This window comes from Adiantum capillus-veneris, chromosome 7, assembly GCF_014529385.1.
Source record: "Adiantum capillus-veneris isolate H3 chromosome 7, ASM1452938v2, whole genome shotgun sequence".
NCBI lineage: Eukaryota > Viridiplantae > Streptophyta > Polypodiopsida > Polypodiales > Pteridaceae > Adiantum > Adiantum capillus-veneris.
The window spans coordinates 60,156,522-60,228,610 of NC_140937.1; the positions used below are offsets into that span (position 1 = coordinate 60,156,522).

A 72,089-nucleotide genomic window follows, 5' to 3' on the forward strand; every position below is an offset into this window, starting at 1 on the left:
GCGGTAGCTTGTTGTTCCAAAAATGGAAAGTTCAAAAACGGCTATCATTTAGCCCTCCTCCAAGATGATGGTACATTCATGTACCATCAAAAAGCATCTTTTACAAAGAGAGTGGTTCTAAGTTCTTTGTGATAATTGCTATATTGAAAATATTTTCATTGTGTGGCTCTTTGTCATTTTGGCTCGAGTCACACACATGCAGCATGCTGCAAAAATTACATGAGGTAGATGCTCTTTGATAGCTCTTTGGTAGATCCTTTGGTAAAAGGCAACTCAAATAAGGCTTTAGCCAATACTCTTTTACCTTCTTCGAGTGATCTTTACCATTCAAGTCCTGGAACTAGTAGAAACTTGAATTAAAAGGTTTCTTAACTATGTATGATCCTTGCCTTGTAGTTTATCCTTCAATTCCTTATCAAGATTCTCTATTTCTTGTGTAGCTTTCCTCTTGTAGCACTCATAAGCCACTTGTTTTTTCCACTCAAGATCTACTAATGTGAGAAGGTGATCTATCCACACATCTTAATCTCCCCCGTCCCTTTGCCATGGAGCCACATTGTTGGGATGTCAAATTGAGCTTGATAGGCTAAAAAGCCTCCATAGACCAATTAAAATGCAGTGAACTCTGTGACCTCCCTGTACGTGGTTTGATATGCCCACAATGCTCCATCCAAGAATTCATCCTCTACAACTTTGTCTTGTTTTCCACCATCTTTATGATGATGCCTACAATGAAACCAATAGCTTTTTCTACCAAACCATTTGATTGGGGATAGTAGGATGTATTGTGATGATGTAAAATGTGAAGCTCTTCACAAAATTATATTAGTAAACCCTTAAAGAATCTTGGACCATTATAAAAAATAATCTCAAAGTTTTGCCAAATTTGCAACAAATGTGAGTGTAGACAAATTTGCTCACTGTCCTCTCATTTTACCTTTGCCACAATTTGTGCTTCCACCCACCTAGTGATATATTCTACTATCGCTAGGATGTAGAGTTCACCATTTTTTGTTCTAGGAAGTGGACTCGTAGCATCAATGGCCCATTTTTTGAAGGGTCCATTTGCAAGCACAATTTGCCTTGGACCATGCACATAAAGAACCACAATGAGAAGTACATCACCCTCACACTTTACATACTATGTGCTTTCTGTTGGACTATTATGAAAGCCTCGTTTGACCAAATGAGAGTCAACCTTCTCATACCAAGCAGGAAGAGATTTATTCAACCCATACAAAGCTTTGTTACATTTGCACACTTTATCCTCTTGTCCTTTCTTGACAAAACCGCGAGGCTGCATTACATAAACTTCCTCACATATGTTACATTAAAGAAAGCAGTAAGAATGTCAAATTGATGTACATCCCAACCAAAATGAGGTGCCAATGCACATAGAAAATGTACATTATTCATACAACAAGTGGGAACAAAAGTCTCTTCATAATCTATGCCTTTCTTCTATGCATACCCCTTGCAACAAGTCGAGTCTTATAGCGATCAATCTCACCATGTGGCTTGCGTTTCAACTTGTAAACCCACTTTGTACCAATGGCCTTTTTGCGAGGAGGAAAAGCACATAAATTCCATGTGTCATTTTCTATAAGTGCATCATATTCAGATTGCATGGCAACCATCCAATGTTTTGAATTATTATGTGCTTCATCAAAAGAAAGAGGTTCCTCAACATCATGTAAGCTAGAGACAGCCAAAGCATAACAATATGATGCATAAGATGCATGGCAAGAACCTGAACGAGTACAACTAGACAAAGGTGCATCCAATTTACTATCATGCAAAGTATGCACCAGCCATTTAGGCATACCTCTAGATTGCTCATTTTCAGCCCTTTCGTCATCAAATACATCAAGTACATCTGCATCAGTAATAGGCCGATCTGCAATAATTTCTAAGACCCCCATAGGCTGAACAATTTTCTCATTGGAATTTACATTTGAGCTTCCACCACTGAAAAGAAGCAACAAAGTGTCACATATGTCATGTGAGTTGACATTATTGTCTCTGGTACATGACATCAAGGGCTGAACAGAGTCTTCCACAAATGCAACATCCTATGAGACCAAGATACACTTTTTTTTGTGAATGATACAACCTGTAACCTTTGCTTTCAACACTATAACCGACAAAAATACATTTGACAGCACTATCATCCAATTTTTTGCGTTGTGTTTGTGGCACAAAAGCATATGCCAAACAACCAAAAACATGCTTATGCTCAATAGAAGGCTTTCTATCATGCCATGCTTCATATGGAGTAATAGACTGCAAAGAGTTTGTAGGACACATGTTAAGTACATAAGTGGCACACATGATTTCCTCAAGCCAAACTAATGCGGCAAAGCTTGACTTTTGTCCATACATCTTGCCATTTCCGCAAGTGACCTCTTTTTCCTCTTAGCAACACCATTTTCCTGAGGCGTATAAGGAACTGTACATTGGTGTTTTATCCTACAACTAGCCAAAAATGCATTAAATTCATGAGACATATACTCCCCCCCTCGATCGGAACGGAGGGTGCCCATAGTACATTTCGAGACATTTTCAGCCATAGCTAAAAATTTCATGAAACACATAAATACTTCGGACTTTGATTTAAGTAGAAATAACCATGCATGCCTATAGTAATCATCAATGAAAGGCATAAAGTAAAGCTAATTGCCCAAGGACGGAGTTTGCATGGGCCCACAACATCACTATGCACAAGTTGTAACCTCCATGTGGCCCTATAACTGAACCATCCTTTGGAAACTTCGAACGCTGCATCTTACCCAAAATACAGCCTTCACAAACATGTTTGATAGGTGCTTCAAGAGGTAGCAAAGAAGCAACCATAATAGATTTTTGCAAACACACAAGCTGGCAAAATTCAGTTGTCCCAAACGTGCATGCCAAAGTTTTGCATCTGAAATAGCCTTTGAATCCACAACTACATTTGCAAAGATTCTTCCCACACTTGTCATACAATGTGATCTTATACAACCCATAGCATAAAATGCCATATGCAATAATTTCATCACCAAAACTGAGGTCATGTACTATACATATGTCATCCACAAACTTGACTACAAGTCCAAGTCTAGCAAGTGCATATACATACAAAAGATTCTTCTTGATCCCAGGTACATAAAGTGCATTAACAAGTGTGAAATAACTACCATTTGCAATAGTAATCACAACCTTTTCAACTCCCTGAACCAAACAAGAGGCATTTTTGGCACAAGGCATAGACTCAAGAGAGGTGAACAAATCACGATGTGAGGTAATGTGCTTTGTAGCACGACTGTCAAAATAGCACGCATATTAATTTGAAGCAACTAACATGATGCATCATGGACAACAGGATTATAGGTACACTCTGCACTAAAAGCCCATTCTGCATCAACATCAGCATCACAATCTCCTTTCACAGAAGACTCAACAGTAGTTGCATTTGTACTGGAACCAACATTTGCAATGGAGACACCTCTTTCTTCTTAGACTCTTTGTCCTTCAACTTAGGACAATGTTTGATCAAGTGATCATTAGCTTTACAATAATGGCAACGCATCTTCTTTTTGCCCTTATCACCATAATTTCAGACGAATTGCTGCCAGCAGAAGCATCAAGAACATGTGATTTTCCACTTGTGGAAGAACCATAAGAAGTGGTTGCATTACTGTTACCACCTTTTCTTTGTGCAGTAAAAAAGTCATGTTCAATTACACGCTGTCACAGTCCTATTTTTTCTTGAAATCGACTCTTGCAATAACCTGTTCAACTACACGTTGTCTAGTCCAATTTTTTTTGGAAAGCGACTCTTGCAAAAGCAATGTGCATAATGCATCAAACTTGACAACTTCAGGATTTCCTTAAGCCTCCAAGTACTAGCAAAAGTTTGATAAGAATCTAGCAAGGCATCAAGAACAATCTGCATAAGGGAACTATCTGAAATGACTTCTCCTGCATAAATAAGTTACTCATTGATATCCTTGACACCAGCAAGGAAAGTGTCCATGTCATCTTCCTCATGCATAATCTTTGACTCCAACTCTTTACACAGCGACTTGCATAAAGACCGGTCAAAATATCCCAAGCCTGTTTTGTAGATTGCACTGAACGAATTTGGGGAGTAATAGTGCGCTTCACAGACAACACAATCAATACATGAGCATGCGCATATTTTACATCCCAACGTGCTTGCTCAGTTGTAGGCAAGAAAACTCTAATAGTAGCAATCCTTGCAACAAGACTTGCAACATCCTCAACATCACCTACATCCTTAGAACCAGGACATACATCAATGCCCTACACAATATTCTAGAAACCCTTTGACACAAGAAAAGGTTGCATCATATAAGCCCACATAGGGTAATTGTCCCCATCCAATCTGTCCTCAGTAGCAAACATCTTGAACACATCTATGTTGTTGTCAGCCATGGTAAATGTTGCACTTGATATGAAAATTTCCCTAAAAGCCGAGAATGAAAGTGGAAGCAACACGTGCTGTATAGCACAAACCATAGAAGACCGTAAGGACCTGTTATGCAAAAAACGACACTGATAGAATTTCTGCACAAAATGACAAAATAGCCTGCACAATACTGCTTGTAGTGGAAATGAAGGCCAAAATGAGCCTGAATCAAAAATCTAAACTGCCTAAGCTCACAAAAATCAGTGACAGTGGGCAGGCGTGTGATGGAGCTACTAACAAGACTAAGCCTGGGAGGATGCAACCTACTCTGATACCAATTGTTAGAATTAGGGTTGTAGGAAAACACACACAGCTTGGAGAAGATGAAGGAAGCTCAAGGGACACAATAGAGAGTGTATTACTTAGTGTGCAATGGAAAGATAGATAACCCTAGAATGATGGGGTTATATACAATGCACAGGGAAAAAGACCTCCTAAAGAGGAGAAAAATGCCCTGGCGGTTCTAAGTGTGTTCACACACATCACTATCACATATATATGGTAGTAATTCTAATGTGTGGAGTGAAATGGAAGGGAAAAACCTCTATTCTTGGACCATTATCAATGGTCTATGCATGACCTAATGCTTAAAATAGAACAAAAATATATACATCAAACTAACGTCGTACGTAATGAGAGGAAAAATAAAAGGTTTTACTAAAGCATTTATTTTGGTCAACATGAGAGAGCCCAAATTTTTTATAAATTACTGGTTGAAATAGTAATTTAGTGTTAACAATAATAAGCACCTTTTGCCTTGTAATGGAAACAAGTGGGCCATACAAGTTTTTGTGATTCATGAAACCTACTTGATTATGCTAAAATATAAGCATTCACACAATATGCAACAACAACAAACATCAAGCCCTCCTCAATGTGGGGGGACCAAAATCAAGGCGTTCCGGGGCGGGCCACAAGAGAGGTCACCTCTAAACACCTCTAAAGGCTTTCGTGCTGCTTAATTTGGACTAGGGAAACTACAAACAAGAGAGAACAACAACCAGCCCACAACCAAACAAGTGAAGGGACACCACCTAGTTATGGATGCAAACTAGGATGCAAGCGATATCTCCTTATAACCAAGCATGCAGAGACAGGGGAAACCTTATACATCAATCAAAGGGCACACACCCAACACAACCACTAATTTTATATATATATATATATATATATATATATATATATATATATAGAGAGAGAGAGAGAGAGAGAGAGAGAGAGAGAGAGAGAGAGAGAGAGAGAGAGAGAGAGCACAAATCAAGCTTGAGCAAGTTGGGCTTGAGGCTTGAGCCTCACCAATCATAGAAGAAAAGACATAGACAGAGCTTCAGAAGAATTAGAGAGAGACAAATATAGACTTTGTTGCAACTACGCACATTGTCTTAAGGTTATAGGAGCCCTCTCACCGTACCACCCTCTTATAATGGGTTCCTAGGCAACAATCAATACAAGCCCTCAATAAAAACGCCAAACAAGAAACAACAACTTCAAGGATACAATTCACCTTAATGCAACCAACTTGTCAAGACCAATTTGATGCGATTTGAAGCCCTTTGTACACAATTGCATCCCAATCAACCAATCTTATGGATGAAGAAGAGTAGGCTACAACCTTGATGGAGAGATAGAGCTCACTCGAATCCTCTCATAACTTGCTTTGAGAAACTCTATGCACCAAGAGTATGGTGTATAAAACATCTACAATGATCACAATCTCCTTACATCTAGGGTTGGAGATGGGTGTATTATGTGTGCAATATATGGGGTTCCTTTTACAAGGAAGATAGGGGCTCTATTTATAGCTTTGAGAATCCCTAGATAGGATTAAGCATAATCAATTTTATTATGGAAAATTACGAATTATGATTTTTTTAAATTTTCAAATAGGAGTGGGTCTCTCTTATCCTTGAATCACATGGAGGTGAAAGAGAGAGTGGTGTAGAGTGAATAACTTTGGTGGTGCCTACTCAAAATCACGGTACAGTGGGTGCATATTTACAAAGGGTTTCTGGTTGGTGGTTAGTGTTAGCACAATCACTAATGTATCATTTACAATGGCATTCACCCAAGGGTGAAATGAATGATACACATGGTAGAGAAAAAGATTGGATATGATGATGTTGGAGAATTCAAAAGCTCACTTATCTACCCCGGTAGAAGAACGATTGTATCGCGATGGAATTGTCATTTTTGGTGAAGTCACCCTTGAGTTAAGAGGTTGAGCCTTTGATAAAGAAAAGGTCTCTTGTAGAGGTTCTTTTGTTGATTTTTTGGGTTTTCAAAAGGATGAAGAGGAAATGGTAATATTCTTATATGTGTGGAGAGATATGGGAGTGCATAGGAGTGTAGAATTGGAGCATGAAAGTTATGGTGGTGAAAGTGAATGTGAAATGGTGTGAAGAGGGTAAGTGAAGACATTGGAGATGCAAGTTTGAGTGAGGGATGGAGAGGGAAGAGTGTGTGTGATTGTGTATGCAAATGGGCAAGGGAGTGAGAAGGAACTTGGATGACTTTTTTGTGGACAAGTGGCCAGGACAAGGGTTGGCCAAAAAACTCATATTGAATCAGCATGAACTCTAAAAATCACGATACATTTTGTGGAAATCATGAGGCAAATTTTTCATGATGATATATTTTAAATTTTTAGTTTTGTTTATTTTTTGGCTCAACTAACCAATGACTAGCTAGCTGAGGTTTTCAAGAAGATATGGAAAAGGTCCCTAACTCACACATGCCTATGTCAATAAGAAGAGAAGGTGAATTTTCAAAACCTATGCCTTGGGTAAAATATTTTGCTGCATATGCTTTTTTGCAAGGATGAAGGGTAGTAACTTGCTGTTCCAAAATTGGAAAGCCATAAAAACGGCTATCACTATCTCAGTCTCTTACCACATATATATCTCCCTCTCTAACCACATATCCATCTCTACATATACCTCTATCTCTATCTACTTTGTCATATCCGAGCTACCGATTGAAACAGATTTTTTTCTTTATACTGACTTTCACCCTTTCCATTTTTTGCAATCTCTTATGATTAATGTGTGTATTAATTGTAAAATTTACATCCAACAAATAATATTATTTCTTTTTTAATCTGCAAGACTATAAGAAATTCTTCTCTCTCTACGCTCAATTATTTTATCACTCCTAGATTATTCTAATTCATTCAATGTGCACATATTTATTTTTCTATAGAGGGTGAGTCTTGCTTGATAATTCCATGAACCAAGAAGACTTATATAAAGAAATCTTTCCAATCGCTGAGAAAAAATATATGCATCATTGTGATCACAAAATTAGATTTTTAAAGAACAATTCAAAGTTTTTTTTGGGTGATAAAGGCTAGCTGCTTAAAAGTGAGATGATACAAAGTTTTGAGTTGGTTGTGACTCCCAAGATTAGGGAGCATGTAAAAGCAATAGGGAAAGGGATAGGGAAATTTGGGAAGCACTAAAATTGGCCTTAAAGGAGGATTATTTGATGGGAAGATTTAGAGAGAGTGGCAAAAAGAATATTTTTTTGAATGGATGTCCAAGCCAAAGGAGGGACTCTCTCAAGAATATTTGATCAGGGAATTTAAGCGACTCTATGTTCAACTAACAAGGACTGAGAAGGCAACATTAAAATCAGATAAGAAAGAGATTTTCTTATTAGTAGTGGGAAAAGAACTACAAGAAAACTTGGAGCTGCTAATTGAAGATAAAGATCATGAGTAAGTACTAAAGACTAATTGGAATGATGCTGAAGATGATGTCTTACTACTTGCAAAGTGACAAAGAAGAAGAGATAAGATGGTGTTCAATAATTCTACTCCAACCTCCTTGGCTCCTAAAAAGATGGTAAGACCTTCTATTGTAGCTCCAAAATTTGATGAATTTTTGCTAGATGAGATTGTGAAAATCATGTGTGAATTGAAGCTAAAACTTGCAAATCTCAAAGAGAAGGAACAACCATTAGCTTTGCCTTCAAGGCAAAGAAAAAAAATAAAGAAGGGTTTATTTGTGCAGATGTATATGGTGTGATAGCACAACTCATGTAAGAAGGGATTTGTGATAGTTTAAAAAAGGATGTTGTGTTCTTTAAGGATAGTAAGATCCACTCAAGAGGGACAAGTCTACTCTTGAGAACTAAATTTGGGAAGGGAGGAATGAAAAATTTAGTAGAAAGAATGGATTCTAACAGTCTATAGCCAGATGTTGTGGAATTGTTTAGGAAGGAAAATCTTACAAAGGAGATCCTACATGAGGTAGGGGATTGCATACTCGTAGAAACATGATGGAATGATCTAGTGACTCATTGTTGTTAGTGCATCCTGCATTACATAATGGCAACAACATGAGGCTATTGTAGAAGAGAAGCACAAACATGATAATTATGATGAAGGAATTTCAAAAAGAGCTTCTAGAAGTGAGGAAAGAAGAAATGCAATTCCTTCCTAAACACCCTTGACAGAAGGAGCATCTCCACTTGAAGTACTTATGGAGAAGTCTACAATAGGAAAGAAGAAAGAACCAACAAAAGGTAAGCTAAAGGGCCAAACTTATAAAGTACAATGTAGTATTGAGGTTGCTACATATGTAAAAAAAGTCTCGAAGGATAGGACTTTGAATATCAAGATTGATTTTACTTTGGGATAAGTCCTTGGAGTAGTCAAGCATAAATTCCATGAGGAGATCATTGATATCATCAAGAGAAAGAGGCAAAATCTTGTTGAGTTGCTTGTCCACAAGCTAAATGTGAAACCTTGAAGACACAGGGGATACAACTGCACCATAGGGAGGTTGATGAAGGTGTGGTAAGATGCTACCAACCGATTGGTAGAGTAAAGCAATTGTATTTTTCTAATGATGACAAAGAAGTTGAAGTCATTCCTAGGAGCCACTATTCACGAAGTTACTAGGCAAGGGCAACTATAGAGACATTGGTCAAGGTAGGTGATCTTCAAGATCCATTTGTTGCCTTAATTGACCATGGTTTAAAATAAATAGAATGTTAAAGAGTCTCTATAACAAGTGCAAATGGAAGATGGACACAAATCATGGTTGGATGGTGAAGGCGGCAAACAAATCATCTGGCGAATTGTATGAAGCATGCTCGAGTGTGAAGGTGACAATAGGTGATGTAAAAATTGACCAAAACTTCTTTGTATAGGACACCTTCATATCATATTTTCTTGGGTATAACCTAAATTTTAGGAGTTTGAATGGAAACAAAGGTAATGGATGATGGTTCAGCTTTTTCTAGCATAAGAAGAAAAGATGGAACCTGTGTTGCTCAACTTTTTATTGCTTGTGTGAATCGTGAAAGAAATAGAGACAACCTTCGAGAGCACCCTTTTCCAAAATCTAGTAAAGAGTTTCATGGCCACAAAGAGATGATAGGTTTTGGAAGATTACCATTGTGAAGTGGGACTACAGTGGTATAAAACAAGGAGATTTTGCGACTAATCCGAAAATAGGAAAAGTATTTTTTACAAATTCACAAGTTTGCATTATGAGAGTGAGGTTGTGAAAGTATTCTCTGTGGAGATGTATCAAGTGATATAAGCTTTTAAAGAGGGGAAATTCCTAAAGAAAGTGACTAGACCCAAAGTGCATGTGGAAACTAAGTACAAAAGTGTTGCAAAGAAGGTGAAACCGGTAGCTTCACCATAAGTACCTCGAGACAACGTGGACAAGATAGAAGATACTTCTTTGCAACCAAGGTTAAGGAATCCTAGAATGATTTTGCAAAACTTCACAAAGAAATCTTTCCAAGAGTTACACGTTGGTTCTGACAAGTTTCTAACACAACAGGAGAAGAAGTGTTTTGAAGAAATGCTTTCTAAACATGCTATGGCTTTTTCATTTGATCCACATGAGATACAATGTGTTGATCCTTTTTTTTGCTCCTATGGTGATTTTCACAATACCTGCATTTGATACAATGTGTTGATCCTTTTGTTGTTGCTCATATAGTGATTTTCACATTACCTCATGTGCCTTGGAATCTACGGCCTATTCTAGTTCCAAAGGCTCATTTCCAAAGCTAGTAGAATTGCTAAATAAAAAATCAAAATGGGGATTTTGGAGCCTTCTTGTGCTCCATACTCAAATAGGCGGTTTGCAGTCCCAAATAAGAATGGTTCTTTATGCTTCATCCAAGACATGCAACCTATAAATAAGGTCACAATAAGGAATCTGGGTACATGACCAATTGTGGATGAGTTTGTAGAATCATTTGTAGGAAAATCCATCTATTTTATAGGGGATCTCTACTCAAGATATGATCAATTCCAACAGGCATTGAAGAATTAGAATGAATATCTAATTAGTGCATGTGTAGCTGTAGGAACAAATTTTCTTCCACTACTTGGAATAATCACAAGTTGTTTAACACAAAATATTGATAGCTACAATGGATTGCCTACATTAAGTCCTTAAATCCTAAATTTAAGCATATTGTAGGTAAAGAAAACGCAGTGGTAGATATGTTGTCCATGGCTAGCTGCTATAAATAAATGCTTCAATAAACACTTTTATCTTTGCCTTGGTCAGATATGATCTAAGCATAGATGTTTTCATCTTTGTATTGTTTTGAGAGTTCTATGTGTGTATGAGTGAGAGAGAGAGAGACTTGTTGCACTTTAAGTATTCATCACCAAATAATAAACTTTATTAAGTGAATCATTTGCTACCTCTTCACAAGCTCTCACAGCCAGAGGTATGGTACCTTACTAGAAAGAATGCCAACTTCTTGACACCATAAATATTCAAAGTTGAGTTTGGATCTTAGAATAGGTTGTTCCAAGTTGTCATGCGTGAGGCAAGAAAATGCTACTTGCTTTTTCTATTTAAGCACCACTTTTGTACTCATTTTCACCAAGTAATCAAGTTCCTTTTTGTGCCTATATTGTAGCCAATTTCCATTGAGAAATTAGCATGTTATTAGTATGAATGAGACTTTCTTTTATCCACCCTGAACCTAGCATGTAGTATCAAAGCTATGAAGACATTAATGTCTCCTACTCTCACTAATTGGACCCTTTTAGCTTAAGCATAATAGCCAACTTAGATTATACTAATCATTTCTTGATTAGTTTAATCATAATACCAACTAAGCTTCTACTAGTCATTTCCTAGTTGATTGGACCCTTTTAGTTTAAGCATAATAGGCAACTAAGATTCTACTAATCATTTCCTAGTCAATTATGTGAGAGAAAGTTCTTGGAAGCTCCAATGAGTTGCTAATCTCCATGAGTAATAAGATTTGATGAGAGATAACCCTCCAGGGGTCTATGCAAGAATTATACAATTTACACTTTTATACAATTTCAATATACATTAGAGTTGTGGAAGCGTTTGTATAGGGAAGGAGTTATCAATGACTAACCTAGCATGGAATTTAAGCATTTGTATAGGGGAGGATCTCTCAACACCCGATCTTCCATGGAGTTTGAGCCATAAGCCAGACTGCATCCAAAGGTACCTACCAAATAATGCTAACTCTAAATGTGTATGAATGAAAGCATACTCAAGAAAATTACCAAGTGCAGAGTGAATATACATGTACACCACATTGTAAGAATAGAGAGAGAGAGAGAGAGAGAGAGAGAGAGAGAGAGAGAGAGAGAGAGAGAGAGAGAGATGTGTGGAGGTGAAATAGAGTGCATAGAGACACACGAGAATGACAAAAGAGAATCTTCAATTTCCCCATTTAAATGAAATAGGTAAGCCAAGGATTAATATAATAACAAAATCTGGGTATACCATAACTTAAAAAATATTAATGACTGAGTAGAGGCATTGGACCTTGTGTGGGATTGATCGGTCCACCCATCCACTTTCGCTCCTTCTATGAACAAGGAGAATTTCACTTCGCTAGGAGCAAGCCAAAAGAAGTCCAACTTACCTGAGCCAAACATAATCCAAGGCTCCTTTGCCTCTCTTCATGAACTCGAGTTCTAAACGAGTACCAAATACCAACAAGTGGTAGGAAATCCACACCAACCATATACCAGCTTAGGTACCATGCCTCTTTTGGTGCCACATCGGGTGTTTAAGCAAAGCCAATGCAAGATCCCCAATGATTTATCCATGTAGTTCATTCTACCGTGGATGCAATAACCGTGTAGATGAGCCTAACAAGAAAAAGAAGATATGTAACATCCCCGATCTAGCAAAGCCTCAGGTCATCATGCCTTTTATCTAAGGTTAAGTGATGTAGGTGATACTAATCTTGTAGCAACATTTTCATGAGAAACATAAGATATGATTTCAATCAAAGTAGTCTCTTGCATATGAATTGATAATTCTTACAAAGCAGCCAGACTATTGTACAAGGTCTCTATCTTGTATGATTTGTACAAGTTCTTTATATTTTACTCTATATAGGATCTCTACCCTTTCACATCTACCATAATTTACCAAAACCAATTCATTATCTAGTCCAAATACAATAAGCCATAATCTAATCTCATTGCATGGGTGATCACTCCACTCTATTATGCATCATGCACATCCAAGTGCCAAAATCACTTTAGCACATAATATGGTTTCAATAGCACAACCATAATATGGTTGCAAAAATTGACAAAATTTCAATAGATTTACCATAACCAAAAAATTTATTCAAGTGCCACACCGACTTCCACAATCAAAAATCACAACCAAATTTGTGAAGGATGTCAGTCGTTCACCATAAACCATATTCATCAATGAGCCCACTCCCACACTTGGAGTTTTTACTATACACGCTCCAGCCAAAACAAACCAACACACATGGCCCTTAAAGAAAAAAATTTTATACATAAAAATAATTCCAACCATTGACCAAACATAATCTCAAAATCACATTTTTATCGTGTTTTACCATGTGTAAGTGATGTACTATGACCGCACCTTGCTCCCCTTGTAACTAGAGCTAGTTTTGACCTAGAAAGGCGGGAAAGAACACATCCATGCACATGATACATCCACATCCATCCATGAGGTTCATACATCATATGAAATCACCAAATCAATCCAATCATGATACAAAATAGCCCACTACATTGATCAAGCACATGCCATAACATCACGTATATGCGAAAACAAATTTTTCTTATTTTTGCATGCGTATTTTTTTAGTATTCAAAAACCCCTTTAATATGTTGCCTTTACAAAGTCCATCAATACTCCTTAATATCTCTAATGTAATGTACTTGATGGTAGTTGTTGTGATACCCTTGAACCACTGGATCAAAGTTGTCCCATTCCTTGAGTAAGTTTTGGGGTTTCTCATCCTATCTTCTAAACTGTAGTTGCAAACATGTACTCATTTGCATCATTAGGAGAAAGTTGGACTCACTTTTGGGCCCTGTAAGAAGTGCCACGTCAGCTTAGAGAGAGAAAATGAAAATGTTAAATTGTGCATTTTATGTGATACTTTTTTGCGCCAACAAAAAGCTAAAATGACATTCTTTGGTAGGTACCCACCGTCTTTATCATTCTTATCCTTCGCTCTCTTGTCAGGAATCCAACTAACCGTATGACTAATGATTTGAAATGCCAACTTGCAAGCGTTCCCTCTAGAAACATAAGCCACACGAACTTTATCAACTCTAAACTTGAGAATATGGTCTTCCCTCCCAAAACCTGAGATATTTCATGAGTTTTGAGTGTCTGTCTTTTTCTTTATCAACTCAAGGAATAGAGAACGCTTTTTTTTTTTAATGAAAACACCAATGTGAACTTGCAATCCTTAGCCCCTTCATCTTTAACACTTACCAAAGAAAGAACACAAATCATCTTCATGTTGATGTATTACAAGAGTACGCACCGTTGCAGAAACGTAGGAGGAAGTCTTTTATCTCAATGGGAGAAAGAAATTAGAAGGACAAACAAGAAACATCATTTGGATTTGTGGACCGATGGGTCTATTTATCCAAAGAATCCTACGACAAATGCGCCACCTCCCTTTGCTAATATCACCAACCTCTTACATTTCACAGGCGATGGCAAGGATGGGCTATTGGGATACACCAAACATTTTGAAATGAGAGGATTGAATGCGGAAAGGCAAAGAAACTTCCTGGCAATGGAGAACATGCAGCTGAAGAAACTTAATGAAACATGCTCTCAAAAGATTCATCAAACAAAGAGACAATCCAAGGTCTTGAGAAGAAGATCACAAGTTTGCGAGAGAAAGACACCGTGCTTGGTAGTCGAAAAAGAAAATGAGATCTGTGCAACATTGAGAACATGAAGATTGGTAGTGGTGGCCTGAAAAAATGAATACGAGCTTTAAGGTAACACGAAGTTTGTTTCTGCTTCTGTATCTTCAATGTGCTTCACTAAGAAATGGATACACTTTTCTATACATGATCATAACGCATGGTGCTTTTTTGGCAGGTCTTTACTGCATCCAAACTTGAACGGTGCAGGCTTCAATGCCGGAGTGCATTACAGCCATCTAGTTCCAAAAGAAGTACTTGAAGAGATGATAACTCAGAAAAAATTTTGTAAGCTGAAAGGGAGGCTCCTTACATCCTTCATGAACGAGAATTAGTTGTTGGAACCAATGGAAGTGCAAGCAATACTTGATGAGAGTGGCATCTCGCAGATGGGATACAAGGCACTCTTCAAAGAATTAGCGAAAAAGTCTCAAAATAAACTGCAGAGAGGATCATTGTTGCCAAATCCATCACATGTAAAGGCTGCTCGCCGACATGTAAATGATGAGGTGTTTGAGAAACTTGGGTCACCATTCCATATTGAAGCAACATTCTTAGGCAAGGGTGGCAGAGAGGTACAATCTAACGAGCACAACAACCTCTTCGTTGATCTTGAAGCATTGCAAAGGTATGCAGTTCACTTCTTTTACATCAGTCGAGAGGAGTGCGATGGGGTTCTCAAGTTTGTTTTGAAGCTCAACGAGTGCGAGGTCCTGAAGAACAAGAAGCTGGAGAGAGTCACCATTACCCTCATGAACAGAGCTCTGGATCCATCAATAACAAAAGAGGATCCACGATACTTCAATGTGCAATCCGAAAACAACATTCTAACTCTAGAATCATCTCAGTTATACTTTCGTTCACTCTATAATAACGAAAATATTGATTATTTGGTTGTTGATTTTGTGTCTTCTTTTCACTGTAGGTTGATAAGGAAAATTTTAAAATCCTCGAATGGGTTTTTAGTCAAATCCAAATTCCTTCTATCATCAGTGAACAAAGAAATGGAGTCGTTCTTTCAATGGAAGGATTTGGTGACTATACAGTGGAATGGCACATGGCAGGTGACTTAAAAACTCTTAAGTGTATGTACAACATAACACACGGAGCAGTTGTGGCAAATCCTTGCTTATATTGCATGGATGATGCACAATCTCTTGAGAGTGTACAATGGAATAGAGCTCCCAACAGACATCTTCAAGATAAAACTTTTAGGCCAGCGCTTGATATTCCTCTGAGTAGAGTTCATGTCTGTACACTTCATGCACTCTGTTGAATGATTGAAAAGGTGGTTCATTTGTACATATATTTTGCATGGACATTAAAGCCAGAGAGTGAGTCGAAAAGAGTGATCAAAGCATTAGAGGGAGTGCTCTCAGACATTGGTTTGCATGGAGACAATGTCAAAATTAAAGAGGACCCTAAGATGTCTCAAAGTCGTTACAAGGTACCTAGGAAAGCATCAATAGGTGGCGTGAAGGCAAGAAGGTTTCTTGGGTTTAGCCTCAACGATTCAGATAGAGAAGAAAAGAGAAACATATCCAACAAATGGAAACAGTTACATAAAGTGGTTAAAGACAATGCTAGTGGTGGGGCAATCCAGAATCATAAGGCGAACGTGTGGAAATCATTAGATAAAATTTTTCACTACATTGAGCAGCATTCTTGGGACCAAAGTAAGCTCACATCATTTCAAGCAGCCTTGCTTGATTGGAAGAAGGCTTACCTTACAGGGTGGGGTGGGCAACATATCACACATTACATGGTGGGTTAGCATTCTACGTATACAAAACAAAATTTTATATTGTACTCTACTGACCATTTTGTTTTATTTCAATGCAGTACATACTGTTCAACCATGGTCCATATTTTGCAAAGACATACGGCTCACTATCAATATGGTCCACACAAGGCATGGAAAAAACCCACTACATGGCAAGAACGGGTTATTTTTAGCACACTAGACATGGGGGAGGAAACGAGAAGGCCAATAGCCTATTAGAGTTAGACCAATGGACTTATAGACGACTAATTCATAGAGCAAGGCAGAAGGAGCTTCTTAAGAGTTCAAAAATTACACAGTCTTTACAACACATCCACAAAGAGAAGAAACAGATGGCTTGGGGAAATTCAAATGCGGGGGAGCACCATGCGAGGTGGAGACAGTCGCGAGTCAGGAGCGGGAGAAGATGGACTTGAGCCCGTCGTTTTTATCCTCTTCGATGCACCTCCTTCTTTCTCACTTTGTACCTCTTCTATGTGCAAGCTCTGTAGATGATCTCGTTCCTCTGTTGATGGCAGCATCCCCACGGGAATCAAGCATCTTCTTTCCCTCAGAAACAGTCGATTATTGTATGGATCTAATCTCTCCGAGTCTTCAACCCCTACAGCCAGAGCCTGAGCTATATAGGACATGAAATAGGGGGCTCTGAGTGCTTGGCACCCATACCCAATGCCAAAGACACGTAGACCAAACTGTTTCTCAATCAAAATTAGTCTTTCTGCGTTTAGTGGGAGGGGGCGCCCACCACACAATCTTGTTATAACTTTCATCGCAAACAGTGGGAACTTTGCATTGTCCTCGGAGTATTCCTTGTGGTATATTATGATCTACAAAAAAATAGTAATGAATTGATGGGCTGTAAGTGAAATGAGTACAATTGCCAAGTACTTGAATTGTTTCTACAAATTTTTTTGTGGTTGAAACGCCCGATGTAGTGAGACAATGCCGCATCCTTGCCTTGGACTCCAGTGACAAGCCCTTGCCGTGAGCCTCCTGCTCTTCTAAGGAAACTATCGTTATACACTAGCACTTGTCAACAAAAAAATTGATCATGATATTTTATCATTGGGCCATCTCCAATACCATCTGAATGCATGACAAAAATTACCATTTGATTCTCGACCATTTTCAGCATCGACCTTCCCCACAAGTGAATAGACTGACTATTCATTACCTGAGCTCTGGGTGCCACGCGCTTACCCATGTTTTCCAAGTCGATTGAAACTGCTCATCTGTTGGCAAATTGGCCTCTCTGGACTTTGTTCATTGAATGTATCTTTGATCAATTGCCACCCTGAAGTAAATTGTGAGTCACGGATAGCTATGTCAGCAATAAGATGTTGGTCCACTCCATCATCATCCACAAATCCCATATCTGCCTCTCAAAAATTTGCAGTTGCAGCTAGGCAGTAGTTCTCCCATATATTCAGCTCATGCATGATATCTATGAGCAGAACGTAGTGGGTGTCGCACGGCATAGCAAAGCTGGGAGCGCAATTTAGAGGAAAAGTCACTTCCTTATTTAAGCTTTCTTGTTTGCACCCTATTGCTACATCCGCAAGAGAAGCAAGATTTAAGCCCGCATCAAATGTTTCCTTTAATACCTCTACCTGTTCTTCTTCTGGGTCAAACTGCACCTCCACATCCTCTACCTCTTCCTCCGGCGCCAATGGACAACTAGCGAAAGTTGTTGATGACTGGGAAGTCTCTAACTCACCATCTGTCTGCAATTATAAGTAACAGACAAACCCGTGGTAGAATTCCACTAAGCGACACTTTTTGAAGTGCTTCATACACCTGTCTTGTACAAGCAGTGCATTGGAGGGACACTTTTCTAGACAGTGATTCAATCTCCTTGAAGTACTCTTGTCGGGTCAAGGTCGGCTGGATGCACATATCTCTTGCCATCAACTGTCATGGAATTGTCACAAACGATTGCCTCATACTGTTGCAAATGGGTTTGTAGGTACTCAAATGAGCAATCTATAATCCCTTGTATAGAAAACTCTGCATTAAACATTCTTGATAGTTTTGGTGCACATTGATGAGCACGGGCGTTGTATAAGAGCGTGAATAGTTTTTCTTCACATGTATCCTCGCCCACAACGTCTGTTTCCAGGACTATGATCCCCATGATTGAAAGAAAAAGCAAGCCAAAACTACTATTCAAAATTGGTATGTATTTGGTGTCATAAGCAAGCGAATATTGAGCCTCGAGTACACCTCAAGGTTTCTATTTGCTTGGTTCTGTTCCGTGCGCTAATGTCATAATAGGTGACGTCACTTGAGTCAGAACCAGGCAAATAGGGGCCCCAGGAATCTCCAAAGGGCCTTATTCGCTTGGTTTTGACCCAAGTAGAATTTCCGTCGTACCCACAACGTCTGTCTCCAAGATGCGTTCCCCCATGACTGAAAGAAAAAGCAAGCCAAAACTACTATTCAAAATTTGGCATGTATTTGGTGTCATTACCAAGAGAATATTGAGCCTCGAGTATCCCTCAAGGTCTCTATTCGCTTGGTTATGTCCCGTGCGCTAATGTCATAATAGGTGACGTCACTTGAGTCAGAACCAGGCGAGTAGGGGCCGCGAGAATCTCCGAAGGGCCCTATTCGCTTGGTTCTGACCCAAGTAGAATTTTTATTGTACCCACAACGTCTATCTTCAGGTTGCGGTCCCCCATGACTGAAAGAAAAAGCAAGCCAAAACTACTAATCAAAATTTGGCCATATTTGGTGTCATAACCAAGCGAATATTGAGCCTCGAGTATCTCTCAAGGTCTCTATTTGCTTGGTTCTATCTCGTGCGCTAATGTCATAATAGGTGACGTCACTTGAGTCAAAACTAGGCGAATAGGGACCCCGAGAATCTCCGAAGGGCCCTATTCACTTGGTTCTGACCCAAGTAGAATTTCCGTTGTACCCACAACGTCTGTCTCCAGGATGCGGTCCCCCATGACTGAAAGAAAAAGCAAGCCAAAACTACTATTCAAAATTTGACCTGTATTCGGTGTCATAACCAAGCAAAAATTGAGCCTCGAGTATCCCTCAAGGTCTCTATTCGCTTGGTTATGTCTAGTGCGCTAATGTCATAATAGGTGACGTCACTTGAGTCAAATCCATGCGAATAGGGGCCCCAAGAATCTCCGAAGGGCCCTATTCGCTTGGTTCTGACCCAAGCATTCGAAACAGGTGGATTAGAATAGAGCATTTAATGTTAATCAGTGATAGATATATAGGCCTACTCACTCACTATGCCCAAACTCAGGCATGGTCACATAAGGAGTAATTATTCCAACCATGCGGTGCGAGACTTCTAATCTTACCCTAACGACCACTCTTTGGCCCTTGGAGTGTTGTTCCCATTGTGCTCTAACCCCGTAACGCAGTGGGGAGCACACAGTTAACATCACACAAGAAGGGGAGAGAGAGAGGGAGAAAGAACCTGTCTCTGCAATATCCAATGGCGCCAAGTTGGATGGTGATGTCGCAGGCCACTGAGAGCAAGAACCGCAACGGCGGTCTGTTTGTTCTACTTGGAGATGGAGATGGCAACTGCAAGGGCAATCGGCATCTAACTCTAAACGCAGGATCATGAGAGGTGGCCAAGGGGAAGAGCACAGAAAAGGCAAAGGCAACGGCAATCTGTTTGTTCTACTTGGAGATGGAGATGGTGACGGCAAGGGCGATCGACGTCTAACTCTAAACGGTCACTCAAAAAAGGCACATGGGTTGCGCTCACAAGGACAACCAGTAATAAATGGGCTCAGATTCCCATGCAGTACGATTTACCAACCACAGTCTCGGGTGTAATCATGCGCATAAGTGAATTTGTCACCCTCGCCGAGGTAAGCATTCTAAGTTTAGAGGCAGTACCCCCGCCAGACATTTTAACTCTACCCTCACCCCAGATGAGCGCTCTTCTGCCTCTTTTCGCATCCTCTACTGCCCATCATTTTAACTCCATCCCCGACGCTACGCGGCAAGCAAACCATCTATTTTGTGCTCCCAACCCTTTTTTCGCATCTCCTCTTACTCTCTAGTGCTCCTCCTTTTGCCGCATCCTCCTCTTACTCCTGTTCTGCAGTGCTTTAGTGACGCAAAACTCTACACATAGTGAAGAGGTATGCTACACTTTTGTACACTTGTATTTTGTGTAGTCGGTACCAAGCGAATAAGGGAAGGTAAACCTTGTTTGTTGCACATGTTCGCTTGGTACTGACCATTGCCTTTATTAATGATGCTTGCTATTACACTTTTCTGAGGTCAGTACCAAGCAAATAAGGAAAGGCAAACTTTGTTCGATGCACCTGTTTGCTTAGTACTGACCTCGGAAAATATAAATGATGTTTGCTATTACACTTTTCTGAGGTCAGTACTAAGCAAATAAGGGAAGGTAAACCCTGTTTGTTACACCTTTTTTTTGAAAACCAAATACGCATTTTGAATTTAAATAAGAAAGAAGCAAAATTACAACTTAACACCCATGTAGGGGGTTTTGAGTTAGAAAACACTATGGACAGGCGCAAAGGCTAAGTTTCAGACTTTATAAAAAGTGGTCTACTAATTTTCGGGGGATACAACTGGCAATAAACAGCTAGAAGTTAATCCTTTTCCTTCGCAGCCAGTCTATCTCTTCCTGAAGCTTGCTGGCAAAGTTCAGGGCTTCCTCATATTTACTGGCTAGCTCAAGCACTTCATCCTTCATCTCCTGTACCTAATTATAGATAACATCTAGAGAGCCATTTCTCAGCAAGCAATCCCTGTAGGTCTTCAACCCTTCTTGCATCCAGAGAGTCTTTGAGGATTGAGACTCTGTGCCTGTAGATCCTCATTTGTTCTAGCTTGAAGTTAACATCCTGCACAAAGCATGCAGCAAATAAGATATTCAAACTAGGAGCTTGAAAATTGAGAACAAAAAGGAAAGAATTTCTGAGCTTCAAAGGGTTGGTACTAAGGGGGAAAGGATGGGGGTGTTGGTTTGGCAGTTGAGGCAGACAGAATTACCAGCAGCTTACCTCAAGGATTGACTCCCGTATTGAGAGCAGCCACTCTCGGGCTGTGTCGGTGGAGAATTCTAAGGGTACCATCGGGGGAGGACCAAGGGGGGACCTCATGAGGAGGTCCCGGATGCGGTCCTGCTAGCACTGCAGGAGTGTCCCTTGGAAAGGCATCACCACTTTTCCAAGATTTCTGTAGTTGCTCTGCGAAACCTTGAGGGAGGTTCTGAAAAAGCTGCTGGTTAAATAGACTAGATGGGCATGCCTGACACGCAGGGCCTGGGTTCTGGCTGATGAGTGGTCTGTGAGGTGGTGGGTTGGAGTATCGCCATGTGTTTTCATGAGAGGTAGACGTGGGAGGGAGAAGAAATGGTACCACCCCCCTAGATTAGGGGAGGTGATGGGAGGGCACAACATGACAGTTAGGTCAGCATGGACTTAAACGTGTCCTTCACATTGGTATTTCATTGCACCTGTTCGCTTGATATTACGCTTTTCTGAGGTCAATACCAAGAGAATAAGGGAAGGCAAACTCTGTTCGATGCACCTCTTCACTTGGTACTAACCTCAAAAAATTTAAATCATATCTGCTATTACAAAATGAGCAAGTCATGTAGGATCCTGAGCCAGTAAGGGCTGATGAGCAGGCCAGGGTGGGCCATGAGGCATTTATGGAGCAACCTATATTGAAAGAAAATGAGCAAGGCATGGAGGATCCGAAGCCTGTGTCTATTAGGGAGGACCCTGTGGCTGTTAGGGAGGAGCCTGAGGCAACCACGGATAAAGCTCAAGAAAGGCAAGGGCAAGGCTCTGCTTCACAAGGGCCATCCAACGAGGAGACTTTATCAGATTAGACGATTATTTTAGAGCAAATCAATGAAGAGAACGAAGAGGAGTTGCAAGTTCTGCTCAGCACAGCGCCTCTGCATGCACACATACTACTGCTTGGAAGGTCAAAGGAGGCCTACATTTTCAACCTCGACCAACAAGACTTCCTGTGCATGCGCAGTTTCACCAGCTCCAATGCAACGGATGGGGTCGTCAACATTGCTTTGTGATAATTCTCATGCTCTTTAAAAGTCAAGGTTTGTTCATTAAATGGCTCACTACCAAGACATGGGTCAATACCAAGCGAATCAGTGGCTTATGGAATTGGATAGTGATACTACTCGCTCGGTATCGACCCATGTCTTCGCGGCAGTCGTCAAGTTTTTCTTTATAAGTCATGCTTGGTTCATTAGATGGATCACTACTGCTAAGACATGGGTCAATACCAAGCGAGTCAGTGGCTTATGGAATTCGATATCTTCCCTTTTCGTTCGGTATTGACTCATGGGTTTGTGGCAGTGACAGCTCGCTAAAATATCTAAATTCTAATCTCTACCATTGATTCATGTTAGGCAAGTTGTCTTGCTTCTGCCCCCTGAGGTTCAAAACAAAATATACGTAATAGATCCACTGATATCGCCTATGCTACAGAACAGTGGAGTTTCCTTTTTGGCTCTAATGGGTTGGTTTAGCAGAGTCAATTTTGATCTAGCGCGCTTTCTGGTCACTGCATACAATCAATCGTGAGTTTTTTCTTGCCTTGTAAAAACCATGTTGCATTTAGGATCTTTCTCCTCATCTTTGATGGTTTTGGTGTAGTGATCATTGGAGTCTGTTCTTATTTGACATTGAAGATAAGATTGTTTACTATGCAAACTCCGGGCAAAGCAGGGTGTTTCACGATCGCGTAAAAACGTAACGCACATCTGAGTACATTTGGAAGTAGTGTCTCTTTATAATGTGTTGCTGACTCAAGTGGTTATGTATGTAGTGCCGCGAAAAAACTTGTATGCTGTGTAGAGCATGTTTTGTTAGAACATGATCTAGGGAATACCATTCGGCACCAACGGGTAACCATGCCCATGCAGGTTGATGACTATAGCTGTGGCTGGCAAACTTGTTTGAATGCCTTGTTGCTCCTCATTCAAATTTTGGATGTACCAAACATAAGTAATCGTGTTGTTTCATTGTTTGGTACAACATTTGTATTAAAAGAAGCAACATCTTTACTTACTTTCCTTTTATCATGCTTCTACAGGAACTTCAATTACATAACTACACCCCCAACGATGTACGACATTTTTCTGTAATGGCCATCCAACATATTAAAATCTCGAAAAACAGATGTAAAAAAGAGGAAGGGGCGAGAGCTGAGGAGTTCGAACAGGCTTGCGTTAACAAAATGACGCAGCGCTACAATCAAACTCAAGAAGACGTCAAAATATGCATGAAGCAATAAATCAGTATTATGCAGACGCCGCAGAAGTAGAGGAATGGGCTACACGTCGACGGCAAGAGCAAGAACAGAGGAAAGCTTCACAGGTGCAAGATGCATGGGAAGCCATGGAAGAGTCCCATGATTTCGAACGACACAAAAGGATGCTCGAGACCAACATCCCCAGAGGTAGAACTGGCAGCAATCCGAGCAGAGGACAGGGGAGCGGTGGCAGCAAATAGGGGAGAGGACAGGGGACTAGTGGCACCAACCAAGGGAGAGGACACGGGACCAGTGGCACAAACCAGGGGAGAGGACAGTAGTAGCAGGGAAAGGGAGCAATAACTTGTATAAAGCTTGACAGAAACAACAGAATTTGTAAAGTTTTGAGACAATGAAAAGTGTACATCTTTTAAAAATTGTTTGACTGTCACAAAATGTCTCTGTATTAGTCATTTTAAAGAGTACATCATGGTTTGCATGGCATCAAAGCTCATTGCGTGCACAAGGTATGTGACCTAGCTTTCGGTGGAAGCGAAGTGTATTTGTGAGTGACTCCTTGCACAATGTTGTTTTCTCCTTGTGTTTTGGAATCTGAAAAGAAGAAAAAGTTAGATTCTGTCTTAATGTATTAAAGACAATAAAAATTCATCCATTTAGTAAGCACTTTTCTATTGTTGAGACTGAATGCATACAATTCTGGCAAAAGTGGAAGCTCTTCACATGTAAGATCTAGCCTGAGTTGTACAAGAGTTGTGCTTGACATTGTCTCCATCACAGTAAGTAGGTTGTCTTGAAAGGAAAGCTCCATTGATAAAGATTTATTCTCGAGGCTAGACTCTGTATCTTGGTTGAGTGGAATAAGCTGCCCACTAAGAAGATGATATCTAAAATAGTAAACCGACACTATGAAATTTTGAGAGCTTATAATGAACTTGCAAATTATGGACTTCTTTTGCAAAATACAGATTTTTCTCTGTGATTGTTTCCTATCCCAATTATCATCTAAAAAGTGCAAACAGCTCTCAGACTTGCAAATGGACATTGTTGCGGTAGTTCTTATATGCTCATCAAAGAAAAAATCTACAAACACTTCAAGAGGCATAAATAGTGCGAGCCGAACTATTTTTGTGGCAATTGAATACTTGAGAAACTTTTGTATATCCTGAAACAACTTATTCCTAAAGCTTTCAAGACCGATCCTTGCTGTCAAAGGATGGAAGTGACAAAGGAGCTACACGACCCCAATCAATGGAATTTTTCGGTTCCACATATGACATATCATAAAAGAATATTCCATTATTTGCAAGTTCCTTGTGTTGTCTTCCTCGGTACATTTGCTCACCAATAAATGCATGGAAAGCATCAAAATCCCAACTATGCTCTCAACTGGTTGTCAATCTGTCCTATTCGATGGATAAATATCTGAAACATATCAAAGATGATATCCACCACTTAACCTTCGAATATAATCATGCACTAAGTGAGATGCTCAAAATAACTTATAGTTGGGTTGATGCCTTGGAAAACTTGGAGGAGATGTTTGCAGCCTTAACACTAGGTTGGTAATGGGACACTTTTATGTCCTGTGAAGTGACCATTTTTCTTGAATTATGTCAAGAGTTTCAAAATGGATTTTGAGGTGCTATCTATCTAGAAAGTTGTCTCATGAGCTGAAAAAAACTCGACATTTTTTTGGAATATCAATTCCATCTTTAACATTGTCCTTGCACAACATTTCACAACCTAAACTGTGTGAAAAAACGGGTCCTGTTTTTGGCTTTTTTCAACTTTTTGCAACTATACCACTCTAGAATTCATGTTTGTGAGGTCTATAATGCTAGAGAACTATCTTTAGTAGTCCTCAACATGTCCTGATGCTTCTAGCGAGAAATAAATATTAAAGTTGTAAGTTATGACCAAATTATAAAAATTATCAAATCCTGTTTTTAAGCCAATTTTAGCTCTTCTATGATTTTTTTGGTGGATTTCATGATATCCAAATTCATTTTTTATTTTCTATGTCGCATATTGTAACATAAAGCTAACATTCCTTGAGTTTTGGGGCACCTAATACCCTATTTTGCATAGTACACAACGATGGTTGATTTTTTCAATTAATAAGAAAACGAAACATTCTAGTATATCAAGTAGAGCTTTTTCAATATTGTTAGTTTCTTGTGACAACTACATGCATTTTGTAGGTAGTAACCATATCTAGTCATAAGGATCAAATTTGGCTAGATATTGAATAGTTTCTATGGGATTCTACAACTCATAATATTCAACCCAGTTTTTTCATGTTTGCTGTATTTAACACTTCATCTTTGTCCCCAAGATTCCCCTTGGTAAGAGATGTATTATTCTTTTGACATGCTCCATGGCTCCTTATGAACATAAAGAACAATAGGGAACTAAGAAAACATGCATATATTATTTGTATTGAACGTGGCTATAGAAACTTTGATGATAGGTTTGCAGAATGGTAAAAATTCAACTTTTTTGTACCTATTTATTTTGGAAAAACAAAAAATAGTGAGTGAGAAGTAATCATATGTTCTCATCACCAACCCATTGAAGTTAACTAGGGAATTTATCTCAAGTCCTACAAAAATCCCTAATCTTATTTTTATGCAACAAAACGTAAGAAATGACTGTTTTGATGAAAATTCACTGGTCCATCAACTTTGGAGGCTTGGTGTGACCAAAAGATGATAAATTTTACAAGTTTCTTATTTTTTCCATGTTTAGTAGGCCTTGAACTATAACCTCATGAAAGGATTTTACAAAATGAGTGGATCTACTATGGTTTTGGAGGTTTTTTTCAAAACCCTGAAAGGACACTTTTATGTCTTGTTAGGTTACCAACCTAGTGTTAAGCCTGCATGGTGGAAAGCATGTTGTATGAGGACCTCTTTCACCCGCTTGCTTTGTGCACACACTTTAAACTCTTTAACTTGTCCCTTGAAAGCCTCCACGAAATCATTGCGTTGCCTCCTCTTCCTCCTCCTAGTTTGGAGTAGAACCCAACTTCCGATAGTTATTCGAGATGGTATCCATGCTTGATCATCTGTAGTATAGCTGTTAAAAATTCTAACAGAATCAATGGTAGTGCTAGGCCTTCGAGAAGTAGTCATGGTGTGCACTAGAATACACAGAAAGGTTAGCGTAAATATGAAAAAGGGAAGAAGATTTGAGAGGGAAGTAGAGCTACTCAAAGTCATGTTTGGGCGGGAACATAGATACTAGATAGAGTCTTCAATGAAAGTTCTGAAATTCCTCAGTACAGAGTTAGTACGACTTATGGCATTTATTCCTTGAAAGCGTGAAATTGTGCAATTTGATGAACAAAAATAATATTTTCTCCCTTTTTTCTAAAAGAGCTTGGCTCCAAAATGTCGATTTTCAACGTAACGTTAGCCTCTTTCTCATTGGTCGAACGCCACTCTCTCTCTAGAACTAAAAGGCCCAAAAGTGAGTCCAACTTTCTCCTAATGGCAAGTCGTTCCACTTGTGTGTAAGTGATCGGTTGGTCATGTGCATTTTCATGTTACTATGAAAAATAGCATTTTGAAAGTTGAATCAATCAACAAAAGAAGGGGAATTCTTAGAGAATTCATTTGGTGACGAACACTCTTTTAAAGTTTCAATTCCAACATATCTTCTTCAATAGGTAGAAACAAAGAGTCAATCATGTTGGCATTGTAGGATGATGGCATGGTATCTTAGCATGGTTCTTTGACATAATTTTGGATGGCCATGAACCCCTACATCATCATTTATACACATTGGAGGACTCTACAACTATTGCTTGACAGATAGCTAAAAAGTACCTAAAAGATAGGAGCAATTTAGAAGGTCTAGCTGTAGGCAGACTTGTAGGGGTGATGTCAGCCACTCACATAAGTGATCTTGTGGATTAACACAAGGATGTATGCTTGCAAAGTCAGTCAGTGGATCGGGGTCTATTATAACCATTAAACAAAATCTTCACGTTACATGGGTTATGGATAGTGGCTGTTCCAAATTGGTCAAAGAATAAATTCCAGGGTATTGGACTAAGGGAAGGTGTGACATTATTTATACATTTTTGGCCCCACACATTAAGCATGACAATATCAAAACATCTTGACGCTATGACTAAAGGAAGTACAATGCCAAACAAGTTTCTTTCATTGATCTTGGGAGAAGTTTGTGGGCATCAACATACAATATCAAAATAGTGACTATGATCTCATTTTCATTTTTAATTGCACCCACTCGCTCATGCGGTTTAAACTCAAGGTTCCCCATAGCATAGTGGTACCATGCCCTGAAAGTATTTGAGACTATGTAGTCTATGGACAATAACCTCTTCTTCTCTCCTTTGTTCCATTTGGTTGTAACATGACGTTGCACTTTGACCCCCATCTAAAGACTCTCTTCAACTATTAACCATGAAAGTATGTTACTAATTTTATGTATGCTTCCTTATCTACCTCCATAGCCTACTACACTTCCAACGATTGGTAAGGTATACGAGCCCATGGCTATCAATCCTTGGGTTATTTATCACCTGTGGTCATTTTTGCATTCCCTCTTGCATTTTTCTAGACTCTTTTTTATTCACTAAGATCAATTACCTTTAATTGCTGAGAGAGAGAGAGAGAGAGAGAGAGAGAGAGAGAGAGAGAGCTCTTTAGGAAGAAAGCAATAGAGGGAATTGACCTGCCTTTCAAGACTAAACACACAGGCTTGGCATGCAGAAAAGAAAGGCAGTAATTATTACAATTTAATGTTCTCAAAATGAGGAAATAAAAGGTGAGATTTCTCTGAGACATCCAGAGAGGTTGATTCCAAGACATCAAGAGAGCATAGGGAGGTATGAGTGGGCGGAGGGGGCTGTGGGTTCGGTGGATTGGCCACTGTAATGGTTCCTTGTAGAAGCTGTACCACAGTAGACATGGAGGGGCGCATGGTGGGTGCATATTGCACACACCAAAGGCCAATCTTTATGAGTCGCAGCTTCTCTTCAATCTCATCCGCAGGCGGTTCAATGCCATCCTTGCAAAGTTCTCTTGATTCGATATCCACATCATTGCACGGAAACAAATCTGTTCTCGATTCATCCATGTTGAGGCTTTCATTAGAAGCAACAAGATCACATAGACTTCCTTCAACAACGATAGCTTTTGAGGCAGCTACACTATCACCTTGTGAAGGTGGGGCCATTGCATCATTGCTGGTGTCGTTAGCTTGTGCCGCAGCCACACTCACGGTTTGCATTGCCGAATGCAGCAATGTTGAGCGGTTAACAATCACTCCAGGAGCACTTTCTGCATGCTCACCCGCAAAAACAAGCTCCAAGAGAAGCATTCCATAGCTATACACATCAATTTTTGAAGTCACCTCCCCAGAATGAAGCCACTCAGGGGCCAAGTATCCTCGCGTGCCATGCACACCGGTAATCGTAAGGTGGCTCTGTTGTTCTTTCAATACGTATGCAAGGCCAAAGTCTGCGACTTTGGCACGAAAGTTCTTATCAAGGAGCACATTTTGAGGCTTTATGTCGCAGTGGATGATAGGGGGATCACAATCGTGATGGAGGTACGCAATGCCACGTGCTGTATCAAGCGCGATAGAGTAGCGCACCCGCCAGGGGAGATAATCCTCTTGCAGTATGGCTGGCATGGTAAGGTACTTGTCTAAAGAGCCATTCTCCATATACTCATAGACAAGTATTCTCTGACCTGAATGATTGCCCCGAGTCCTTCGTGTCGCGCAATAGCCCAAAAGGCTAACAAGATTAACATGGTGAATGTTGCCAAGAGTGCTTACCTCTGCCTTGAATTGCTTCTCTCCTTCATCTGCATGCTTCTGATTTGGTAAATTTTGATCATCAGATTGGTCAGGATTGTCGTTACTGACGCCCTTCAATACTTTTACTGCCACAAGAACCTGACGTGGTACCTGTTCTTGCTGCAAATGGGCAATGCAACCATTTGCGACATCTGCACAACAAGCTACCCATTCCTCTGCATGTATCCACCCTTTGTACACTTTCCCATGCCCACCTTCTCCCACCGAATCCCTGAATCTGTTCGTTGCCTCCTTAATCTCCTTGTAGGTAAACATTTTTGGTCTTCCGTTTCCACAAGCAGTATTAAGATTAAGATCAGTGTCCTCATATGCATCCTTTTGCAGTGACGTTTTGCGCTTGAGCATCATCCATGAGCAGCCCGTAACTGCTATGACTACAACAACCCCTATGAGTGTCCAGGTAACTGCTACTCTTCTTAGGAAGAATTTTGATGGTCGGTTAGACGTATTTCTAGGTGTGGGTGTGGGTGTGGGTGTGGGTGTGGATGTTGTATTCGAAGGCTGGGGAGGCTCCTGCATGAAGGAGCTATGTGAGATTCAATTACAAACCAGAACAATCCAACAAGAGACACGAACAATCTTGCAGAGCACAATGAGATTAAAACCATACCTCCCTTAACTTGATGAGCAAAGTGGTGCCAATGCTTTCATAGCCATTCATCACAAGCCGTGTGTTGCGATTACCTTTCAACGTACATTGAGATCCACTATCACTAGCTTTAAAAGAAACAGCTACACATTCACACTCTTGTAAACATAGATCTTTGCAATCCTCAAGGCTTACGTCAGGAACAAGCTGCTTCAAATTGTTGTAATAATAATCACTGTCAGGAACTTGAAGCATGCTAAACTTGGGTTTAACCGTGCCAAGTTGTGTGCTGCAATCAATGGTCTCGACTCCCAAGTTGCTGCCACATGTTCGTTTGGGGTCTTTAATGGAGCTTGTCACCCATGGTAACGTTCCTATGGATTTCATACTAAACTTGCGTGGAGCTTTCATGGCAAGCTCAGCACATCCCGTGTTAAATGGACAATTGCATTGCACTCTCTCATTCATCCCCCCTTTGCAAATTGCAAATGGACCGCATGGACTTGCAAGCTTGCATTTATCATCCACCAGCTGCCACGTTTTTCTCCATGAGTTGGCTTCCCAGCTGTAAATCACCAAGTTCCCGTCTTCGCTTAGTGTTAACCTACTAATTTTAGGCATGGTTCCATTGTTTACAAAAACTACTTTACCATCTGCATCCCAGATTTGGAAATTCTTTGTCACATCCAATTGTGCATTCATGTAGATGTATTCAGTCTCGAGGTGTGTATCTGGAAGAACCACTGGCTTATAAAAAGCTGCGTTTTGAAGGAGATGAGAAACAAGAATTGTACAGTTTGCATATGAAAACCTGTTTTTAATGAAAAGATTTAAATGCTAAAGAACAAAGCACAAGACAGTAAGGCATGAAATCATGACGTGTTCCCAGTGACATCAGAGTATTCGTGACTTTTAATTCAACATCCGTGACTTGATTAGCAGGCAAATGGATAGTCTTTTTCTTTCAACAGCTAGATGAGTTCTAGTGAAAATTATTCAGAGCTCAAGTCAAAAGGGAAAGAGCATTCAGCATGAGGAGGCATTCAATACACAGCAAAAAATACAGCAGTTACCTGAACTCCCGTTGTAGATTTGATCAAAAGCAGCGTATAGTACAAGGTTCTGGTTGTAATCAGAGGAAACACGGAATCGGCCGGGTGCGAAAGAGGTATTGTTTTGCTTGGATTGAAGAAGGTAAGGCTTCTCAATGATCCGAGCTCTGTCTTCAAGGGAGCCCTTACCATAGCTTGTTAACATAAGACAGTCCCTTGGATCTGAATAGCTTTGCCATAGCTGGACCTTGGCGTACATATCATAAACAATCAGATTGCAAGTATCAGTTACTTCTGCAAAACCACACTTTTCCATGCTTCCCAGCTCACTCCAAACGATTGTGTAGATTCCTTCTGCATTTAGAGCCCAGAGCTCCAAGCTTGCCTCTTTGCTGAATTTGAAAAGTGCTCCTTTCTGCACCAATGGTGTTTCCGAGGTGTCGGGCGAGATTGCTGGCCACCAGATTGGAGTCTGGTAGGGATCGTTGGTGAACCATAGGGCGAGGAGGTATGCGTCAGATGACGCAACGCGCTGGAACCCAAATGTGCAGTCCCAATTTTTGGAGCGCCAGAAAGCAGAGGGTTCATCATCGGTGGAGAAGAAGCTGCCTACCACATGGAGCTTTGCAAACGTTGGGCTAACCCGCAATACGATAAGACAGACAAGCGGAAGAAGAAGTAGACGCCGAAGCAAAAGAAGCTCTGAACGCTGACGCATTTCTAGTTTGCAGCCCATTATCTCACGTTCTTGTTGCCATAAAACTTCATTCATTTGGCTCCCGATCTCACAAGAAATTTGCGAGTGTCGGAAATATTTATAGACAGAAGGTAGCCCTCCGCACTATTTGGCACGGGATCAACGGTGGGGGTCATTCGGGCTGTCTGATGCGTTTTTTAAAATTTGGGACAAAAAGTAAATTCGGCGGGCCAGCACCTTGAGCCTCGAGATAAATAAAAATAGGTGTGCTCAATTTTGGAAAATTTCCGTTATTAGGAATCTTCACAGGATTCCTTGTCGTTACCTTACCTCGCGTGCTCTGTCAGAGCAAGGACACCCCAGCCAGCAATACATGCGCTGAGAGCTCTCTCTCTCTCTCTCTCTCTCTCTCTCTCTCTCTCTCTCTCTCTCTCTCTCTCTCTCTCGCGCACACACACACACACACACACACACACACAGTTCCTACACGCAGAGCATCGGCAACTAAGGGCCGATAGGAAGAGTAGGGTCGTGGTGGCTTTTTCGTATTTTGATAATTAAGAAAGGGCGTGGGCAGCATCACATGTACCTAGCCCGAATGGATAGCGGGAAAGCCGTATAGTCTAGTAATCCATTCTCTTGTATTCAAACTCTGCTTTCAGGATTTTGAGTGAACAGAAGGTTGAGTCGCATATTGAGTGAACAGAAGGTCGCATAGGGATCTTGTGAGATTGATTCCCATGGATTAAAATAAGAGTTCAGTGAGTAGGAAGGTGGAGTAGATACCCATCATCAATAGAAAAGTCTTCCATCGTCGTTTTAGTTCTGCTTGTGAAAAAGTAGAAATGTATTTTGAATTAACTATTGTACTCACATTAGAGTGAAAAGGATCTCTCATTTCTACATGATCCCGCACCATATTGTACAACAGATTGTGCTCGGACTTCTCTCGAAGAGACGCCAAGAATTCACTCTTAATTCTCATGAAAGCAATAGCATTAATCACTGGCATGTGGCTTAAAGCATTAGCTACCACATTGTACCGACCTTTATAATACTAGTGTGACAGGCCAGCCTACTGAATGGTCTGTTCCATTATTTTTTGGCCTACTTTGCGGACAAAAAGAATGAGAAAAAACACAATCAACAACTACTTAAAATCACAACTACGCACAAGGAAAATGGGAGAGAGAGAGAGAGAGAGAGAGAGAGAGAGAGAGAGAGAGAGAGAGAGAGAGAGAGAGAGAGATAGAGAGAGAGAGAGATTTTATTATCATCCTCCCAAGTCAAATATGTCCTATGGGACCAAAGTTACATGTGATCTAGTATGTGTGTTGCTAATGAGTGATTCTCGATGCTCCAAAATTGTGGTGATGAGAGTCGCAATGGAGAGCCCACATTGTGGCTAGGAGAGGAAAGTGTGTAGGTCTTAGTCATCTTTAAAAATATGAAGGAAGCAAGTTCAGATGTGAGCAAAAGCTAAGCACTCTAGTAGTGTGTGGTACTCAGATTCTCGAACTTGCCGTGAGCATAATGTGCACAATTGATTTGGCTCTTCTCCATTGCCCCAACTTGAGGTCTCACATCCAAGGAGTGGGAGATAAGCTGAATGTCTAGGATAGTTTGCATCGCTTGTTAGGAATTGTGCCTTCATGATCACACCATATCCATGGAGCTCTCCTCTTACCACATTAGACTAAATGCATTGAACTTGCCTAGTTGAATGCATTAACTCCTTGCATTAACTCCCCATGCCACATACACCTACACACACTCACATGAACGAGTATGGACGACCAAGGACCCTTTTGGGCCGATTTCCACTAATCTACATCACCTATGATGTCATCTGCAACTCCCTCTACTTGGCTATATAAGGCCTCACTATGTACTGTCAATTGATTCAATAATCAGTCTATTTTGTGTCTATCTCTTGTGTGCACTGAGTCTCCTAATTGTGCTTAGTGTGGATGCACATTATCCTCTCTCAATCACCATGAATGCAAGCCTAACCCATCTTCCATAACCTTTCATGTGGTATCAAAGCTTAAAGCAAGATTGTCATTTAATCTAGCACTAGATCCTATTAAGCTTGCATTTGCATTATAACCAATTCCAATCTAGGCCATTGAGCTCACTCTCTCTCCCTTGCTTGCAATGGCCTCTACCCATCCTTTTTTGCATTGCATTTAGGTGTAGAAAACAAGTTTGGATTGATTTCCTTGTGTGTGTATGTGAGCTTTGCATTCAATTTATGCTTCAATTCTTGAACCCACTTTATTCCCAATTCTCCACAAGTGTGGCGTGCCTTTGATAGGCATTTCTCATAGCTCTCCAATGAGCCCAAGTATGCTCAATTTGAATCCCATTTGAGCTCTCGAGTAACTGTAGCAACAACCATAATATTTGCAGCATTCGGATACACGACAAGCAAACGAAAAAGGTGGCTTGGCTTTTGGGGAGAAATCTATTTCTCAAGTGGAGGCAGATGACGAGCTAAAATCTTGCTCACTATTTTGGGAGTCTAGGTGGCGGACGTGGTTGGATTCTCCCCTCCTATACTTTGGTTAGGTCCGATAGTGGGAACTCCCACACCATCTTCCCCTTTGCCAAATAGTCGGATGCCAAAATTCTTCAACACTCAATTTTATAGCTCGTGGCAGGTCCGCTAGTTTTGTTCACATACCAGCTCCATTTTTTGATGGCCCTACCCAACGACAGTTCACACCGTCTTGTGTTCTTGTTGCACAACAACCCAGGCTCAGTGAAGGGGGCATTCTCACATGCAATCGGCACTCACAATCTGCACAAGATTTTAATATGTATGCCATGCCTATACAAAAGGCATCCTTGAAAAGGCCCATTTGGAATACTCTAGTTTGAGGAGAGAGACATCAACAACTTCAAACAAAGAAAAAGAATATGAAGATCATGGAGAAGATCACAATGATGTAGATGAAGACAAAGGCAAGCACAAAGACAACAACTTTCACAAAGCAAGCAAATATGGGGGAACCTATCCTCCTATCATATCACTACACTAGTAGCATTTGCACTTAAAGATGTCAACCAACACCAAATTTGACTTTGCACTTGTCTACCACCTTGTTGACAATCTCAAGGGGAGGCAATTTTGACATCCTACACCTAGTTGATAATACTCTAGGGAGAATACACACACCTGCCTACCCCTAGTGGTACTACTTCCCTAGGGGAGGTACACCATTTTGTGAGCCTAACTATATGGGAGACATAGACCCTACTAGTAGGACTTTTGGCTTTGGTGTTCTCAGACACAATAGGGGAGGCTTCTTAGGAATTGTTCCTTGATCACACCATACCCATGGAGCTCTCCTCTTACCACATTAGACTAGATGCATTGAACTTGCCTAGTTGACTTGCTTACTTTACTTGGTAGATGCTTGCATTAACTCCCCATGTACATGTACCTACACACACTCACATGGAGGAATATGGATGACCAAGGACCCTTTTGGGATGATTTCCACTTATCTACATCACCTATGATGTCATCTACAACTCCCTTTACTTGGCTGTATAAGGCCTCACTATGTATTGTCAATTGATTCAATAATCAATCTATTTTGTGTCTATCTCTTGTGTGCATTGAGTCTCCTAATTGTGTTTAGAGTGTCTCCACATTACTCTCTCTCAATCACCATGAATGCAAGCCTAACCCGTCCACCATGAACTTTCATTGCTGACAAGGGGATAGGCTCAAGCATGTAAGGCAGTATGGGTGGTGTAATGTATGAAGTGTGACCCACTGGATTCCTTCCAAGCTATATTACATTGGCGTTGTAGAAAAGCTTCATCCACTTGGGAGTCTATTGAGGCATCATGTAGCAAGTGTAATGCATCCCATGTCTTGCATCCATCACATGCTCAAGATCTTGCTTTTATGCACCTTTTGAACTTTTTTTCTTGCATGCAATTGTAGGAAGTCGATGTGAGGGTTTTTGATGCATCTTTAACATGTACTCCACATCCCTTTCCATGCCCATAACCTCAATTGGAAGAGATTCCAGCTTAAGAAGTAGAAGCATATATGGTGTTTGTGTCTTAACTTGGAGAAAGTTTGTAAGAAAACACTTTTGGACATTCTCAAAGTCCAATGTCTTGTCCTTTTGCATGCTTTCCATTCTCTTCCGCCCAATTACTCTATTTTATCTCCATTATGCACCCAAACAACTTTGCCATAATCAGTATAGTCTGGTAGTTATTTACATTCTTTACATCCTCTCCTTTATGCAAAGGCTTGGCCAAATTACAAGGAGTAACATGTTGAAGTGCAAGGTTGAACATATCACACATCCAGTCATGTGTAAAATCTCCCTTTCATTTAATCATTCCAACTTGATACCTTGGAGACATGCTTGAAGGTCTCTCCCTTTGCAAGTGGCCAATTTTTTGAGCCCGTTGCACACATCCTCAATAATAAAAAAAGAGGGCATACATGGGAGTGAACCTTAAAATGGCATCTTTTCAGCATTTGGTTGCTCATATAGTTGCCTACAATGTGTGTATAAGACTCAAATTGCCAAAATTCTCAAACTGCTTGCCCATCAAGTTCCTCCAAAATCTTCCATATGCGCATGAATTTTCTTGGACTTGAAAAAATTGATTCTTGACTTCCCATGTTCTTCTCTTCTTTTGAATCAATCTCTTGTATGTATGCAAACGACTTTGATAGTATCTTTGTCCACAGTTGCAACTAGACTTTCGAGCATCTTGACATTCTTTATCAAATCACTTTTGCGTGATATATCTTTATTGATACCATAGACTGCTTTATGGCAAAGAATTCTTTAGCATAAGAACAAATAATTTTCTTGAAATCTTTCTGTTTAGTTTCCAATGGTGTGTCATATTGAAAATTTGTCATCCGTAACTTTTTTTCAATATACATTGGTGCCCGTTTGAAATCCATGTAAAGAGTTCTCTTCCCTTTCACTGAGATTATCATGCTTAATTGTTTCTCCAAATGTAAGGTCAATACATTAGGTCCTATGGTCTGATTCCGGGGTCCATTGGCCAAACGTAAAACTCTTTATGCGATACATGATGAATTTGAAGAGTAGTATAAAGTCAATCACACTCTCTCCATTATGTTTCCTACATTTCAATTCATCAATTTCATGCCACAAAGATACACCATTGTCAATGAGCATACCCGTGTTATTGCCCATATGTAAATGTAACTTTCCATAGTGGTTCTACTCTTTCTCATCCGTTGAAGTACGATCATACAAGTGAACGTCCTCCAACTCCCTTGAAATATATGGCATATCAAATTGTTGAGCATCATGTTGCAATGTTTTTGTGTAAGAATTCATATCCACCTTTGCCTTTAAAATAAGCAATGTCCTCCTTTAAATAAAAATGGCTAATCTCTATTCATGAAAACATAAAAGGGGGAATCATGATGAGGAATGCAGCAACAACCGGCTAAAAAAATGGGTGCTCTTTTTGGTGTCATAATTTTCAGCCATACATAACGTTTGTGTTTGTCATCTTTCTCAATTCATACAAATTATTCCAATCCTTTCTTAATCATACATGCTACCCCTCCTTGACCTCTTTGTTGCTTGAGATTCTTTGACCAAATCAGTGAATGTACATTTTAATCCTCCAACCCATTCATCCTATGTGAATCATGCTCCCAAGTTCCAACAAGAAGTACAACATCGTCTTTGTTTAATAATTCATCTATGCCAACCCCCACATTCCCGGGTATCCATTGCAATTCCAGAAGCATATTTTCAATTGTAACTCAGCCTCAAAGATCACACATTCCTATTTACTTGAGAGACTTGCCTCCTCCTTGGGCACATTTTCTTCATGAGAGATCCAACAAGAAGTACAACATCAGCTTAGCTTATTAGTTCATGTATGCCAACCCCAGCATTCAATGGGTATCCATTGCAATTCTAAAAGCATACTTTCAATTGTAACTCAGCCTCAACATGCTCGCAAGTACCAACAAGAAGTACAACGTCAGCTTTGCTTATTAATTCATCTATGCCAACCCCCGCATTCCATGGGTATCCATTGCAATTCCAAAAACATATTTTCAATTGTAAATCAGCCTCAAAGGTCACACATTCCTATTTACTCAAGAGACTTGCCTCCGCCTTGGGCACATTTTCTTCATGAGAGATCTTCTTGTTTTTCTTATTCCTCTCCTCATATGCTTTGCGATGCACATTTTGTTGCTTAATAGTTATATTTTCACATACAAAACATTTTTTATCCCTCAAATTAATCCAACTATTATCAAGTATAATCTTTCATTTGGTCTCATCCAACATGGTGCATACAGTTGGTTGATCTCCCAATTGAGGAGCTCATTTCTTACCCACTCTATGTGCTATGTAAACCATAACTTCTAACATGCCAGAGTGGGTTTTGAATAAATCTTCAATAACAATGGCAAGAGAAGGCGGTGTCTCTAACTTCTCTTCAGAAATTCCGAGTAACAATGTTCTTAGAACGTCGCTCTCGTTCCTTTAACTCGTCTACATCCACATTCTCAACATTGTTTGTTTGGGCCATAGCTTGTATGTGAGAGGAATTAGGAACCACATTGTTGCCACGTACATCATCCCAAAATTTGTTTGTACAAACATTTTTCATGTTGCATACATCTCGGGTAATGGTATCAAATTTCTTCTCTTTCAATACATGGTTATACTCCACTTTTCCCATGCACTCCTTCAAAGCTTTCAGGTCCACAAGAGAGGCAAGAGAAGGAGGTGTCTCTAACTTCTCTTCAGAAATTCCACGAATAACAATGTTCTTGGAACGTCGCTCTTGTTCGTTCAACTCGTCTACATCAACATTCTCAACATTGTTTGTTTGGGCCATAGCTCGTATGCGAGAGGAATTAGGAACCACATTGTTACCACGTACATCAGCCCAAGAGTTGTTTGTGCAAACATTAACAATGGCAAGAGAAGGAAGTGTCTCTAACTTATCTTCAGAATTTCCACGAATAACAATGTTCTTGGAACGTCGCTCTCGTTCCTTCAACTCGTCTACATCCACATTCTCAACATTCTTTGTTTGGACCATAGCTCGTATGCGAGAGGAATTAGGAACCACATTGTTGCCATGTACATCAGCCCAAGAGTTGTTTGTGCAAACATTTTTCATGCTGCATATATCTCGGGTAATGGTATCAAATATCTTCTCTTTCAATACATGGTTATAATCCACTTTGCCCATGCACTCCTTCAAAGCATTCAGGTCCACAAGAGAGCGTTTACATTCGTTGAATTTGTCTTCAAGTTGCATCAAACGTGTTTTATCCATCTCAAGTTTCCTTTTGAGATTCTCATTCTCAACAACAAGAACCCGTAGCATGCCATTTTCCATTGCAAGCGCCATAATCATGGTTTTTGATGCCATTAGTTGATTTTTTTTTTGCTATCTCAACACTTAGGAGATTTTAAATCATTTTACACAATGGTTTTGGACCTTGTTGAAAAAGAAGAACCTTTGCGAGTGCCTAAAGGCATTGTATGTAAAATAAGAGATGAGAGTCAACTTTCTCGAACCTGTTCACTTCAAAAATGTTGATGTTTAAAAAGCCTTACATAACTTTGAAGCTTTTTGGTTCTACATCAATGCATAGAGGGTACTGTGATCTTCAATTGAGGCTATCGATCACCCAAATCGGAGCTTGGATAAAGAATTTACAATGAAAAGAGTGAATTGATGTCTACTAGGTCAAAAATGGCTATACTAGAGAGAGAGAGAGAGAGAGAGAGAGAGAGAGAGAGAGAGAGAGAGAGAGAGAGAGAGAGAGAGAGAGAGATAGGGGGTCTAGAGAAGAGGGTGGCACAAGGGGACAGAGAGATGTTGGGATGTCAAGCTCAACATGTACGACTCTAGGATGACTACCATCATCAGTCATCATCACTAGTGTGCATTGGTGGATACGCATATCATCACGAGTGATACTACAGCTGTACTACACTGAGTTGGTATACCTACTGGAGTGATGGCACACTTACCCACTCACCACACTCAGTAACGGTGTCAAGAAGTGCATAGTGTGACTAGGAAAGCGTTAGGCATCTAACTATGAGGATTCGTAGCAAAATCAAGCAAGGCGTAGATGATTTGATTCCAAAAACATACTCAAATAGAAAAAAACTCCAGTTATGAAAGATCCACTTTGAAAATGAACTAATACTATAAACTCTTGTGTGTGTGAAGATTAGGTTGTAGCCTCACTCCCAATTGCATAGTTGTAGTGCTCATTCGGCCTATTAAAAACCCTAAATTGACGCTTTGATTCTTCGTCGTGACCATTTCATAGAAGCTTCATAACTTCATTGGAGAAGCCCAAGTAGTTATTCAGGAGGGGAAACCCTAATTGGAAGCCTCACAACCTCAACCATGTAGTGGTAGCAGCATGGGACTGCACTAGCACCCCGTAATGGAATGGTTGTATCTCCTTGCTTATATGCCCAAATGAGCTCATTTTTGGCTCTAGACATTCCCACTCCACTTGAGAAACAATGGCACCATCGTCGATATGGTATTTTGAGCCATTTTTTGCTATTTTTGACCATTTTAAGATCATTCTTAGCCTTGTTTGACACAAAAATGCCCCTTTTTGTCCGTAAAATGCCCAAACGAGCTGAGGGAAATCCCTAAAATTGTGGAAAAATACCGTTGGGATCAAATTTCATTTTGAAACTCATTTTTACACTTGGTAAGCACTTTGGAGATGTCTTTACGCCCACGCATGAAACTTGCTATTTTTGGCCGAGATTGCCCGCATTGAACTTTCTAGGCAAAACAAGCGTTTCATTTCAAAACACTTGACATTTGTACATTCCTAAAGAAAATTGGGCATAATTTAATGTGGTCTTGCATGCCCGAAAAGGTATGTACACGCCTGCAACCATGGCATCTGTTTTCGCATATATCACACTATGTACATTGTAGCATTCGGTCCCACACAACAAAAACATTAAGTGTGAGGTAGATATTTTTATTTTTGCATTATGCATGTGCCACGGCATGACATCCACCCCCTCTAAACATGCACATCCTCCGGCATGTGCCACACATATCTTTTTGCAACACGTTTTAGTCTTCATTTAAGTCCACATACATGTCGATTTCATCATCACTTGCAACAAAATCTAACGTATCATCCTCTCTTTCTTCATCCACATCCATAGAATTTTCATCCGAGCCTTCATTTTGACATTCCTATGAATCAAAGGGATTTGTACCACCTCTTCTTTTGAATAACTTGATTCTTTTCCCTACAATGGGAATCTTTATTTCTATCTCGTCCAACTCATGCAAGGTATAAGTTGCATTGCCATGTACATGCTGAACCACATAAGGACCAAACCATTTCTTTGAAAGCTTTCTTATTGTTGAATGATGGTTGTCAAGACTAGTGTCATACACCAACACCCAATCACCTAATAGCTTTAGGTCTAAGCCTATGCCTCTTATCAAATCTGTCCTTATTCTTTAACCTTGCATCTTTCAGTTGTGCTATTGCAATCTCAATATCTTGGGGCCTTCTTTCTAATTGTTGTATGCGCAAAGCAAAAAGGTTTTCCCTACTCATTCCATCTTCCCAAGGCAATACATTCCATGTGGAAATTACATCCTCGATTGGCATTATAGGTTTTTGACCATGCATCAACTCAAAAGGCATATAGCCAGTAACTGACCTATGAGTTGTATGATCAGCCCATAAAGCATAAGGCAATAACCTAGGCCACTCTCCCATTTTACCTTTGCAGGCCTTAGCCAAAACTTTAATGATAGGAGGATGCCCACGCTTTGATTTACCATTTTCCTCAGGATTATATGCAGTAGTGAGAGCAAGTTTAATGCCCCTAGAAAAAAACTCCCTTGCTTTGTCAACATCCAAATCACCCCTATCCGCTGTTATTTTTCCCACACAACCATAACAACTAATTACATCATCCAAGAGGAACTTACATATCCCTTCTATGCTTTTCGTTCTTAGAGCAGAACCTTCAACTTGGTTGGTTAAGTCTTATCATGAAAGCACTATGTATCTCATTTTTCATAAGCCCAATGGCATTGTAACCAGATCTACTACCCACTTATAATGCATGGCCAATGGGTAAGTAGGGTGCAACCCATCACAATGACGTACATTTGAATACATTTGACAGGTTTCACAAGACTCCACAAAGTGAGATACATCTTTATACATGCCTTTCCACCAATACCTCTCTTTCATTTTAGTAAAGGTGGCCCATACACCTCTGAGAGATAAAGTGTGCATTGTATAGTATAAGACATCAATTCATGCAAGCTCTTGGTATCCATGTTTTTGGGTGTTGCTTTCCACTAAGAAGGTACCATTTTAACCTCCGATTTTGTTTCAAGTTCTCCTATAAAAGATGGCAAAGTCTTTAGAGAGTGTGGTTTACTCTCTGCAAATGCGACAGACCCGACATCCCCCTATAAAGATCGTATATCTCCTGGGAAAAATTCATGATCCATGTTTATCTCAGGGATAGGTGCTGACTGTAACGTAGCACTACCATCTTTTTGGTTTTTGATCGATTCCCACAAGGATTGTGGCCACGGTTCTTCTACCTCCAAATATGCATCACTACTTGTGAACCCACCCCATCTGTGGTATTGGCTACTTCCCATGTATCTAAAGGTGTCTCAACTCCTGGCTCTTCCTCTTTGTTTACAATACCATGACTTTCCAATTCTTGGATTTTTTAACGGACTAGCACCTCCATTTTTGGAGCATCTAGAACTGGTTCCATAAGAGCTTGGGCCTTCTGGATGAGCTCCTTGCACATTTGCAACCTCTCTTTTTCATACCCTGGATGAGGATATGTCAACCATCTATCCTCCTAGGTTTGGTTGGTCTTTAACCTAGCATCATAAGCTTTCAAGACCGCATCCAAAGGTTCAAAGACATTTTCCACTAAGATCGAACCTCCCGAGTTAGTCTTTGACTCTTTAGGTCCCTTTGCGTTTTTGTTCCTTTCTTGCTCTTGTCTAAGCTGCTCTCTTTTTTGATTCAATTTAGTTTCCAAAGCAGCTTTCTCCTTCAGCCTCTTCGCTTTCATTTTTTCTCCTTTGCCTTTCCATGATCTTCTTTTGAAAGTTCTCACCGATATGTTCTCAATTTGTGTTGGAACAGGCAATGTGGGTTCCTCCTCAACGATTGCGTTTTTAGTAGCTTCTTGAGCTTAAGCTTGAGTCATCATGTTTAAAGGAATGGCGGGTTCTACCTCGGATCCTGTTGGAGCGTCGGCCTAGCATAGTGGAGACACCAACATAATCTCAATCCGAGGAGTATGATCCGGCTAGGGCATGGAAACACACAAAGAAGCTTGTGTGTGCCAAATGGAGGATAAGAAGGTGAAATCTACACACAAAGAGAGCTATGGAGAAGGAATCATGACGCTCTGAGGAGTAAGCACACTACTACTCTACCATTCGGCCTAATCTCTCACAATCAAGCTTAATCAAGCTCAAAACTCACTAATCAATCACTAATCCTTCTCTAATCAAGCACACAATGCGCATAGAATAGCATAGAGTGACCACACACGGGCACACACACTCTACACAAGCATACACACACTTAGAAGCAAGCTTAAACAAGAGGAAAATATGATAAAAGAGAGAGATTAATCACAAAATCAGTCACTAATCTTCATTAATCGAGAAAAAGATTACAAGCATGAGTAAATGAGAAAGAAGACGTTAGAGTTTAGCTATGGCATGAAGTTGAATTGTCCATGTGCGCATGTAGAGAGCTCGAGGACTCCATAGCCATCACCTTCTTCACAAAGCTTCTCTCAAATGTATATCAATCCATTCACATTGTGGTCGGGCGCCCAAATGGCCAGACTCACTTTATCTAATATATGCTCTGTGTAGGCTCTAAATATAGCACAATGATTACAACATGGAACTCATTTTGAGCCCAAAACATAATTACAATCTGCACTTGCTGTCATTTGACAGGAAATCATAAGAACTTAAGTGACCGTCGATTGTGACCATAACTTCATAGATAGTCTTTAATTTCAGATCTTCTCTGCATCTCTTGCTTGTCTTCACTTCATCATCATCTTTACTTCACATCCGCATCATTTAGAATCATTAGCAATTACTAAAAATAGTAAATAGCATCTTTGAGTGGTTTGTTGGCCACTATTAACGTAGTTGGTTAACACTCCCCTCATCCGATTTCAGTGCACGTCCTTGTGCGCTGCCTTGGTTGCTGGCATTTAAGGATTTTTGAAATTGGAGGTGAATGTTAATTGTATTGAAGAGCGGTAAGCTATTGGTTTTACTTGCTGGATGTGTAATATGGAAATAGTCAAATAGAAGCAAATGGGCTTGATTTATTGTAAAAAGTAAAATAAAAGGGTTATGTACATTACATTAGGGTCTAGAAACCTGGATTACCAATGGGGAAAAACCTCATGGGAAAAAGTGCCCAAAGGTATATAATCTTATTATGGGAAATTACAATGATGGGTGTCTAGTGACTAAATTTATTAGGCTTATATAGACAATGTGGAAGTTAATAGTTGTAAGCCTTTTGTCCCTTGAATAGTCGTCCGATTATCTTTCCTTGAGTCTTGAGTTGTTTTGTGGTTGCTGATACCTGCAAGGTGAGTGCATGGGTGGAACATTAAAGAGTGCCCATTGCAATTGTCCAATTATGGGACATTCTATATGCTTGCATAAAAATATGCATGGGTAAGATTATGTTATGCGAGAGAAGAGTTTTTGATGGATGCTTCTCAGAGTTGAAGTAGCCACAAAAGTAAAAATAAATTCACTTTAATAGCTTCCACCACTCTGGAGAAGGACTTTTGTTGCGAGGTTTTTCCACTCTCCTCACGTGCACAAGTGCGTGACTGTTTTTCTTGGACCACTCCGCCACTCCACCATGATTAAAATAATAGACTTTGACTATGCTCATGTATCCAGTATGATCGACACAATTTAATTATGCTCAACTCTCCTAGCTTGAGCTATAGCCTAATTAGCTAGACTCAAAGACCACAAAAAATATTCAGGACTTGAAGCTTAGGTCTAACGCTTTGCTCATTTATTGGCTCAGCTGCCCGACTCTTAACTTTTTGATTGACTTGACTATTGCCTTGAGCTCTCAACAAAGAATATATCTAAACATTTGGAGCTCAGATCCTCAAAAAGAGGATTATTAAAGGACCATATTTGCAAGATAGGTTTCTTTTGCCATACCTGGGTGACCTTTGTTGTCATAACTGCTTGTTGTTGTTTTTGGTCCAATCATTCAAAAGATTGGCTGGCTCCATTCCTGTTATTACATTGAGCAAATTTGGGTCAAAAGAGAAAAACAAGTGACAAAATGAAAACCGGAGTGTAGACCTAGTGTTGGCCATTTGACCTATCAAACCAAGTCCAAATTCAAAAAGATTTGAGATTTAGCTTGTGGACATAGAGTGCAACAAGCTGCCAAGAGGACAAGTCCAGATGTGGTTGAACATGGATCGCGATCCATGTACCTCCACCTCCAGATTTTCTAAAAAATGGTATATAGCCTGCTTATGACCTTGTCTACACACAATAAAAATTTGGAGAAAAAAATCTGTTAGGGGATATGGATCGCGATCCATGTACCTCGTAGCATAGTGGGGGTATCTGACTTGGTGATCTTGTAGACATACTTGAGTACATCCCAAATCTTGAGTTTGAGCTAAAAATACCTTCTAGAGACCAAGATACAAGCCAAAGTTCTTGTTTTCTGGTCCTAAGACTGTTTTGAGTGCTGTTTCAAGTGCAGTTCACCAAAATTGCTCTAACTTTTGATAAACAGCTCCAAATTGAGTTAGGTATAGCCAAGAAGAAAGCTTGCCTAAATCCAAACTTTTAGGGGTACCCCAAAACCAGTTTCCAGAGACCAAAAAGTCACAAATTTCTGACTTTTGAGGGACCTGATCAAGGGCAGCAAGGGATAAGTTTCACTAAGCCAAAGTGGGCTTGTCAAGCATTGTCTTGAGAGTTTTGAGTGAGCTTTAACCATGATAAATCATCCACCACCAGGATTCTTTACTCCACTCAGAGACATGAAAAACGTTGCAATGCCGACAACTGGGGGATTGGGCGAACACCTAGAGGAGAAGCATCCTCTGATCAACAAACCGAATGTGAGATTCATCAAAGCTAATGAATCCCTGAGAGTGCTTATAGATCACGGTCATGGGGATTGTGTAGGTTCACAAATGGATATCCATACATCTTCTACAGGTGTGTAGAACCCTATGCTAGAGAGTTGACCACCCATAAGAACCTCTATGCGTTTACGTATACAGATGCCAACGGAGTGCAAGTTTTGATGGTAGATAAGTATGGAAGAGAGTACAAACTTGTCAATCCAATTGACCTAGAACAATATACATACAAGGGTTCTATGACCTCTACTTGCTTCCACACAAAAACATTACGAGAGTACACATTTGAGAGGATTCCACCGGGATTCTCTTCAAGACTTGAGGAGAGCACCAGAGACGTCTTTCCACGGGACCACAAATTGGTTAGATTGGTGATTGAACCACAACAATTAAGACCATATCAAGTGGCTCAATGTGTCAAGACAAAGTACAATGGGTCAGGGGATCCATATGCTCATGTCTCACTCTTCAAACAAGTTTTGGGAGGTGAACAGATTACAGATTTTCATACTCAGTATGAGGGATTTGGATTGACATTGGAAGGAACAACTTTGACTTGGTTCCAACCACTAAACAGATATGATTTTCCAAACATAGAACAACTCTTACAAGAATTTGTAGAGGAGTTCTTGAAAAGGGGAATCAAACACAACACAGTGTCCCAAATCTACGCACTCAACCAAAGCCACAGTGTAGATTTGGGACACTGTGTTGTGTTTGATTCCCCTTTTCAAGAACTCCTCTACAAATTCTTGTAAGAGTTGTGCTATGTTTGGAAAATCATATCTATTTAGTGGTTGGAACCAAGTCAAAGTTGTTCCTTCCAATGTCAATCCAAATCCCTCATACTGAGTATGAAAATCTGTAATCTGTTCAGCTCTTCTCAAAACTTGTTTGAAGAGTGAGACATGAGCATATGGATCCACTGACCCATTGTACTTTGTCTTGACACATTGAGCCACTTGATATGGTCTTAATTGTTGTGGTTCAATCACCAATCTAACCAATTTGTGGTCTCGTGGAAAGACGTCTCTGGTGCTCTCCTCAAGTCTTGGAGAGAATCCCGGTGGAATCCTCTCAGATGTGTACTCTCGCAATGTTTTTGTCTGGAAGCAAGTAGAGGCCGGAGTACCCTTGTATGTATATTGTTCTAGGTCAATTGGATTGACAAGTTTGTACTCTCTTCCATACTTATCTACCATCAAAACTTGCACTCCGTTGGCATGTGTATACGTAAACGCATAGAGGTTCTTATGGGTTGTCAACTCTCTAGCATAGGGTTCTACACACCTGTAGAAAATGTATGGATATCCATTTGTGAACCTACACAATCTCCATGAGCGTGATCTATAAGCACTCTCAGGGATTCATTAGCTTTGATGAATCTCACATTCGGTTTGTTGATCAGAGGATGCTTCTCCTCTAGGTGTTCGCCCAATCCCCCAGTTGTCGGCATTGCAACGTTTTTCATGTCTCTGAGTGGAGTAAAGAATCCTAGTGGTGGATGATTTATCATGGTTAAGGCTCACTCAAAACTCTCAAGAAAGTGCTTGAAAAGCCCACTTTGGCTTAGTGAAACTTATCCCTTGCTGCCCTTGATCAGGTCCCTCAAAAGTCAGGAATTTGTGACTTTTTGGTCTCTGGAAACTGGTTTTGGGGTACCCCTAAAAGTTTGGATTTAGGCAAGCTTTCTTCTTGGCTATACCTAACTCAATTTGGAGTTGTTTATCAAAAGTTAGAGCAATTTTGGTGAACTGCACTTGAAACAGCACTCAAAACAGTCTCAAGACCAGAAAACAGGAACTTTGGCTTATATCTTGGTCTCCAGAAGGTATTTTTAGCTCAAACTCAAGATTTGGGATGTACTCAAGTATGTCTACAAGATCACCAAGTCAGATACCCCCACTATGCTACGAGGTACATGGATTGCGATCCATGTCCCCTGATAGATTTTTTTCTCCAAATTTTTACTGTGTGTAGACAAGGTCATAAGCAGGCTATATACCATTTTTTAGAAAATCTGGAGGTGGAGGTACATGGATCGCGATCCATGTTCAACCACATCTGGACTTGTCCTCTTGGCAGCTTGTTGCACTCTATGTCCACAAGCTAAATCTCAAATCTTTTTGAATTTGGACTTGGTTTGATAGGTCAAATGGCCAACACTAGGTCTACACTCCGGTTTTCATTTTGTCACTTGTTTTTCTCTTTTGACCCAAATTTGCTCAATTTTTTCCAAAATGGACTTGGGGATATGTTTCCTTGTGTATGCACTACTGATCTGGAAAGTTTCAAGTCAAGCTGTCACTATGGGTACATGGATCGCGATCCATGTTTGGATCCCAAATTGACTTCTTTTGGTACCATCAGAATTAGCATGATTAGGAGGTCCTATGGTATCAATTTTTTTGAAAATGGACCTTTGGATTGAAAGTTAGGTCAATTTTGGCACTTTGTCAGAGTACTTGGAAGTTCTGGGCTTTTGGTTTGGTTTTTGATATCCAAATTCACTTTTGAAAAGACCACTAAAATCCTTGTGATGGACTCCAGCTATGGTGCAAATATGGTATCAGTCTATGACAAAGGAACATGGATTGTGATCCATGTACCTATGTGTCAGATGGTAATGAAACTTGGCACACAGCTTCCCTTGGTCCACTGATCCCAGCTATATGGTTTTTATGTGATTTGAACTTGTCTAGGCCAGGCAAAAGTCAATCCCCAGGTCTGTTTTAGGGTTTTCACCTTGAACTGCTTTTGGCTCTTTTCACCCAGTTTTTGAACTTTTTTGACAAAAATTCTTTGGGGACTTTTGTTCACAATGGTCTTACTACAGGCTGGAAAAGTTTTTGTCCAAAGATTTGAAGGAGTACGAGCGGAAGTGCGACGTGAGAGAGAGAGTGCGAGAAGAAGAGCACGACGATATGGTGAACTCGCTCTACTGTAATGTGTAGAGCATAGTGAGTTCTCATTAGGTTTTTACAAAAGAATATGTGTACATACCTGGCGGCCCGCCCACTTACCTGGGCGACCACATTGGGCTTTATACCCCAACAACCTCCCACTCAAAGTCCAATGTGGTATTTTAAGTGTGAGAGAAGCTACTATACAAGCTAATATACAAGAGATGTAGAGAAGTGATGTACTACCCTACACCTAACTGCTTGCGAAAATGCGCAAAGCTCTCTGAGGGAAGTCCTTTTGTAAGTAGATCAGCAGGATTTTCTGTGGTGTGAACTTTGACAAGCTGAAGTTGCTTATCCTCGAGCATTTCCCTGATGAAATGATACTTCACATCCACATGCTTTGTCTTTGAGTGATAAACTGGATTGCGAGCCAATTGTATAGCACTTTGACTATCACAATATAACACAGGCATCTCTTCTTTGATTCCCAGATCTGTTACTAGTCGATTAAGCCAAATTGATTCTTTGCATGCCTCTGATGCTGCAACATATTCAGCCTCTGTAGTAGACTGAGTAACACAATCTTGTAATCTAGAACGCCATGATACTGCTCCACTAGCCAATGTAAAGACATACCCTGACGTAGACCTTCGGTTTTCTAAGTCACCTGCATAATCTGAGTCTGTAAAACCCTTTACACTTAGCTCCTGACTCCCATAGCATATACGCATACTCTTGGTAGCTTTCAGGTATCTCAATATTCCTTTCATTGCCTCCCAATGTTTCTTGCCTGGGTTTGACATGTATCGACTTACTACTCCCACTGCAAATGCAATGTCGGGGCGAGTAGAAATCATTGCATACATCAAACTACCCACTGCAGACGCATATGGAATCTTATCCATTTCAGCCTGTTCTTCCTCAGACACAGGATAATCTTGTTTGCTAAGTTTCACATATGGTGGCAATGGAACACTCAGTGCCTTTCCCTTCTCCATATTGAAACGTTGCAAAACCTTGTCAATATACTCTGTTTGAGATAACCAAATCAACTTATTTGATCTGTCTCTCTCAATGCGCATACAAAGTATATGACTTGCCTCACCCATGTCTTTCATGTCAAACGATTTTGCCATCTTTGACTTCAAAGCTGAAATTTCTTCCAAGTGCTTGTCAGCAATCAACATGTCATCCACATACAAAATAAGGATCAGCCAACTACCATCCTTAGCCTTCTTTGTATATAGACAGTGATCAAACTCACTACGTTTGTAGCCTTGAGAAAGCATAAACTTGTGGAATTTATGGTACCATGCCCTCGGTGATTGTTTTAAGCCATAAAGACTCTTTAACAACTGGCATACCCAATCTTCCTTGCCTTTCTCAACAAACCCTTCTGGCTGTTGCATGTAAATTTCCACATTTAAATCACCATGCAAGAATGCTGTCTTGACATCCATTTGGTGCAACACCAAATCTAATATGGCAACCAATGCAAGAAAGCATCTCAATGTAGTCATCTTGACCACCGGAGAGAAGACTTCATCAAAGTCAACACCTTGTTCTTGCTTAAAGCCCTTGGCAACAAGCCTTGCTTTTTACTTTGGCTGACTATCATGAGCGGTGATCTTATACCTGTAAACCCATTTACAAGGTAGAGCCTTTTTGCCCCGTGGTAATTTAACTAGCTTCCATGTCTGGTTTTTATGCAGAGCTATCATCTCTGACTGCATGTCCAATTGCCAATTCCCGGAGTCCTTCATTTGCACTGCTTCCTTGTAACATGAAGGCTCATTGCAATTAGTCAACATGACATAATTCATAGATGGAACAAACCTATCAGGAGGTCGTGTGACACGTCCAGATCTACGCACAATAGGTGGCTTAGGCTCAGCCACAACCTGTGGTTCCACTCTATCCTGTCCTTGCTCCTCTTGAGCCCTGACATTTTTTCTTGCACGTGCAAGTCCATCTTCTTGGAAGACAACTCTTCTAATCTCCTCAACCCTCTCTGGTTTAGAATGATATTTGGATTCATTAAAGTGAACATCATTGCTGCGGACAACCTTTCTGGATTCGGGATCCCAAAGTCTGTACCCCATCTCACTAGAATTACCATAGCCTAGAAAGATGTACTTTCTACTCTTTAGCTCAAGTTTGTTCCTAAATTCCTTTGGAACGTGAGTATATGCCTCACAGCCAAAGACTCTGAGATGCTTGTATGAGGGCATTTTGCTTGACCATACCATCTCTGGCACTGAATCCTTCTGCAAAACCTTGCTAGGAGATCTATTTACAAGATGAACAGCTGTTGATACAGCTTCAGCCCAAAACCCATTTGGCATCTGTGCATTAGACAACATACTTCTGACCTTCTCTTGTATGGTTCTATTCATCCTCTCAGCAACACCATTTTGAGGAGGATTGTAAGGAGCAGTAAGTTCACGTTTTATACCTTTTGACTCACAAAAGTCCTGAAAGGCCTTTGAAACATACTCTCCATCATTGTCAGTGCGTAAGCATTTAAGCTTCTTGCCAGTCTGATTCTCCACAAGTGTCACAAACATTTTGAAAACACTAAACGCTTCATCCTTGTGCTTGAGAAAGTAAACCCATACTTTCCTCGAGTAATCATCTATAAATGTCATAAAGTAAGAAGCTCCCCCTAGAGATAGGTTAGGCATAGGTCCACACAAATCACTATGAACAAGTGCCAACTGTGTATCTCTTCTACTGCTTCTATGCTTATGTGGCTGCTGTGTTTGCTTACCATACAGACAATGTTCACAGAATTCAAAATCATTAAATGAAAAGCCATGCAAATAACCAGAACGAGACAAGATTTCCATTCCCTTCTTGGACATATGTCCTAACTGGCAATGCCACAAAGAAACGTTCGGCTGCTCGGTTACATTGATTACATTTTTAGAGACATTTGATACATAAATCATGTAAAGTCCTCCAGACTTTACTCCATGTGCTACTGTCATAGAACCCTTGGATATCTTCCACATGTTCTGTCCAAAAGTGGTGACGTAGCCAGCATCATCAAGTAAACCTGTGCTGATCAAGCTCTTTGTAATTGCGGGAACATGTCTCACATTCTTCAGCGTGAAAGAAGAGCCATTCTGAAACTTCAATTGAACATCTCCAACACCTAAGATCTCACATGTCTGCCCATTGCCTAGCCGAACATGATCTTTAGTGGTCACATAAGAGGTAAACCACTCCTTGTTTGGAGACACATGAAGTGATGCCCCTGAGTCTATAATCCAGTCACTCAGTGCATTTCCATCAGATGCTGTAAGAAGAGCTGAGTCCATTGTATTCTTCAAGAAGTAGATGTCTCCTGACACTAGACTGTCATCCTCTGCAACAGTGTTTGTCACATTTATTTCTTGAATCTTCACTGAGGACTTGTTCTTCTCACTATGGTCTTCAGCTTTCTCTTTGCCTTTTTCTGCTTTCCATTCTCTGCAGTCTCTTTTCATGTGACCCTTCTTGCCACAATGGTAGCATTCTATGTCACTCTTGCCTTTAGCACTACGAGACTTGCTACGAGACTGATTCCTCTTTCCACCTTTGTACTTTTCTTTGGTCCTTCCCCTGACAACTAAGGCTGTTCCTTTCCCTTTGTCCATTGTCTTTCTATTGGTTTCTTCAGTAAGCAGACTTCCTTCTACACCTGCTATGTTCAAACCATCTGGAGGTGCAGAATTACTCAAAGCTGTGCGAAAAGTGTCCCAAATTTCTGGCAATGTGATCAACAGGAACATAGCTCTAACAGGTTCATCAAACTTGACACCTTGAGCTGACAACTGACTGTAGATTGTGTTGAATTCATTCAGATGATTGGACATAGGTGTCCCTTCTTTCATCTTCAAGTCAACAAGCTTCTTAAGCCAGTATACCTGTGAAGCTGCACTCTGCTTCTCATAAAGATCACTCAGCTTTAACCATGCTTGATAAGCCGACATCTCGTCTGCTACATTGAAGTAAACGCTTTCTGCCAAAGTCAGCATAATGGTAGAAAGTGCCAATTCATCCATTTCTCTCCATTCATATTCGTCCATATCTTCTGGTTTTATCCCCTTGAGCTTTATAGGTTTTATGTGCTTCTTTTGTACCAACACGTGCCAAATCTGCTTCTTCCACAATGGGAAATTGGTTCCATCCAGCTTCTTGATATTGTAAAGAGCAGTGTCCTGTGATCCAGCCATAGCTACGCGTCACAGTAGTTTACTTTTCTGGGAAAAATTCGGCAGAGTTTCCCCTGTAAATTGACCTCTGAACCAATATCAACCTGTCAAATGAACCAAGAAAGCTTCAGATTCTGCAAAAATTTTGGCAGAGTCTCCTTTGTAAAATGGCTCTGGTGTACTAAAAAACAGACCAAAAAATAGCTCAAAAAACCAGTGTCTCTCTAACACTGTAAGCTGTGGGTAAACCTATCCTGCACCTGTACAGTCTCTCATTGTCCTGTAAGCATAGACTGGGACAATGCCTCAACGGCAGTAAAGCAAAGATGCAATCCCAACTGTCTAACTCACAGTCAATACATCCTAGCTGCCTATCTAAGGGTGCTCGAGGGATCGCTCCAAGACCTGTATCACCGAAAGGATCTCAACATTCGAGAATCCCCCAGCTCAATAAAACCTCACTCGACCCTCAACAAAGGCTGCAGTAAATCTGACAGTACATAGACTTCCCACAAAGTCATACATCCACAAATTTCCCACTGTATGCTGTAACCGCTGCGGGGGTTGTTTGCTGCGTGACTCACAGCCAGCAAACCCTCAACAGACATACATCATCTCTGACAATACATCCCATGTGGAAGTACCTGCAATGTCAGGATGAAATCTGGAATATCAAGCAGCAAACACAAGCTACCTGATGAACTAGTGGATGTCGCCTACAGTCTGTGTGTAGATGCGCCCGTGTCGTATGTGACACGCCTCCAAGAATTATGAGTCGTCCTTCGATGTGTAGACAGCCACAAATCAACACTCTGGGAGTGTCGATATCCTCAGCACCTGCAGTCGTAGGCCGAAGACCCCAAATTTGCAGAGTCGGATCTGCACCCATCGAGACCACGTAGTCGAAAATGGCCTGCGCAGACCTTTGTCGAAGCCGAACGGTGGCCAAGATGACCTCAGAATGAAATTCTGACAACACCAAGTCCTTCGGTTGCTCCCATGAGATTTGGGGCCATGTCTTTGCCTGTCGAATTTTACTCCAATCTGAGCTGGTGGCTGTAGCCTCCTGCAGGGCTGCCCCGAGCCTCGATCTGAGCTCTGATACCAGTTGAAGGAGTACGAGCGGAAGTGCGACGCGAGAGAGAGAGTGCGAGAAGAAGAGCACGACGATATGGTGAACTCGCTCTACTGTAATGTGTAGAGCATAGTGAGTTCTTATTAGGTTTTTACAAAAGAATATGTGTACATACCTGGCGGCCCGCCCACTTACCTGGGCGACCACATTGGGCTTTATACCCCAACAAGATTTCTGGGGGGTACATGGATCGCGATTCATGTTTCTCCACTTTTGGATCTGATTTTTTGGTGTGCTGATAGCTTATGATGTTTATAGCTTGCTCCACAATTTTTTTTGGATTTGGAACAATTTTGCCCAACCAAAACTGACTTCTACAGTCTGCTATGATAGTTTTGACAATGTTCAGTTTTTGGCTCTTTTGACCACTTTCATAATTTCAGAGTTACGGTCATTTCTGCCAAAATATGGTTTTCACCCTTTTTTCCCTCAATATTTTAGCCCAATTTTGATGGTCGTAGTTTCTACTTACTCTACTCCTAAGTACTGAAATGAAACATGCAACAAAAACAAACAGAACGGTACAAAATAAAGTTGAATCGAAAAATGGTATAGCACTCTGAAATCATAGAGAAAATTGAAGAATGAAATGCTTTTGGCTATCTCACTCACAACCCTCTTTATTTCTCAAGAATAGATCTAACAAGTCCTCGACTTCTACACTCTACCAAGCACTAAACCCCATGTATAGTTGCTTCACTGCTAAGGTGTAAATGGAATGGAGAGACAAATCTTTGAATAAGAACGCTCTAAATACGCACTATCTCACTCACCATCTAAGGATCATATCCCTAGCAACGGTGCCAATGTTAGCGGGTCGTTGTGACGGACGTCTGCAGCATAGCTTTCTGGCACTAACACGATGTCAATACTCAGGGAAAGTGACTCGGATGGGGCACGGGGACTCTTTGAGATTGTCAATCCCAAGAAGTGAACCTTAACAAGCAAACACAACAACTCTACAAGAAAACCAACACTCAATGATCAGGGAAATCTGCCTATGTCCTTTCTCACAGCTCTAGGTCATCACGCCATTTCGGCACTGGAACGGACTCAAAATGCAACGAAACTTTAGGAGGAGGTCTAGGACACCTAGGGGCACTATCCTAGCAAGTCTGGTCGCAATCCGACAAGGTACCAAAATCACGATCCATCATGAAAAAGGTCCTGAAAACTGCAACAAATCAGTCCAGAAAGGTCTCCCTATGGTCTAAGAACATTGTCCTATGGCGAAATGACTAAAAATAGTGATTTAGCACTCAAATCTGCAATTAAGGCTCACAGACGTGTAGTCGCGAACCACAACAAAACTGACAATGCTTACACTTGAATTAAAGAGAAAAGAGAGAGGAACACAATGCAAGTTTCAAAACTGAAACGGATTACCCAATCATAAGCAGCGATGATTACAAGTCGGAGCAGCTCGTAGCTCGAGCGTACGTTTTTTGAGCTCCCTCTTCTTCTAAAAGTAAGCCCCCTCTCACATTAAAGTTATTGACCTTTATACCTAGGGATTTCTAAATGGCTAGTGGCCGACTCACATGGACCTTTACAAATATCATGACGGCATTACAACGAAGGGAATTGATCCACTATTGTGGAGTCAGGATTACACAGAGTATTACTGCACTAGGTCGGCAAAATAATTGACTATAAATGTGGTGTCCGGCTACGTGTCCGGCTAGGTTGGTGCCCGTTTGATATGTCCTTAAACATATATGTACCAAAATTATAGGTGAGAGACTCTCTCAACCTACAACCATTGGCTCTCTCAATCAATTTACTTGTATCCATATTGGCTCTAGTAATAGGCAAGCATGTGTATTTATGCTAGAGCTTGCATGTAAATCCCACAGACAATTCTATATCGTCTACAAAGCTCCACAATGCATCATGATAGTGTCAGTCACTGTATGACTGACAATCCGTGCTTCAAATGCTCCCAATATAGTAGTTTCTAGTTTGGGCCTCTGCACTAGTAGGGCATACATGAGACACTTGAATGCGACAAAATCTATGCAAACCTAGCTATCCTAGTCTCCCCTGTGTTGTTTGCATGCACTGCATCATCAAAACTATTCATCATGTATGGATGCATCATTGCTAACATTGGGAGGGCTACGTCTCTCTCACCCATAGGTGGACTTCTGTGTCTTGGCATCAACTCATCAGTCTCTTGCATGAGCACATCAAAGAATTCCAGGTTTGTCATTTGTGCTTAAGTCTCTAGGGAGCAGACCCACTCTACCTCGGTGTACACAGACTCTGACAACACTTGCTATGTCTCACTAGAGCACTGATGCTCTATCTCTATAGAGTCCACTGGCATGACCTACACAACTAAATTCTCTATCTCATGAGCATGGTGGAGATCAACTGCAAAGGAGACACATCGTGTCTCTTTCTCAATGCATGCTAGCAACAAAACCATGAACGTACCATCTTGTACCTTAGACACATGCATATGATATACCAATACATTGTGGGATTCCCTCACAATCACTAATGATTAGCAATGCATCTAGAAAGACTACTCTCTAATCAATGTTTGACATCCACAATCTACTGACTCTCTCACTGAGATCAAGCTCTATCTCAATTGAGGAACATAACGCACATGTCGTAGCGTATAGGATTCACAATTGGGTAATGATGAGAAAACATCTCCTACACCTCAATCTCAAATGCCAAACCATTGGCTAAGTGTAGACAACCAAAGCTCCCACTAGAGAAGGCATTAAACTACTCATGATGTGGTGTGATGTGGAAAATTGCATCCTCACCTCGTAACCAACAAGGATAAGTGCAATCTTTAGAAGACATGTAAACAGGAGGAATGCTAAAGGCAAACATGACATCATCGTCATTAGCATATGAAGCCATCGCTCTAACATGTGTCAAAACCTCATTTGCATCATGCATAGATCTTCACTATGCTTTCTCATACGTCAAAAAAAGTGACACCTAATGTGCCTTGTCTGACCACAATGCCAACATCACAGATATTAGAAACTACAAGACCACTGTCTTCTCATCAGTCAGGACAGTAGACTCTGAACTATCACACATGGCTACTATATAATCATTACTACAATCAACACATGTACAGCCTGTAGCTCAACATATCTCTATAAAAAAAACATGTAGAGACAATAACTTGTGACTAGTTATAATGTGTAAGCAATAGACTCAGGATTAGAATATACATCAATAAAAAACAATGCATAAGCCACAACATGTAGCCACAATTTTCTATCTACAAGCACACAATCTAGGATAAATAGCTCAATCAAGTGTAAAGCACACAACCATATACACAAGTAGTGAGCAAACATGCTCAAAACGCATCCCACACGAAAATTGCATGCAAACTTTAGCCACATGAGCATATGCAGCTGACAAAACTTGTCAAAGTGGGAGTTAGACTCGACCACTAAACCATTAGCGAGTATACATTGGATACATGTAGAACGTGGAGAGAATTTGGGAAAAATATACTAGATTTTTTTTGAAAACTGAGTATAATCTCAGCCACAAAAAATCGGCAACATAAACAATGCAAAAAAAAGCATCAATGAAGTCATTCTGACAATTTGCAAAAATAGAGACTTAGTCTCTCATCCACACAGATGTCATGCTTTCAACGCTACCAAATTTAAACACTATCTACTGGAAAAATTATTTCATTTCTATGTGGATCATGAAGCTCCATTTTTTTATTAATAACAAGGCTATTATATAAGGAAGTTAATCCAATGGATGATGTTTTTAATGGAGTTTGAATTTAAGATATTCCATAAGCCAAGGAAAAAACATTGTGGTGCATAATTATTTCTAGAAGCACAGACTGGTGTTTAAAAACATCGTAAAAAATGAGCTAGTAGATGCTAAATTATTTCAGAATACAACAAAAGAGGAAAACCGACTACCCTGTCTTCTTTGCCCAGCCTAATTGGAAGATCGATTACCCACTCTACTTTGCAAGCCACAAGTTTAGGTCAGCTGAAGGAGGATACTCTACTGCTGAAAGGGAAGCACTAGGAATGGTATTCAATGCTACCAAATTTAGATACTATCTATTGGAATTTTTTTTATATTCCTATATGTATCATCATGCTCTATTTTTTTTTATCAACAAGGTTATTATACAAGGAAGGTTAATCTGGTGGATGCTGTTTTAAATGGAGTTTGAATTTAAGATCGTCCATAAACTAGGGAAAACACATTGTGGTCCTATTTGTGATGTATGCATATTTGCGGCGTTTTATTGTTTTTATCATGTTATTTGAGGTATTTTGAGGGACGTCGTGCATCCGTTTGTAGCAGTGGTATAAGAGTTAAGGATACAATCTTGGTAACAAGAAAACACCCGATGCAAGGTTTACACAGCAACATAGCTCTTCACGATACTGTTAAACAGATAAGTACAATTATATAATTTTATTTTGTTTTATATAGATTTTCTTTGTTGTATATCTCTGGAAATTTTTGGGATACATTTAACAGTAACCCCTATAGAGTTTGTGACACTAACAAGTAAACATGAACAGGAAATGATATCTTACATACTTAGGAAAGCGTAAATACTATTAACATAGTAATTAACATTTTATTGTATTTACATACACTCTTTTAATATAGTAGCAAGAACACATCTGACAATGGAAATTATTTGATTGAACCTGATATATAGATGTGTGTGTGTGTGTGTGGGGGGGGGGGGAGAAAAACTAGATAAATCACAATAGATGGAGTAAGCAAGGTACGTGATGCTCAAAGAAGAAGGATGAGCAATACTAACTCCGTGTAACTTGAAGCACAAAGAGGTTGTAGATGAGTTTAACCCGTGAGAAACCACCCTAGGATGATATATACATACACACACACACACAAAAAGATGGTGACCAGTCGTACTCATTCACTTGTGCAAAATTGCAGTCCAATGATAGCACTCTCATCAACCAAATTACTACAGCCAACCAGAGACGTCAAGCAATTTTGTCATAGTGTTATCGAAAAAGTTGTTGGAGTAACCAAAATTTGCAACATGGATGGTAGTAGAATAGTACGGTAGTACTCTGTAGGACACACGGTCAGTGACCAACTACAGTCAGCAACCATGCAAGCTCTCTCTTGCTCTCTACCGCTCCTTTGTAGGGGCATAGACTCACAACCATTTCCCACCCACCTCGTGGTTATCAACCATTTCTCTCTATAGCCGCAACCCCTTTTCTCTCCCTCTTCCTCATGCAACCATCTGACTCTAGATCCCTCTCTCCCTCATCAGTAATTGATGAAACTCACACATTCTCAACCGCCACCTTTTTCTTCCCCTTCTGAACACCCATGCACCATACACACACATGTAGAGCCTATCTCTCTCTAACCCCCTCACATGCAGTCACCATCACCTACAAGACAATCCAGGTGCAACCCTGCTGCAATCTAGAATCCAACAACGTTTTACTAATACTATTAGCAGTATCTTCTGCCCACTCTCCCTTTGGCTTCAGTTAGCGCATGATGAACTCGCAAAGTGGATGGGCTTCAATGTTCCATCGGTTAGCTTGACGATCTCTTTGTGACCCACAACCCGTCCATTTCTCTAGTTCTTGTGCAACCACCATAGCTTCCTACTTTTGGCGACCCCCCCCCCCCCCCCCCCCCCCCCCCCCCCTTTTTGGCATAGTACTACACCACACACATACACATGCAATGAGACCAGATGATATCTCACTCTCTCCTCCACTACATTGCATGCAACGTTGCGGCTATGGTCGCATGCTTAGTGCCATACTGTAACAGGGAATCACCACCCTCTCTCTGAACAACAGCTAGTGGACTCAATTTTTTCCTCTCTCTCTCTCTCTGCCCCTCTCTCTCTCTCTCTCATCTGACAAGTGATCACGCCATATGCTTCCCAACACCATTCACCCATCCACCTTTTTCTCTCTTATTCCCTCATAGCCCATCGACATTTGGCTGCTCCATGGTACCTTTGTGAAGCAGGGCAATGCCTAAGACACACACATAATGAAGAGATTCATGAGCTTGCAAGAGGTAAGAGAGAGAGCACTTGAAACACATACATTCACTGCTTCAAAGTGAGCTATAGTCCCCCCTTGTTCCAGGATCTCTACCTTTCTCCTCGTTGATCCCTAGAGATGGGTGACACATCCTCTGCTTCGGGTATGTATTCTTTGTTCTCTCCATGATCAACACCAACCCTATGTGCAGGCACCATCAAACCCCCCCCCCCCCCCCCCCCCCCCCCCCCCCCCCCCCCCTCTCCCTCCCTCTCCGAGTACGCCTACTTACAAAGGCGGACATTGAGGAGGATCTTCAGTGATTGATGCAATACTTTCTTGGACAACGCCCGATGCCGAGCATCCACGAGCATTGATGATGATTTTAGCTTGGATATTTTAGGTTTTAGTTTTAGTATTTGACTTTACTTCATTATATTTTTGTATGCAGGTATTAATTGGTTTTGATCCCCAAGGATTGTATCAGTTTGGTCTCTTTGACCTTTTGAAGACAATTAAAAGATACATTTGTATTTCATTTCTCTCTCTTCCCCCCTCTCCCCCTTCCCTTTGGATGATGGTTGATATCAATGATCAAACCAAACTGCATACCCTATTTGTATTCAATTGTCCACAACCTCACAAGTCGATGACCCCTTGCCACCCACACACACTCCCTCATCAATTCAGATGATATACTCTCTCTCTCTCTCTCTCTCTCACACACACACACACACACACACACACACACACACACACACACACACACACACACACACATTGTGAATGTTATATATGGTCTTTCATAGCTTGGAGTTGATGTGCAAATAATTGTCTTTTAGTGCAATAACATCAACATATTTTTACTAAGGCTCAAATTATTAGGTGCTATCAGAAGAGACTTAAGATTATTTTCTTCATGTTTAAAATTGTTGTTAAACGATGGAATAGAGCTATGCTACCAAGACCTAAGCTAGGGGTTGATTTTATGGTTTTTGTGTCAAGTGGAGGTGATCACGTCCTACAGTACTCGGATTTAGGACCACATATGGTGTCAAGTCTCTTCTCTCTCTCTCTCTCTCTCTCTCTCTCAAACTCATGTACTAACAGAAACCAACCCTAAAGATTGGTCATACTATGCCCATATCAGTGTAGAAGTGGCACAATGAAGTTTTGATAACATAATTTACTGATAGATATTACTAGAACGGGTGGATCTACAACCATTAATTTACGTTAACATGTAATGCATTTCTATTAGTAGCATATTCACTAATATTTGATCAAACATTTCACTAGAGATTTATTCTTGCAATGACAAAGAGCATTGATATTTAACTATATATATATATATAGTTAAATATTCACTAATATTTAATCAAACATTTCACTAGAGATTTATTCTTGCAATGACAAAGAGCATTGATATTTAACTATATATCTAACAAGAGTATTTCAAATTTTTTATAGCACAATCCCCCGGTCTAATATTCTCCTTTGTTAAAAGCTCAATTACTTTGCTTTCTAATGAGTTGCTCTCTTTATTTGTGATTCAAGGTTATCTATGCTCTTAAGTTGAACTGCAGAACTTTTCTTCCAGCTCAATTGTCTCACATTTCAGTTTCAACAAGGTTATGGCTCACTTTTTACCTTAATTTATTTTTAACTTTGCGATTGTCGCATCAAGGTGCCACAACTGTACGTTCTAAATGTGCAATCTATTTGCTTCTAATTTTGTTGCTACAATTGTTAGTGGTTTAAAACTTACTCTCACATATACAATACACCTCCCCTAGCACACCCTCATTTGACACAAACCCTTGGGCACATTCCCCAACACACCAGTTGTTGAGACATTGTACATTGTTATGGCAAGGATCTTATGGGTTAAACTGAATTGGAATGGCAAAATTTCTACACATTTTAGAGCTTCTATGCCTGAAGAGGGCAGGACTCTTCGCTTCACACCTTGTTATGGAAACTTATGGTTATTGACACGTGTATTAGAGTGCCTACACCTCTTGAGGCTGGACTCTCCGCTTTGTAATACTATTATGAAAATTTATGGATGTCGATACATGTGTACTAGAGTGCCTATGCCTGTGTAATACTATTATGAAAATTTATGGATGTCGATACATGTGTACTAGAGTGCCTATGCCTGGTAAGGGAGGACTGTTTGTGGTTATATTATATGTGGCGCCACATTTGGTATGGATTGATATGAAAGGATATGATGAATTGGTATGGCAAGCTGGAAGGGTGACAGATGGTGATCTATTTGGAACAACATTTTTGACCAATGTTGCACTCCTCACTGATGCACATTTACTTTATTTTATGCACTCCCATCACACATTCACATGTTACACATTTTTGCACCTTGAAGTTGCTTCCTACTAATATTGCTACTCTTTTGATTTTTAGTTACTCCTTGTGCTATGCAGGCATGTACCCACACCTCTCACTCGACTCCACCACTTTTGTACCTTGCAACTGAGGGCCATTGCTTTCCCAACCCCAGAGTATGTTATGGATAAGGGAAATGTACATTTATTAGTCAAGTGCTCACTACAAGCTATCGCCATTTATGCCCGGCCATCCAATGTGTATTCCTTTTTTAGCATTGAAGAAACTATAAAATAAACACCTACAAGAGGAAAATTCTTAGTCTTGTGACGGAAAGAGATTGCACCTAGTGCTCATGCCTTTCTTCTCTCCCCCCCTATCTTCTTTCTCATGGTGTTGGAGTAGCACTCTGATTTAGGAGGTGCATTGGCATGTGCCTGTGTGCTATGTCTTGCTCTCTATCTCTTTTAGTCTACGATTGCTCTCGATTATGTTCTCGTACAATTCATCCGATTTGTGAGGTATGCATATTTGTGATTTTTATCGTTTTTATCATGTTATTTGAGGTATTTTGTAGTGACACCGTGCATCCAATTTTAGAATAATGCTCTTCAAAAAACCTTGGATAATGTTACAATGATCCTATCAAACTAGAGATTTTGAGCTTTATACCTAGGGCTTGTCACTTGTCTAGTGACCGGCTTACAAGGATTGATGGGCTCTAGATAAAAGAAATACATCTCAGAGTGCACAAAATACAGCTCAAAATTGATGATGTCTCTTTTATACAAGCCTTTTGGAAAAAATAATATGAATTACATCAAAATTCTAGGTAATGAGGAGGTGTGGTCAGCTAGGGGGACACTTGTTAAGTGTTTTTGCCAAACATTCTCCCCTTCCTAGCCTTTTCACTTCCTCATTCAAGATTTTTCCGTTGAGTTTTAGTAGCTGAATTTCCCCTTCTCTAGTGTCTTCGTGATGCATGTAAGCATGGCATCTCGATCTACTATATCTGCCTTTATTGATAGGCCTCCTTTGAATGGCTTGTTGAGGATTGTGCTCTTATATTTATGTGTTGCTCTTGCAGATCTTTGGTGAGGGGATTGCAAATGGTAGAATCCATTTCCAAGAAGCATGTGATAAATGACTCCTCAAAGTTTTGCATATAATTTGAGGGGAGGAACATGATTCTAGCATACATCCCCATAAGTATGTTGGAGAGGGGGAATGGGGGAACACACCCAGCACATAGCACAAGGCCTCTCTATAGCTCAGGGCATTCACAACACCCAATCTTCTTTAATAAACACCTTCAAAACTTCACATTTCCACTAGAAGACCATTGTTTTCATGCACACCAATGCACATACATGCTCACCCCAAGCAAATCGCACATTGTTGAAACCACACACTCACATTTTTGAGACCAACTATCCACATGCACTTCATGGTTCACTTCAGACCACACATCACTATTGCACATGACACCTCTCGCAGATCTCTCATTGTCATTCCGCACACAAAATGGCCTAGGGGGGGACACTTGCTCACACATGTCGGCAACACAACACAAAAGAAAAAGAGGTAGAGAAGGGGGGTAAGGGGAAATGACACTTGAAAAAAGTCCATGGAAGCTTTTGATCACACTAAGAAAAACACCATACATAAGCTCTTTTACAACAAACGGCACACACACTAGGTTGTCAAGCAAAAACACTCTAGTTCTCTCTCCTTGGGCTTTATAGGCACACACCTCTGCGCAAAAATCCCCACAAATAACACACTCTTGGCACTCTAAAAAGGGCAAGCCCAAAAAGCCTTGGAAAAAAGAATTCAAAATGTACAAATTATTTCCTTTATAGGGGGATCCACTCATTTTTAGTAGTCATTCTCCCATTACTCCATGTGGAGTCCGAATTTGGCAATCTAGCAATCTTTGAAGTACAGTGACCTTTTTCTTGGAAATTTTGGATATGATCCCCTCACCCAAGGACTAGCGAGGTTGCTAGTGTCCCTTATAACATTTTAAACTTGAAATTTTATTTATCTCTCTTAATCTCTCTCAAATCCCCTTATACTTGCCCTTGGACTCCCTTGCAACTCACATTCCCCTCTCCTTGCACTAGCAAGGTTGCTAGTGGGGAGAGGGATATTTTTTTCCCTCAAAAATATTGGGGCCCTTAGGGGCATGTGAACGTGCCCTTGCAGGGCACCTACCACATCACCATCTCCTCTACCACCAAGGATGTCATCAAAACTGTCAATGGGCCACCACCCCTGACGCACACAACACCAACTAGCACATGCACCATAGCTCCCATGCCAGAGATCTCCTTCTCTCTCATCCTTTGCATAAAATGGGGGTCATGCCTCGACCTAAATACCAAGATCTCCAAGGCTCGTTGCTCACATGTGGGATGATGGCCCCACATGTGGGGCCATAGCTTGCATGCTAGAGAGCTCCCTCTCTCTCATCCTTTGCATACAATGGGGGTCACACCCCAACCTAAATACCAAGAGCTCCAAGGCCTTTTACTCACATTTGGGGTGATGGCCCCACCATGTTGCGGATCAATGTTCCTCTGACCCTCCAAGGATTCGAGAACTTCAAAAAAACCATTGATATTCCAACCCCCCCAAGCTTCCATGCCCTCTGCCAATTCCTACTTAGGGATCCAATGCTTGAGCAGCAAAACCCAGCCAAAGGCTCATCTTGTCAACTCAAAACCTTGGGAATCCGACCACACTTTGAATTTTTTTGTGACCTGAAAGGAAAAGCTCCAAACTACACAAAAATCATTTGACACCACCCTGTCTACAACAAATTTAAACTTTGATCTGGCATATCTTGCAATCCGTGACTCCGATCAATGAGTTGTCAAATTTGGCCAACTCCATACAGTGAACACTATCTTGTAAACGCCTAGCAATTTAAAAAAAACTCATGATGGCATGCTTACTAAGGTGGTAAAATTGCCACCCAACCATCCGTAGACAAAACTTCAACTAACGATAACTTGTACATTTGAACTCCGATCAAGAATCCAAAAAGACCACCATGCACCACAAATTGAGTAATTCAATCCTATCCACTAACATTAGCCTCAACTATCCATATGCACTTGCACTATTCATTCAAGATTTACAAAGCCTTCCAAATTTGAACTATGATATCTTTCACACTATAGCTCCGTTTGAGGAGCCTTCTAAACCGGCTCATGGAGCATCTTGAACACCACATCCCAAGGGACAATCTTTGCAATTTGGATAGATCAACTTGCCAACCTTGGCTGGCCCATATTGGAGACTTTTTGGCCTAATAAACCACACTAAGCATACACCTCCCAATATCCTTGTCTACAGAGGTCCTCCATACGTGCTTCGGCACTCTATCATACACTTGCAGGCACCCATAGCACTGCATTATCCACTTTCCTAAATAGACCAAATTTGGCTACACCATCATTGCCCAACCCCTTGGTGAACATTTATGTTTAGCCATATACATGCTTTTTGAACTTAAAAACCCGCACCACCAACAAACCAACACTTTGTATTACAAACAATATGCACCACCATATGTACAAGATACCACCATTGCTTCATCTAAAGCAGGTTTCCCAACCCTCTATTTCATAGCATGACTACCTCTTGGGTCCAATACTTGTCACTAAGATCATCTATCCAATTGCAAGACCATTATGTGGGACGCATGTCTAACCTCACCACCCTATCTTATTGCAATATTAGCGATAACCACGATTAATTTGTCAAACCATGGGATGAAGCTGACTTGACTAGTGCATAGAGGCTACAAGAGGTTGTCAATCTCTCAGAAAACAACTAACAACTCGCATCTAACTCAGGCTACACTCAAGTGACTGAAATCACCAAAAGCCAATCGCTCATTGGCAAGCAAATCACATCCGTTACAGCATCAAATGACATCCAAACATAACAAAACTTCTAGCACAAGTTTACAAAACCTAAGCACACATGCCTATGGTCTCAAATCCCACTTTAGGTCAAGTTCCAAAATCATGATTATTAACAGCAGTGGATTTTTGACCTAGTCGTTTTTGACCCAAAATGCATCTAAATGCTTAGCAATGATGCCCCAATACCCCGCCCTATGCTCAATTTTTTATTTAAAAGTGTAAATTCCTAATTATGATGAAATTAGGCCGAGGGTCGGTAACGCCAAAAGCTACGACACACTGTGAATGGCTTACATCAATGCGTAGAGCTCTTACCTGTGGTTGCAATGCAACAAACGCATTCACAATGTGACAACCAGAGAGGGAGTAGGAAGCGCGAGAAGGAGAGAAGTGAGCACCGTTATCTCACGCTGTGTATTTCTTATCCAAAAACTTCTAAAAAACTTACAAAAATTGTCTTTTATACCTTAGATAAGGTTTTTGGGTGTTCAAAAGTAATAATCTGGAGTTCTACCAAAGCTGGAAATTGAATGGCTGATACAATCTGGAAGCTTGTAGCCCCCGCTCATTAATTACAAAGTTTACCAAGAAAATAGGAGTTACAATATTCCCGATTTATCAAAATAATACTTGTTTTTACAAGGAGAACTCCGAAAAATGGTGTCCGTGTTAGCTTGCTACGAACATTCCCCCCCCTCCTCGCATGTGTCGTCCCTTGACATAGCTTTATGGGCTGAAGTAATCTTCGGGTTGACGGCGGGCGAGGCGGTCCTTCAGTGCTTCCAGTGCCTTTTCGTATCGGATTTTGTGTTCTTTGTCTGGTACTTGCAAAAATTGCATGGTGACTTTGTTTTTCATTTCCACTATGGAGTATCCGACAAATCTTGCGGTGAGGTTGCTTATCACCGACACAAATATCTTCGTTAGCCAAGTGAAGAAGCCAGTGTAAAATGCCTCCTCAAAAGCTAGCATATTGTGCGAGGGCAGAAACATGCATCGGGCATAAAAGCCATAAAGAACTTCCTCTGAGGGCTGCCCACTTAGATCATAGCAGAGGCCTTTGTTTCCTTCCAAAAATGAGAGCCATGGGGCTCGTGTCTGCTCAGGATCATTGAAGACCTGTATGCATGTAAGTAGCATTCGATAGATTTTATATAACATGGCACAGGAGAGATTTGGCAGAATTTTGAAGAATGTCATGGCGCCCGTTAGGGTTTTCACCATATATTCTTCTGTTGCTTGGCCTCTCTCTGGAGCTGGCAACCTGGGAAAGTTTAGCCATGTTGGCCTCTTCTTCTGCAGTGCTTCGTGTGCTTGCCATGTCCTTACTCGAGGTACATGACAAAATGTTGGATCTTTCTGTATGGCCCGCAGGTGCTCTCGTGAACAAAATCAAGTATCTTGGATTCTTGTTCATCCAGCTTAGCCTCCACTTTGGGTGGTCTTGATCTGCGCCATCTTCTTGCATATCCCTGTATAATCTTTCCTTTACCTGTAAGAGTTCAACCTTGTTGAGAGGGTATGGCAGGGATTTTTGGTGCCATTGAGCATTGATTTGATTGGGAGTGAGCTGTGTGACGTTGACAGAGTGTAAAACTCTCAACTCCCAATCCATAGTTGCTTTCCACTGCTCATCTACCTCCAAGGTGATCTTCTCCTTCAATGCATCTTCTTCAGCCTTTGACAGCTGGACCATCGGCACTGTGTCTTCCTCTATGATTTGGACTTGAAAATCTTCTCCTTCACTTGGCTCTGTTCTAGACTGCGTCTCAAAGTCAGCAAATGAGATCGAGGGGATTTCCACTTGGGGCAGCTCTGAAGTGCCTGCATCTTCCTGTTTGGCTTTCCCTCTTTGAGGAGCTGATTCATTTTTTTCAATTTTGCAATTTCCTTAAGGAGCTCCTCCTCTCTTTGGACCCGCATGAGTGCCAGGTCTCTTTGTTGTGACTGCTCGAGCTTCAACTCCAGCTCTAAATCTCTGTTTTTCTTTTCAAGTGCTTTATACACCTCATCTGTTTCCTTAATCGAGGCCAAGACTGGATTTTCTCTTAATTGCCGCAAGAAAGTGGCCTGATCATTAATTCTTTGTTTAGAATACTGCAGAGATGCATTTGCTACATCTAATTGTACTTGAATATTTTGAGCTGATAGAGAGGTGGTAAGAAGTTCATTTGTCACTTCTATCAACTGCTCATCTTTCACTTTGCAGGAATCAGATAACTTAGTCAGGAGGTCACCCAACTACTCCATTTACTTTTGTCGGCTGTCCCTGGCTATCTGATGCCGTTCTACTTCAGTCTTTAGCTTTTGTACTTGTCTTTGGAGATCTGTGATAGTAGCCATTCTGTCGTCGAGCTCACCTTGAAGAGCATCAATGACGTTTTCTAATTCTTTGGATTTAGTACTGCGGTTAAAGGCTGCTGATCGGAGTTTCTCCGTCATGATTTGCATCTGCCTTGCATACTCGTTTACTTGTAGAATGACTTCATCATTGGATTGCCAGATCTCTTCCTATTGTACTAGTTCAGATGTGCCGGCAGCCTCTTGTGTTGCTTCTTGTTGTGTTGTTATCACTGGTGTTTCTATAGAGATGGTTGCTTCCTGGCCATCTTGAGGTTTTGAAACCTTGGTAGTTTCTAGCTGAGTGGAAACAAGCTGTGTGGTCTCAACCCTTACAATTTCTTCAGTTGTAGGCCTTCCTGCCTTCTCAATGTCGATTTCTTCCTCATGTGTAGTGGTTTGCTCTTTTTCTGTATCTTCCTCTTTATCAGTTTCATCTGTCGGCTTGTGAGTTTCCTCGGATGTCTGTTCTGGTTCGGGTTCAGCTTCCTTTTCTTCATGTTGTTTGACGTGGTCAGCTTGCTGTGTAGCTTCTGTTTGGTGGGTGAACTCAGACTCTCTTTCCTTGTTAGTCTCGGCTTCTTCAGTGGTTTCTTGGCCTGGCGGTGATGATGGTGGAGTGGGCATGGGCTGGTCCTATTGTTCCGGCAGCGGTGAGGTGGGTCGGGGAGATGCATGGTCTTGCTCTTGAGTTGCTGCTTCTTCAGCTTTCTTGGACGCTTCTTTCGCCTCTTTCAGCTTCAAGGCCTCTGCATCTTGGTACATTCTTTCTAAATAATCCTTGAGATCCTCGACCTCTTTCCTTGACTGATGTTTCATTTGAAGTCCCTTCAAGCCGGTGGGTACCCACTTTTCTGGGTCTTTTCCCTGCGCTTGCCTAGTGCGTTGATATGCCTATTTTTCTCTTTCAAATCTCGCTTGCTTTTGAGCTGGCTCCTCTTGGTGGGCAGCCACAGCTTTTCGATTCATTTCTTCCCTCCTAGCTCTTTTTTCTTCGTTGCTCGGATGAACTGTCATCGGATTCATCACCTAATTTAAATGATCGCTTACCAGATCTTGTAGATCTTGGAGAGGGTGGAGCTGCCAAGATCCATGTGTTCTGATCCGGGGCAGGCGGGGTAGGTCTTCGGCCATGCCGATGGCATGGTAGGCTATTTTGGTCAATACTTCCAGTGCGCCCAAGTAGGTTATATTTCCCTCCTTCCTGGTGGCCTTCAATGTTGTTAACACATATTGCGCGTGGTCCACAGGTTGTCTGGTGGTTGACTTCAGAACTTGTGTAAAAGTGGTGGCCACGGTGTGATTTGGTGTCATATACCTTGGTGGTCTTTTCGCCAAGAAATGGAAATGTTGATGGTACAGACGGGCTGGCTCTTCCACCTGCTTGTGGATGAGATCAACAAATGTAGCCGCAACTGTTTCTTTTGTAAATGTGCCGGCTGTTTTTCTATCTCTTGCCCGCATGGTCATCCCTTCAGTGGGAAATCTGAGTGCCTTTTCCACTATTTCCTTTGTAATTACAACCTCTACCTTATTTCCTTGGTTGTCTGAGATTTGGGCAGTTCCGTCTTCCTTGATGGTGGACAGAAGCTCATAAGCTTTCTGGAAGTCTACTCCGTAGGGCTCTTGTTCATAGAAGTGTCGGAGTCCCAACCTGCGGTTAGCCTCTTTGTTTTCTGGCTTTGCAGCTACATTGTAGACCTCTTTAGGCAAGAGCTGCAACTCCACCGGATGCCCTTCTTCACTCTTAAATATGCCCGTGAAGACCATGGTGTGGTGTTCTTCTAACTGCTCTCTAGAAAGGTAAGATGCCTTTGCTGCCTTTACTGACTCGGGGTCCAATTGATACGGGGGCACTTCTTGCAGTTTCTCCTTTTGGTTTAACTTCTTCTTGGCATTCTCTACGGCTTGCATTGATCCTTTTCAGTGAATAGAGTGCAAAGTTAGTAGATTTGTCGGATTTTTTTTGGAATATCTTTTTAAACTGAAATGTTGATAATCTGGTCCAAATTGCTTCAAATCAATTTTTGAACAAGCAAAGATGCATAAAATCATGCAAGGAACAAAACTGTATGGTCAAAACAAAAATTTGCAACCAAAGTAAGTAATCGCGATTATTTACAGCTGGGAGAATTTTCAACTTTTTTGCAAATTTGGCTTTATAGGCTTGAAGTATGTGCCAATTACATGCTCTGAGGGAAATATGAGCTCATTTGGATGTACAAGGTGAAAATGGTACCAGATTTTGGCTTTAGGTCTGTGAAACAATAGATATAAAGGAAATTTGAGATTTTGAAATCCAAATTGACTCAAAATTGGCTAGTGGGCTTATCTCAACATGCTCTTTGGATGTATGATGACAAAATATCCAAATTGCCCCATTTTGGCCAAAAAGTAAATAATCGCGATTATTAACTTTTCTTCCAAAATTGACATTTTTTTGGCATAGACTGGTATAGACCTTCGGTATGAATTATGAGCATGGTATAGACCTTCGGTATGAATTATGAGGTGATTTGGATCAAGAAAAGTTCTTCATAACCCAAATTTTGGCTTTCACAAACTTCTTTGCATTTTTTGGCAGTTTTGCAAGTAAAGGGTGGTCATTTTAGCTCATACTTGATTTTTGGCATGTAATAGGTGTGTACACATGATAGGTGAGGTGAATTGACAATTTTCAAGCAAAAATGTTGTAAAAGCAAATAATCGCGATTATTTATAACAGTGACAAAAACTTTGCATTTCACATAAATTTTGACCTAAACATGTTTCATACACCTAATACAAGTCCTAAATTGAATTTGGTTAAGTTTGGTCATGCCGACATCACTTTGTGCTCTGTCGACTCTGAATTCACCGTTTTTTGTGATTACTCTGTCTGTTAGGTTGGTCGGTCAACTTTGAGGCTTTGGACTTGTCTGTAACCTCGTCGTGAAGCTACCTGTCCAATTTTGGCTCATTTGGAGTTAGTTTGGCCTCGTATGTCGAATTTGACACTTTGTAACCTTCGAGCCGTTTTTCGCTGTTTGAGGGCTTTACTTGATGGGTTTCTC

At 40.6% G+C, this 72,089-nt stretch overlaps 1 protein-coding gene across 1 annotated transcript; it reads right to left on the reverse strand.

Moving 5' to 3' along the window:
- Positions 1-28,397: 28,397 nt before the first annotated feature.
- On the reverse strand, positions 28,398-31,981 carry LOC147453939 (G-type lectin S-receptor-like serine/threonine-protein kinase At5g24080). Its single transcript, XM_086517231.1, has 3 exons — positions 31,231-31,981; positions 30,179-30,888; positions 28,398-30,081 (listed from the first exon to the last, which is right to left on the reverse strand). Exons 1-3 carry the CDS (start codon positions 31,979-31,981, stop codon positions 28,474-28,476), a joined length of 3,069 nt encoding a protein of 1,022 aa, XP_086373357.1. The 3' UTR covers positions 28,398-28,473.
- Positions 31,982-72,089: the final 40,108 nt, after the last annotated feature.

Coding starts and splice junctions, on each gene's coding strand:
- LOC147453939 (XM_086517231.1), bottom strand. CDS start 31,981: ATGAATGAAGTTTTATGGCAACAAGAACGTGAGATAATGGGCTGCAAA. Junction 30,889..31,230: donor AATCTACAACGGGAGTTCAG/GTAACTGCTGTA, acceptor TGGTTCTTCCAG/ATACACACCTCGAGACTGAA. Junction 30,082..30,178: donor TGCTCATCAAGTTAAGGGAG/GTATGGTTTTAA, acceptor TCCTTCATGCAG/GAGCCTCCCCAGCCTTCGAA.